This window comes from Saimiri boliviensis, chromosome 10 (assembly GCF_048565385.1).
Source record: "Saimiri boliviensis isolate mSaiBol1 chromosome 10, mSaiBol1.pri, whole genome shotgun sequence".
Classification (NCBI taxonomy): domain Eukaryota; kingdom Metazoa; phylum Chordata; class Mammalia; order Primates; family Cebidae; genus Saimiri; species Saimiri boliviensis.
The window spans coordinates 13,979,237-14,051,325 of record NC_133458.1 but is presented as its reverse complement, the minus strand read 5'-3'; the positions used below and the strand labels follow the sequence as shown (position 1 = coordinate 14,051,325).

Here is a 72,089-nt window from a genome sequence, read left to right as displayed (position 1 = left end):
TTCTTCACAGAATTAGAAAAAAACTGCTTTAAATGTCATATGGAACCAAAGAGGGACCATATAGCCAAGACAACACTAAGCAAAGGAACAAAGTTGGAGGCATCATGCTACCTGACTTCAAACTATACTACAAGGCTACAGTAACCCAAAACAGCATGGTACTGGTACCAAAACAGGTATACTGACCAATAGAACAGAACAGAGACCTCAGAAATAACACCACACATCTACAACTATCTGATTTTTGACAAACCTGACAAAAGCAAGCAATGGGGAAAGGATTCCCTATTTAGTAAATGGTGCTGGGAAAACTGTCTGGCCATATGCAGAAAACTGAAAATGGACCCCTTCCTTACACCTTATGCAAAAATTAACTCAAGATGGATTAAAGACTTAAATTTAAGACCTAAACCCATAAAAACCCTAGAAGAAAACCTAGACAATACTATTCGGAACATAGGCATGGGCAAAGACTTCATGATGAAAACATCAAAAGCAATGGCAACAAAAGCCAAAATTGACAAATGGGATCTAATTAAACTAAACAGCTTCTCACAGCAAAAGAAACTATCATGAGGGTGAATAACCAACAAAATCGAAGAAAATGTTTGCAATCTATCCATCTGACAAACTTCTAATATCCAGAATCTACAAGGAACTTAAATAAATTTACAAGAGAAAAACAACCCCATCAAAAAGTGGGCAAAGGATATGAACAGAAACTTCTCCAAAGAAGACATTTATGGGCCAACAAACATACGAAAAAAAAAGCTCATCATCACTGGTCATTAGAAAATGCAAATCAAAACCACAATGAGATCCCATCTCATGCCAGTTAGAATGGTGATCATTAAAAAGTCAGGAAACAACAAATGCTAGTGAGGATGTGGAGAAAGAGGAACACTTTTACACTAGTGATGGAAGTGTAAATTAATTCAACCATTGTGAAAGGCAGTGTAGTGATTCCTCAAGGATCTAGAACCAGAAATACCAATAGTGCTGCAATAAACATACATATGCATGTGTCTTTATAGTAGAATGATTTATAATCCTTTATTATAAATCAAAGGATTATAATAAATTATTTATAATAAAGGATTATAATAATCAAAGGATTAATAATAATCCTTTATTATAAATCAAAGGATTATAAATCATTCTGCTATAAAGACACATGTATATGTATGTTTATTGTATCACTATTCACAATAGCAAAGACTTGGAACCAACCCAAATGTCCATCAATGATAGACTGAATAAAGAAAATGTGGCACATATACACTATGGAATATTATGCAGTCATAAAAGGAGAAGAGTTCATGTTCATTGCAGGGACATGGAAGAAGCTAGAAACCATCATTCTCAGCAAACTAACACAGGAACAGGAAACCAAACATCACATGTTCTCACTCATAAGTGGGAGGTGAACAATGAGAACACATGGGCACAGGGAGGGGAACATCAAATACCAGGGCCTGTCGGGGGATGGGTGCAAGCTAAAACTCAGATGATGGGGTTGACAGGTACACCGAACCACCATGGCACATATATATCTATATAACAAACCTGCACGTTCTGCACATATATTTCAGAACTTAAAGTATAATTTAAAGAAAAGAAAGAAAAGATTACATTAAATTTCATGAGAAATTTATATTACATTAACTATAATAAAACATTTTAGAAGTAAACATAATGTAGATATTTTATATTTACACATGAATACTAGCAACTGGGACTAAAAATTATTATTATAATCTTATTTTATGTCTATTTAGGAAGTTACAGGATACATAGTTACCTCTGTACCCATTAGAAAGAAAAAATTGGGGGATATAAATAAATAACTTTATGCTTGAATTTGGAAACCACTTAGAAGACTTTGTAACATCCAAAGATTGTGAATATTCAAACAGAATATATCTAATCTAATCTATCTAGAATTACAACTCTGGAAATTTAGATTGCAAATAATACCTGATTAACACTCCTGAAAGAGCTTCTCACACATGGAAAGACAAAAACTCACAGCTATACTGATAATTAGCTATGTAAAGGACCTCTTAACATTCAGTTTGTGCTTGTCTCACAAACTGGGAAAGAGAGCTGATGAGAATCCTCAGCATAATCAGTGCAGTGAACATAAGATGAGCAATCCTGTCAGTGGCTGTGATGCTGCTTTTAGAAAACAGGTAGAGCCGGGCACGGTGGCTCACGCCTGTAATCCCAGCACTTTGGGAGGTCGAGGCGGGTGGATCATGAAGTCAAGAGATCGAGACCATCCTGGCCAACACGGTGAAACCCTGTCTCTACTAAAAATACAAAAAAAAAAAAAAAAAAAAATAGCCGGGCATGGTGGCATGCACCTGTGGTCCCAGCTACTCGGGAGGCTGAGGTGGAAGAATCGCTTGAACCTAGGAGGCAGAGGCTGCAGTGAGCTGAGATTGCAACACTGTACTCCAGCCTGGTGACAGAGCAAGACTCTGTCCCAGAAAACAAACAAACAAGTAAAACTTTCCATGTGTCCCTGCTGCCACAATACGTGGAAATATGTTCATTTCCAATAATGTTTCACATTCTAAGAAAATTAGAAGCAGTTGGGCCAATGTGAAGTAACTGCCTACCTCTGGTGACAGTGACTTGGCATGCCAGATGGGGTTATTACAGGTTTATTATAAGCAAGCTGAGCTCTGGTCACAGGGAGGGAAGCTGTGGGAACTATCTTGCTTGCCTAGATGTTTTGAGACTCAACACTTGAATAGGCATCTAAAGTCAGGGCCAAGAAGGTTTAAAACATAGCCAAAAGAGCTGCTATTTATTCTCTTTAATAACCTGTACCCTGAGAGTATGAGCAGACAGCATCCTTCCTAGGAAACAAGAGTGGGAAACTGGAGACTGTTTTCCTGTTTTGTCCACTGTAACTTAATTTTTTTTCTTAATTAAACCCCTATGTTAACAATCTACTACCTTATATATAGTGGGTTTCCCTAACCGTATCCCTCTAATTTGGGAATGATCCCCAGACTGAAGCCCAAGACTGACACTGCCTAGTGCCAAAGTCTGGGATGAATGAAAATAAGTGTAAGGAAGAAAATTGGTCTGGTTAAAACATATTTTTATTTTATTTCAGAAAGAAAAGATCTGGAAATGGAAGATGCTTCGAACTTCGGTATTGAATCTTGGCAAATTTCACCTTAGTTAAAGAGCTAGAACAATGACAACAGCACATATCTATGGATGCAAGGAAGCCACAGCATGTAAAGACCCCGGGAAAAAGCATATTACTGAAAATGGCATATGACAGAATCTACAAGAAATTCAAGGAAACTGTTTTGCATTTTCCCAAAAGTCCAAGGATTTATGGCTTTTATCATTGAAGTATATAGTCAAGAAAAAAATAATATGAGATGAAAAGTCCACTATAATAAGGAAACAGATTTTTTTTTTCACTATATTTTAAGTTCTGTGGTATATGTGCAGATCATGCAGGATTGTTACATAGGTATACACATGCCATGGTGGTTTGCTACATCCATCCCCCCATCATCTACATTAGGTATTTCTCCTAATGTTATCCCTCCCCATTCCCCAACCACCTGCTTTCTCTCTCCTAGCCCTCAAGCCCTCAACAGGCCCCAGTGCATGATGTTCCCCTTCCTTTGTCCATGTGTTCTCATTTTTCAACACTCACTTATGAGTGAGAACATGCAGTGTTTGGTTTTACGTTCTTGTATCAGTTTGCTGAGAATGATGGTTTCCAGCTCCATCCATGTCCCTGCAAAGGACATGAACTCATCCTTTTTTATGGCTGCATAGTATTCCATGGTGTATATGTGCCACATTTTCTGGATAAAGAAAACAGATTATTAAGAAATGTTTTAGATGCAAGCAGTAGAGGTTTGACTCAAGCTGAATCAAACAGTAATGATAATTTATTGCTTCAAGTAACCTAACAAAGAATGGACATATTTTAGGTGAGGCTTGATCCTCAGGTCACTTGTATCTCCAACCTCCCATTTCCTTTTATCTGTCTTTCTACCTCTCACATTGTCAAAATATGTCTGTCAGCATCTCCTGGGACTCCAGGCTTCCTCTAGCAGGAAGAGAATGCCTCTCCTGATACTTATTTCAAACAAATAGACATTTTTTTTCCCTAGAAACCCTTGTAAAATTTCTCCTCAGGTGTTATGGGTTAGAACTTAGTCATCTGTCCATGCCCTTCCCTGAAACCATCTCTAAGGCCAAGAGACTGAAACATGATGATGGGCTTAAGCCACTCAGAGATTACACCTGGCACCAGAAATAGTATCAACCTCCAAAGCTCATGAGCTGCACAAAGGAGAGTATATACCTGAACTAAAATTGTGATTCTGTTACCAACAGGAGTGTGTTAGTCCATTTTCATGTTGCTGATGGAAAATTTAGAAAAGAAAGAGGCTGATTGGATTTATAGTTCCACATGGATGGGGAGGGCTCACAATCATGGTGGAAGGCAAGGAGGAGCAAGTCACATCTTATGTGGATGGCAACAGGCAACCAGAGAGCTTATGCAGCAACATTCATTTTCAAAACCATCAGATCTCATGAAACCCATTCACTATCACAAAAACAACATGGGAAAGACCTGACCCCATGATTCAATCATCTCCCACTGGTTCCCTCCCCCAACACATGGGAATTATGTCAGCTACAAGATGAGATTTGGGTGGGGACACAGAGCTAAACCATCTCAAGGAGGTAGCAGTTGATGCTGAGTGGCTCGAAGCAGTTAATGCCCACTATACTACTTCATTTTGGTTGTATAAAGTTTATTTTACTTCCCAAGATAAATAGGGCATTTATAAAATGCACATGCTAAAAAACAAAAACAAAACAGAATAAAACCAAACACACAAACACACACACACACACACACACACACACACACACACACACACACTCCCAACTTCTCACACTACTGCTAAATAGAGACAATGCAGAGTCCCATCAGTCACAACATCAAGCTCCAGGTCTAAAATAAAATAATAAGCAATCCTGTTTTTATATGCAGATGAAACTGTTGGGTTTTTTCCTTTTAAAATGTCTTGAACTTGGAAACAGACAAAATAATCTTTGACTGCCTATTTTTGCTTTCGGGAGGATCTCCTGTTCATTGTCTTCCATGGTTACATGTGTTACACAACAGGGAAATTTTTTTCTAAGCATGCTCTGCTCACCAAGGGTGTCTTCATTGGTTTATTTAAGTATTCAAACTCAAAAGACTCCTGAAGGCCACATTAGCCATCAAGGACTCAGAAGGATCTCAGATAAGAACAGCTGATATTTAATGAGACAATGTCAGGCATTTCTCTCAATAGTAGCTTTTGAATCAGCAATCTATACTGGTCCACATAGCCGCCCACAGGCTGCCTCTTCATAGGAGACAGTTCAGATTCATACTGGGGGGTGCAGGGATTTTTCTAACTTAAAAACCTCATGATCCACAGGAACTAGTATGTCCTATAAGGACTGCAAGGATATAGATTCCAAGATTCTCATAACAGGGATGTGCCCCTTATAAGAATCACCATACACACCAAAAAATTGTCATACCTATTAAAATAACTGTTTATAATTATTTTATTGTTATTCCAAGTCCAGATATGATTTACCAATCAAGAAATCTTTCAGTTTTTTTCAAAAGCATTATGGACCAACTGTAGAGTTGACACATTCCATCTTAGCTAGCTTCCAGGTTAACAGTCAAAATCACATAACTAAACAGTCCAGACCACTTTAGAGAAGGTGCTTCCTCACTGATCTACAAAGGACTATGGTGTTTTAGAAACCCACTTCTTGCTTCACTTTTAGCATTCTGGAGACACTTTAGAAATTGAGTTAAGCAGAGGCTATTAGCAATCTGGCTTGGGATTTTTCTGTCAATACAACCACACATTTCTCTGTCGAAACTCCCACCAATGTATCGTGGGGTTTTATTTTCTTTGGTCTCACCAATTTGGGCTAGTGACCAAAGTAAAATACTTGATTCTAAAACTAGGTATGGGAATTTCTGCATGGCCTATAAATAGACCTTCAATGCTCATTCCCCTATTTCTCTTCAATGACATATACTTTGGCTTCTACCCCTGAATAAGATGAAATAATGGTTCCATTGGGGACTCACTAATAACCTGCACTTGGTCCCAGGGCTGTATGTCTGTGTATAAATGGCTTTTTATAACTGGAATAATAACTTTGTGTCAGCGATAACATGTATTTCAGAAGTTCCCTGAATGGAGTTACTTTTGGCTACAAGTAGAGAGTTTAGCTTTTTTCCTCTTTCCAGCTCAAAACTACCAGGGTCTCTGACATTTGGATTGGTGGTTAAAGACAAAAAAGCTGCTTTTGGTCAAGGGAGGCCTACGTGCCATCCCCCTCTGCCTTCAGACCCGGACAGTCTAAGGTTATTTCTTTCTAGCCGAACCACAGGAAGTACTTAACATACTCTGATAGTCTAAAATTACACCTATCAAGTCTATTTTCCTGTCTATCTTGCCTATCAGGCTAGTTTCATAGTTTGACTCATAAGACAGCATAGGTGGCATTTTAACCAGCTGTTTTGCAAACATGTAATGCAGATCACTGAAGTCGCAGCATGAGAAAGAGGCATGCTCACTGCCCTCCATCCCATCTCATTGTAGCCGATCTCACCTCTTAGGGTCTCCTTGCCTCATACATCTCTGGTACCAGATTAGTTATCAGTTAGGAGTCTTTCCAAAATAAGCAATAGAAAATTCAGCTTAAAATGGCTAAAATAATAGACCGTATTGGTTCACCTAACTAAACAGTTCAGATGCCACAGGTGAAGTGGCTGACTCACTGATCCTCAGCGCTCAAGATCAGCGGTCACCATTCCAGCTGGCTTTCAGTGCTGTGTATCATATGGCGGAAGTCCCTGAAGAGCTTGGCCCTTCACAAAGAGGGGACTCCGTGGCTTTTCCTCACTCTCATGCTGTCTTCTCCCTCTTTATTTCTTTTCCCAAAGCCATCTTCCTTACCAAAACGCTCTGCTAAACCCCTGTTCCCCCACCTGCCCCATCTTCCAATTCCTCTTTGTGAAAATGCAGCCCCTTCTACAGGGAGGTCTTACTGCTCCTCAGATCTTTTCTTGCCCAAATCTTCAGCCAAACAAGCCTTAGTATTGTGCCATTCAATCCCTGAGGATGCATGTGGGTTCTCTAATTAAAATTCAACTTTTCTACCAGTGCTAACCTCCAGCCTGCTTGTTCCCTTTCTAAATTGCCTGTTAAGTAACGGTAACTTTCAAAGAAAAATGTTAACTTTAATCAGAGAAAATATAGGACCCATGTTGATGGACAAATAGCTCCCTGATTCGTGGGCTGCAGCCATGGCCTTTAATCAGTGGCTGTGATTGTTTTGAGAAGCACCTTCATATTGATCTTCCTGGAACTCAATGCCTCATCAGTCTGTTTAACAGGCTGTTCTGTTTTTTTCCAGGATGCATCTAACAAAAATATTTTGACTTAAGGCCACTCTTTGACAGAAATACAGATATATATATATATATTTTTTCTGGAAGGCAATGTAATATGTATACCCTTTAATAAATAAACATATAGATAAGTAAATATGACAAATATTTATCGCATGCTGAGGAAACAGTTGAATAATATAGACAAAATTCTTCCATTTATGAATTTTAAACTTGAAGCTAGATAAACCCAACATATACATGTTGACTTCAGACTGTAAAAAACAGCATGAAGAAAATAAAGAGAATGTGTTGATTCTATTAGTTAGGTTCTTGCTAGGAAAGAGAGTTCGTCTCAGATGATTCCAGTGAAGACATTTTAATGAAGGCACCACTTACAGAGATGTGAACTGGGATACAGGTACAAACAAGGGATGTTGAGGCACCCAGAGACCAGCAACATTAGGAAGCTATTAACATCCCTTAGAGCTGGCAGGACAGGCAGAGAAGATAGCAGGTAACAACACCAAAGCTACTGGGAGATGGAGCTACTGTGGATGGGCCACATCATGAAGCCTGTGGGCCTGGAGGGAATCAGTTATGCTAGAGACATAGTATAAAGCATGGGGAGAGGTGGAAGGAAATCCTGCTAGCTCAGTCTCCTTTTGTTCTTTTATCTCCTGCTAAGGGAACCTCCATTGGCTGAATTCATCCAGAAACCAGGAAGCAAATGGGAGATATAAATAATAGGACTCAGTCTCTTGGGGAAAGAAAAAGTCAGAGACCAAATTTGGGGTAGTGGGGCAGGTCAGGTCAGGGTAAGTGTAGACTACTTCAGGAACAATGGCAAAGAGAGGGCCAGGAGGAGGCAGCATTGTACACAAAGCCCAAATGATGAGCAGGAGCCAGATACGAGAAGTATCAGGATAGTGGCTGCAAAAACTTGCCTCTGGGGCTAGACTTCTGATTGGAAGCTAGTTCTTGGTGTGTAAACTTGGATGACTTTACCGTCTCTGTGCCTCAGTTTCCTCTTATGTGAAACAAGGCTAAGAATCACACCTATTTCATTGCATTGTTTTGAAAACTATATTAAATATAGATAAAGTACTTAGACCTGTGTTTGGCATATAGTCAGTGCTCAATGAAATATTATTTTATTTGTATTTGGGCAAATGTTTTATGAGCAGAGCAAATATTGAATGTAAAGATTTGTAGTGAGAACTAGAGTAGCATGTCCCATGAAAAAGGCTGATAATGCTGTGATTAAAGTAAAAATTGCAGTACAGGAACTCCAATTAGAAATTTATACTCAGAACATGAATTTATGTAAAAGTAAAAATGGGATGCTCATTGCAATGTTGTTCATAGTAGAAAAATCAGGACATGGGGCAGCATTGCAAAAAATATATAGTCTGATGGAGTAAAATGTAATATATTCTTATAATGGAAAAGTAGCTAATGACAAGGAAAAGGTTTATAATGATGATATATTATTGCTAGCTTAGCAATAATATAAATTACATATTTAGATTTAACATTACAAATTAAATGATTTATATTTAATAACATAAATTATGTGTTTATTGTAGTTTAATAATACATTATAGTGGTACAATCATATATTATTGCCAGCAGCTTCAAGAGGTAGTCACCTCAGTTCTCTCAAACCCTGTTGGACTATTAAACCTTCATTGATTAATATTCGGTCTGCCCTCATCTCTGCACCCTTGCCTTATTAACGCTTCCTTTCTTTCTTTTCATGGATGTGGTCACATGTCATTGTGCATAGGTTTTTATGGGATTACACTGCATATCATTTTTGTAATTACTTGTTTGCCAACTTTTTCCTTTTTTCCTTTTGCTTATTGCTAGATTTATTAAAACAATTCTGAAAGCACCTTTGGATTGGGCCAATTTTGCCCCCACAATTAAGTGTATACATAGAGGAAACAATGTTATATTGACATATAAAATGTAGATAATTTAGGATTTTCTGGGCCGGGCACAGTGGCTTACATCTATAATCCTAGCACTTTGGGAGTTCAAGCCCAACCTGAACAACATAGCAAAACCCTGTCTCTACAAACAAACAAACAATATATATGTATATGCAAAAAATTAGTCAGGATGGTGGCATGAGCCTGTAGTCCCAGCTACTTCAGGGGCTGAGTCGGGAGAATGGCTTCAGCTCAGGAGGTCAAGGCTGCAGTGAGCCATGATTGTGCCACTGCTCTCCAGCCTGGGTGACAAAGTAAGAACTTGTCTCCAAAAGGGAGGAAAATTTTTGGTGTAAAACATGGTTTGTGCAGGAGGCTGGGTGTGACTTACTTGATATTAAAAATTATTAAGGATCTTCTGGATCAGAGCAGCTTCATCAACCTTTCCTTTTGCTTTGTTGTCATGGTAACGATATGGCTCAGGCTGAATCAGCCCTTACAACTCTGTGTAAATCATATTTAACATTTGAGAAGTTTCCCCTTTTGACTCATGCAAGACGTACAGCTAATGCTGAGAGGTACAACAATTCTGCAATGCACAGACCCCGTCTCTGACCGCAGGTGGTGGAGAGAAACTCTGAGGTGTTCTGAAGAGGAGGAGACACTGAAAGACCTGCATGGTGTGCTGAGACAACGTGGTCAACGATGATCTTGATCCTAAAATCTAGATTTACGAAAATTTTAAAGTGTTTGTCTAGAAGCGGATGGATTGCCAGGTTCTCCTACCTCTTCCTCCTCACCCTGACCTTCCTTCTTCTTAACTACATTGTATTTGCTACCTTTTTTTTCCTGTTTAAAAATGCTGTGTTACTTGCTTTTAAGATAAAGTAATTCCCTCTCTCCACAACCCTGCAAATTAATATGCTGATCTGATGCCCTTGACCTCCTCTTCAGAACACCTCAGTGTTTCTCTCCATCACCTGCAGTCAGAGATGGGGTCTATGCTTTGCAGCACTGCTGTACCTCTCGGCATTGCCTGTACCTCTCGGCATCGCCTGTACCTCTCGGCATCGCCTGTACCTCTCGGCCTCCTTGCCTGATACTCCCAACTAGCACTTGATGTTCTTAATCTTCCTATAGCTTCCAAAACACAACTTGCTGTTTCAGGCCTCCTTATCTTTGTTCAGGCTATCCGCTAGGCCTAAAATATCATTTCTCCATTAGCTATTCATATTTTTTATTCTTCTAGTTTACTTAGGCAACATCTCCTCTGAGAACCTTACTCACTAGCAATCCCTCTCCCCACCCGAGCCACACAGCTGTCCTATCATCTCTCCTCTCAGCTCAAAGAAGCAGGAATCGTGTTTCATTTAGCGTTGTGTCCCTAGAGCTGACCATAGCACCTGGCATATAGTTGACGCTCAAGTAAAGTAACATTGTTAAGCTAAGTTGAACTGAATCAAGAGGGATTTGTGCTTCCTACAAGAGAGAAAAAGACAAATAAGATTTCTGGAGCCATGTACAGGTATTTTTCTGATATGATTCTAAATGCCTTGAAAATGTCCTTCCGAGAAGCATCCAGAAGGTCACACAAACTGCTACTAACCAACTCCACAAAGACTCGGCTATGAGTTGTTCACTTTAGAAAGACTGCAATCATAACATGGACTCAACAGATCTAGAGGCTTTTTAAGGCATCAGCAAACACGTAGCATGCCACAAAGGCAGCAAGCGGGTTTACTGAGGGAGAGAAGCCAGAGTGTCAGCTTCTAAAACTCAAGATGTTCAACACTCGTCATGTTTTGATTCTTTCATCACTGACAAGAGCAAAACAGACTCCAGTCTTCTCCAAGGTACCCAGCTGATTGCTTGTTCCCATTTTCCTTGCCCTCCACTTCAATTCATCCTCCCTACATTTTTTGATGTTGCATGTCGTCCATCACCATGTCCATCATCAACCTTCAGGTCACGATCATCTCATGTGAACCTGCTGTCACATCCTGAAGGCTGTTTCTTTCCTGTCATTCTCATCAAATAGCCTTACCACCAGTAGACATAGCTTTACAGAACACAGCTCTGATAATGAGTCTATGTGTGAAAAAGTGTTCCGTTTTTTCCCCATTATCTACCAAATGAAATCTAAAGACCTGAGTTTGACATTCAATGTCCTCTACTATTCTGTGCTATTTTATGTGACTAAGCAAATTGAGCCCTAACCCAAAACTAATCCAAAATACCCCAATTTCCATGAATATCAATGATGATTTCTGCAACTGAAGGTCATATCTGCACCCTCTGAATGTTCTCATTTTTTAGTTTTATTATGATTTTAGGTCTTTTCGTTTCCTTTTTCTTTTAAGAACATCCATGCATGATTTCTCATTGTGTATCTTCAAACAACTATAGTATTTTTTGGTGTGTACAGAGTAGGCCATCAGTAAATATTTGTTAAATGAGGCATTTGGGGCTAATTTCATAAATGTTACTCCAAATAATATTTTTGGGGGATACACATTAAATTATTTATTGGCAAATAACTGTCCAATTAAAAACTAGAAAAACTCTCTGATTCTCTGTAATTATTTAGCTTTATTGTGATATAATTGATATGTGAAATTTGCCTATTGTATCTCAATAAAGCTAAAAATTTTAGAGAATCAGTGTTTTTCTGCAATGTATAATTTAGAAAATGTACACAGGTACAACTAAAGCTAAAATGTGCAACTTAATGTACGCATTTTGTTGAGCTTTGACATATGCGTATACCAGTTATACCATCGTATATAAAGTGTCTAAAGTAATAAAAGTCATAGAAGCAGAGAAGAGAGTGGTGGTCTTTAGAGGCAGGGTAAAGACCAGGGAAATGGGGAGTTGTTGCTTAAATGGTTAATTTTAGGTGTCAACGTGGCAGGATTATGGAATACCTAGAGAAATGGTGAAGCACTATTTCTGGGTGTGTCTGTGAGGATGTTTCCAGAGGACACTAAGGTGCAAGTCAATGGACTGAGTGGGAAAGATCTGCCTTTAATGTGGGTAGGCACCATGCAATCCACTAAGGGCCAATTGGACAGAACAAAGATGGAGAAAAGGTTCTTCCCCTCTCTCTTGCCTAGAGCTGGGACACTCTCCTCACCCTGCCCTTCAACATCAAACTCCAAATACTCTGGCCTGAGACACTGAGACTGCAGCACTTACACCAGTGCCCCCTGATCTCCCAGGTTCTCAGGCCTTCAGACTTGAACTGAAGATTAAATCTTCTGCTTCCCTGGTTCTAAGGTTTTTGGACTTAGACTGAGCCGCACTGCTGGCACCCCTGCAAGTCTTTAGCTTAGTGGCTTGTTATTGTACCCCTCAGCCTCCATCACTGTGTGAGCCAATTCTCCTAACAAATCCCCTCTCATCTATCTATCTATCTATCTATCTATCTATCTATCTACCTACCTACCAACCTATCTATCCATCCATCCATCCACACACATATCCGATTGCTTCTGTCTCTTTAGAGAACCCTAATACATGGGTATAAAGTTTCAGTTATGAAAGATGAGTATGACATAGAGATCTGTTGTACACAAAACAAATTTGCTGTCCACAAAACTCATGCTGTAGCTATTAATGTTCAGCTGTTCCAACAGTAGATTGTTGTATAGTATCAGAAAATAATATGTGTATTTTGTCTTATGTATATGATAAACAATTAGTCTAGGACAAATAAAATAGTGCAGTGAACTTCTGGGGAAAAACACACACACAATGTTGTGCACTTAAAATATGTTAAAAGGACAGAGCTCATGTTAAGTGGTCTTACAAAAAAACACACACTCAAAAGAATACAAGGACATTTTTAGAGGTAATAGATATGTCTGGCTCCTTGATTAGTTTGATGATATCATGGTTGAATGCATATGTCTCTAATGTATTTTTCAAATTGTAACTGTGGTACATAACAGGTTACCTGTCCTGATTATTCATTTCTGTCAACATAGGTGAGAGGAAGGAAGGCAGCAAATCACACTGCCATGTGTGTACCTATGCAACAACTTTGCATGTTCTTCACATGTACCCCAAAACCTAAAATGCAATAAAAAAAATGTTAAAAAGTAAAAAAAAAAAATTATCAATTTTCTTGAAACATAATAATGCATCTCATGCTGTGGCTATTTGTTTATGTTCAGCTATACCAACAGTAGACTGTTGTATCAGAAAATAATATGTGCATTTTGTCTAATGTACATGATAAATAATTAGTCCAGGACAAATAAAATAGTGCAGTGACTTTCTGGGTAAAAAAATATCAATTTCCTCAAGTAGTGTTTGTTTGGTGTTAGTACCATCTAGTGGGAAATATGCGTAGTGTTCAAGAATTAAATCGGCATTGGAGCGTTAGTATTGAGACAGGCCTTGAACATCACCTGGTCCAATACTATCAATTCAAAGGAAGAAACAGATTTAGAAACTTCAAGAACTTCCTCAAGATTTGTGTAAGGCTGAGCACCTGTTCAATGTGATAAACTATTATCTGGAATGCAAAGAATTGTGTTTACCACCAACACGAAGACATAAATATTAATAAGTAAAATATGAAAAATATTTAAATATTCAATATTAGTAAAAAATAATTAATAAAATGAATAAAATTGCTATAAGAATTCAGAAGTGTAAGAAAAACATAATAAAAGTGCAGTGACTAAAAATGTAGTTTTAGAAGAAGTGTAATTTGTGTTAAATCTTGAAAACCGTAGGATTTGGATAGCTAGAGAAAGCAAGGAAGGAATATTTAATCCAATGGAAAAGAGAAAAAAGAGATGTTCAAGGAACAAAGAGCATAAGAGTAAGATGAGAAAGTAAGAGGGCATTGACTAATTTAAGTGAAATGGGTATGAGCAAATCAATGTGGTATGAGAAGATAAAGAATAAATCACAAACTCTAATCACTAAATTGGGTCAGTGTTGTGAAGGACTTTTGCAATTCAAAGGCAAAAGCTTGGAACTGGTAATTCAAGTTCTTTAAGTAACTGGTTAGAGTTTAATATTATGATGCGCCCCTCTGCATGATCTGCATATGTACCCCAGAACCTAAAGTACAATAAAAAATAAAAAGCAAAAAAAAAAAATTGTGACTATATATCAACATTTTTTTAAAGGCAAATACCCTAATAGTATATGAAAATGTACCTCTGGATTGAAATAAGATTTTCACTAAAGGATCATGCATTGATTCAAAAGGTGTTGCCTTTCAAATAACTTGAAGGAAAATGAAAATGAAGTGCTTTGGAAAATTGTGTTAGATGAGTCATAAAGTAGCTCTGATGACAAAGACACCAAGGTCAAAGATGGAGGTGAAAAGTTAGAATGAAATTGTGGCATGAAGTTGAGTTGAAAACAGATTATGAGTAAATCATTCAACTTTATAAGTATTACATGTGACTTAAGTGTGGAATAAAATGAATAAATGAAATAGAAACATAAAAAGAAGGGCAGTAATAACTGCTGCTTATTGCTTTTTGGCATTATTGGGATTGTGCTTTACTTTGTCTTGGTTGTTTTTGATACGTTCTGTATTCCTCACGTTTTTACAGCATATGTTTTTTGTATAATCAGAAAAATACATTTTTCAAAACTGAACATAGAAAGAAACTTTTTGCATTTAATTTATGTTTCAAAGTTACACACTGACATGGTTTAACACTCAGGAGTACACGGTGAAGAAGTTTTTCTTGCTTGCCCACATCTTGGGAATGGGTGTTTACTTTTGGGAGACACAGTGTAAAGTGAGAACCATAAATCCAATTTTATTATTTGTCTAGCACATTTAGTGGTTTGGGTATATTTGTTGGGTCATCAACCTTTGCCTTACTGATTTGTGACATCATAATCATCATGAAAAAAATTTCAATATATATTTGTTTACTTAAAATCTTTTGATTCTGATCCATTGACATGTTTCTCTCACTGTGCACCAGTAACACACTTCAAATCACTGTGATTTTATAATGTTTGAAAATACAAAAGACTAGGCTTCCTCATAATTCTTCTTTTGTAGAAGTGCCCTGCTATTTATTCTTTTAACTTTTCCGTATGATTTCAGCATCATCCTGTCTACAGTAAAAACAAATCCTGCTGCTACTTCCACTGAGTTTGCATTATAATTATTAAATTGCTTAGGGGAAATTGGCATATTTATAATGGTCAGTCATATTCAAGAACATGGTCAAGTGTATTGCATCAGTAAGCACTGTTACAAAGCTTGTTTCTGGTAGAACTGACATGTGTTGTTAATTTTTTAATATTAAAATACCATGGAAATTTAATTTTCTTATTTTATTAGTAATTTATAATTTTTGAATTGTGTTTAGACAATAATGCTAGTATTAATTTTACTTTTGGAAATTAGGTTTCTTTTAGACTTGATACACTGCATTTCCTTCCTTCCTTCCTTCCTTCCTTCCTTCTTTCCTTTCTTCCTTCCTTCTTTCCTTTCCTCCTTCCTTCCCTTCCTCTTTGTTTCTTTGTTTCCTTCTTTCTTTCTTTCTTTTTTCTTTCCTTATGAGTTTTCTACTGGCATTTAAAAAGAAGGTTCATTGTCTGTTTTCAGGTTTTAGAATCTGAGAAATATTAATTATATCTATTTTGTTAATTATGCTATTTAGACCTCTATGTTTTATTTTTTCCCATAATCTAATAAAGAGTAAAAAAGTTGAATTACTCTCTCCTGCTAGTTCTGTTTCTATTTCTTTTCGAGTCACTTCCAGATTTTGCTTTGTAAAGGTTGATTTTATTTTATTTGAAGTTTATGCAGTTATAAATATAATATCTGCTGTGTTAATTCTATTTGGTCTTATTAAATGATCTTATATGACTTATTAGTTTTTTGTCTGATATTAAGATTACAATTCATGATTTACCCTGATATTAATATTACCATTCATAATTTTACTGTTTAAAAGTCTAATACTAAAGGAGTGTATAGTGTCCCTAAGCAAAAGAAAGCTGTAATGTGCCTTTACAGAGAAAATATATGTGTTAGATAACCTTTGGTACACCATGAGTTCAATGTTAACAAATCAACAATATAGTACTCCCAGAAACAGGAACAGAAAAAAGAAAAAGTATGCCACTACTCATATTTTTCTTTCTAAATATTATAAATCTCTTAGCTTTATCTTGTGAACAGAGTAAAATTGAATTTTGTTGTTTTTATCCAAACTCTAAGTTATTTTTATCCAAACTCCAAGTTATTTTAATAAATGAGTTTGTCTATTTATATTTATTGTTATAACTAAAATGTTTGTTTTAGGGTCTATCATTTGATTTTATGTTAAGCTTGGTGGATTTGTAGCTTTAAAAAAACTCTATTGTATGTTTTACTTTTTGTGTCATTCTAACATTGAAGATTTAAGATCATTCTAACTTAAGATTTAAGTTTTATTCTGGAGGTTATGCTTTAAATCTGTAATGTTGTGAGACATCCTTAATCTTCTGTTTCTTTACAATTGAACTAATTACTTGCCACATGTAGGTAATTACCTGCTATCAACAATAATGGAATTTGTTTACATACTCTTTATTCTGCCCCCACCTCTCTCTCCTCTCTCACCTGATTTTAGTTGGTCATTTTACCATTCTTAGTATCTACTCTTAACAATTAAATGTCCTTAAAATACTTTTATTTTATGACTTAAATTTTCTAGAAAATGAACACATCAGCATTCGTATGCCTACCTTCCACATTTTTCATGTTCCTGCAGTCAATCTTAAAAAAAAAAAAAAAAGACACCAGAGAAGATTATCTCCCAACAGCAACAACAAAAAAACGTATTTGTGCATAAATAAAGAAGATTATAATCTGGGATGTACAATGGCAAACATAATAAGAGAAATATAAAGGAAAACTTTTATTGCCAATGGTAGAAGTTTACATAAGCTGCTAGAAACAGAGTTCATTGGATCCATTGGCTCAAAGCCAGTGATATTGGTTCATTGGTGGAGATGCTATTACTGGGCAAATGTTATGGAAACTAAAGAATGTTTAGTGATAAACCTTATCATAAAAATATGTGTGTTTCAACATGCAAGTCATGTAAAGCATGCGATGGATGAAGGATGTGAGATAATTTCTTGTGGAGTTATTTTTTTTAAATCCTATAAACAGTGTGTGTGTGTGTGTGTGTGTGTGTGTGTGTGTGTGTGTATCTCAGACAAGTTATTATGAGTTCCTTTCCTTCATGGTATCCTGGCCCCAGTTTGTGTGTGTTTGACTAGTGACTTCATCCTGGTATCAGCAGCCTTCACATTTCCCCATTCTGATCATCTTTCTCTGAAAGCATTGCTAATTCGTATTAATTCTCTATTTCAATTTGGGTATGCTTGCTTTTATTATTTATATGTTCAATATTCCTTTGTGTGTTTCCAGCAATGTCTCTATTCTCCTTATACTTGTTTTAATTTCAACTTTATTTCTGAAGTATTTTTGTATAAAATTTCATTTCTACTTTAAACTTTGTGTGATCATATTTTATTTATTTCTACTGCATCAAGATATCTGAGTATTTTTGAGTTTCTTCAAAGTCTTGAGTCTCTGAAAGTTTTTCCTATTTTGTAAAGAAAAGAACTTCCTTTAAAAATTTTATAAAGAACTGTTTGCTTACTACATTCATCTGCACTGTAAGGGAAAAAAATCTCTTGTGAATCTATTTTTAATCAGCCATTTGAATTTTCCAGTTTTTCCTTGTAGAATATTTTGTAGATACAGACTATTCTCGTTATTTGTGGATCCCATATTTGCAGATTTGCCTACTTGCTAAAGTGTGTTTGTAGCACCAAATGAATGCTCAGGGTACTTTCGTGGTTATTCAGGGATGTGTCCAGTGTGGCAAACGTTTGAGTCCCCAGATGCATGTATTTCCAGCTGAGATCAAACAAGACAATGCTCTGCCTTCTTGGTTCAGCTTTCAGACTCAAACTAGTGTTCTTTCCTACGGGCTACCTGGTGCCACATTTTCCACATTCTTGTGCTTTTTGTTGGTAATTTTACTGTTTAAAATGGTCCTCGAATGTAATACTAAAGTGTTGTACAGTGTTCCTCAGCACAAGAAAACTGTAATGTGATTTTACAGAGGAAATATATGTGTTAGATAATCTTTGGTACACCGAGTTCAATGTGAATAAATCAACAATACAGTACTTCCAAAAAAAATAAAGAGGAAATTTGCCAATCTGTATGTGAAACTGCTCAATAAAGCACTCAAGTAGCAACTAGAGTGTGCAATGAAGCTATGGCAGAGATGAGTGACTAAACATGTGCATGCATACAATAACAATGAAGAAGAAGAAAGCCAATAACAATCACAACAACAAAACCACAGAGGGCAGCACTATTGTGAGGCTGAAAGCCAAAGAAACTTATGTTCACATCCTCTGAGATCAAGAAAATGTTATCTTCTCAGCAAGTGCTTGCTGGGTCACATGTTACAAAAGGAAATGCGGCATGAAAAATGTTAAACTTGGCTGGGAACTGTGGCTCACGCTTATAATCCCAACACTTTGGGAGACCTAGGCGGGGTGGATCACCTGAGGTAAGGAGTTCGAGACCAACCTGGCCAGCATGGCAAAACTCCTTCTCTACTAAAAATACAAAAATTAGCTGGGCGTGGTGGAAGGTGCCTGTAATCCTAGTTACTCAGGAGGCTAATGTAGGAGAATCACTTGAACCCGGGAGGCAGAGGTTGCAGTGAGCCAGGATTGCACCATTGCATTCCAGCCTGGGAGACAGAGCGAGACTCTGTCTCAAAAAAAGGAAAAAAAGAAAGAAAAATGAAAAATGTTAAACTTACAGGCAAAGTAGGTTCTGCAGATAAGAAAGCTGGAGAAGGATGTTTAAAATATGGCTGAGTGTTATACAGAGAAAGGATTACATGAAAGAGTAAGTTTTTAACGCTGATGAAACTAGATTGTTTTGCAAGGACATTGGCAAAGGAACTCATATAATGCAACTGCAAATTGTATTTAAGATGATGCAGTGCTGCCACCAAAGGTTTGTAGGACTGTAACCCTGTATTTATTTTCCCCAGGAGCAATAGCTGAGCTTTTGTTAATTCAGTGTTCATGGCGACTTTATAGAACATAACTCCTGTAAATAACAAAAATTACTTTTTCTGGTTTTCTTTATTTTTAAAGCGGATGACTTTTTTCCCCAGACAAGCGTATTTCAAGGGATTTAAATGAGGGAAGAGCCAAAATCAACAGAAAATGTCCTTATGATCTAGGGTTTTCAATGTGTTTGAGCTTTACTTTCTCTCAGAGGGAGAATGTGGAACTTTGGATTTTGTTGTTGTTGTTTTTAACAATACAGAATATCTCCTTTTAGGCTTTTCTACAAAGATAATCCTTTTCATGCAAATGACACTTGTCTGCTGGCTCCATATTTAGTCCATCTCTTCTACTTTCTGATCCATGCCAGGTCCCTGGATGATCTTGCAAGAAACATTCCAAGCCAAATTCAATAACTGCTTTAGCTTACTGCATAGGGAAAGATAGAGAGAACTCAAGCAAAGCCCTGTGGTCTCATTAAGTTGAGGAGAAAGAGTTCAAACTTCTGAAATGCTAAGCTGATCAGTATTAACAGGGCAAGGTACCAGACAGAGGAGAAAGACATCACAGAGAGATCGAGTTAGAGGTAGGGAAAGACAGAGAGAAAAAGAGAGGAAAGAGAAAACTCCAGATACCTTCAGAGAGTTCTCCTTAAGCCTGTAGCTGAATACCAATCAGCACATCTCTATAAGAAAATGAATGTGGCTGTGGGAAAACCATCAAGAACAAACAGAGAACAGTTATTCTCAGAGCTCATACCTGGCCAGGAAGAGTTCATGTTCCCATCAGCTAGAGTGAAACACCTCTTAACATCTAACCATTGAAAATAGAGTCCTTAGAAAGTGGCAATAAATAATGGCATCAATAGTTGGAATCAATGGTGATAATAAGAATAACCCCAGACTAAAGATTCTTGTGGGCCTAATAAAGATTTTTAGCAAGCCCCAAAGGCCATTCTTAATGGGAAATTATTAAGTTTTTCACCATGTGAAGGGGTTCCTGCCTATTCCTAGTTTGATGGAAGTTTTATTATGAGTAGATTAATTCCATTTTTTGTTTTTTTCCCAATTTCTATTGTGAAATTTTAAAATATGTAGAATTTTGAATAGAATAATATCATAAACACCCATATCTCCTTCTATATTAACTAATTCTTAATTGTTAATATTTTCACATTTTCTATATATTTATCATCCACCCATATTGCTTCCTCCTGATACAGATATAGATGTAGATATAAGATATACATACATCAGTGGAGATGTATATATATACACACATATATATATATACATATGCTGAATCACTTTAAAGTACATTTTTGGCATTGCAAGTAAATCTTAATAGAATACATATACACATATATGCAAACACACACACCTATATGCCATGGGATAATTTAGCAAGTATTTTCTAAGAACAAATATTAAGTACAATATCATTATCACACTCATGAGTTTAACATTAATACATTAACATTATCTAAAAATGGCTCTTTGGGTTTCTCTTTTGTTATGCAATTTGGGATCCAATCAAAGATTGTGCAGTGCATTTAGTTTCTTACCTGTTAAGCCTAATTTTATCTCAAACTGTTCTCTTTCTCTTTTCCTTTCATGTCTTTGAGATTCTTTGAAGAGTCCAGTCTAGCTGTTTTGTAGAATGTCCTGAAATTTGGAATCCTCATATCCAGATTCAGATAAAATATTTTGGAAATAATGCTACATAGATATGTTGTATCTTTCTCAGTGCATCACATCAGGAGATATATGATGTCAGTGTGCCCCATTATTGATAGTGCTATTTGGTGATTTAAGTGTTTTCCACAATATTTCTTCACTGTAAGGGTATCTTCTCCCTTTGGAAGACATAAATACTCTACAGCATGGATCCGGAGACTACCTGAAGATCCTGTCAGAGCCGTTTGAACCAGAGCAACTCCATCTTAAATAGGGGCTGTGTAAAATAAGGCTGAGACCTACTGGGCTGCATTCCCAGGAGTTTAAGACATTCTTAGTCACTGGATGAGATAGAGGGTCAGCAGAAGATAAAGGTCATAAGGACCTTGCTGATAAAATAGGTTGCGGTGAAGGAGTTGGCTAAGCTGGCTAAAACCCACCAAAACCAAGATGGCAACCACCTCTGGTCGTCCTTACTACTATACTCCCACTCCCATCAGTGCCATGACAGTTGACAATGCCATAGCAAAGTGAGGAAGTTATCCTATTTTGGTCTAAAAAGGGGAGGCATGAATGATCCACCCCTTGTTTAACATATAATCAAGAAATAACCATAAAAATGGGCAACCAGCAGCCCTCAGGGCAGCTTTGTCTATGGAGTAGCCATTCTTTATTTCTTTACTGTCATAATAAACTTGCTTTCACTTTACTCTGTGGACTTTTCCTGAACTCTTTCATGCATGAGATCCAAAAACCCTTTCTTGGGGTCTGGATCAGGATGTTTTCAATAACAATCCTATCTCCTAAGATATTTTCAGCCAATTATTTTGGCATCCACTGACTGCTTGAATAAATTATTACGTTGGCTCCAAGATAGTAATTTTACAATTCTTTCATTTCTTTTTGCATTTATTCGTTCGCATTCTTTTCTCCATCTTTCTCTACCCTACCCTCTGCCCTGTAAGACTGATCTGTACAACTAGGGCTCTGCCTCCCTCTGGCTTCCTGAGTCTGACTTGTTGGAAGCAAAGGCAAGAGAAACAGGAGAGAGGAAGAAGTGTGAGGTCAAGAATGCATTCACTTCCTGCAGGGTCAATATGGACTGATCCAACTGACTCTAATTCAAGTTCCAATTTAGCCAACCCTTCCACATTGTCATCCTTGTCTCCAGGTTTTGATAACAGCAATCCCTCCCTTTTAATTTAGGCCTAGAGGTTGTACAGGGGATTTATTACAAGCTCAGGATCCTGCACTATCCTGGGATCTTGTACCCTTGCTCGTGGTTTTCCCATATTCCTCAATATTGAGAATAGTCCTTTTATTAAAGTTTTCTCAAATGTGCCATTGTTTTCCTGCTGTGACCCTTGGTGTTTCATTTGCTTTGCTCATTTCATTTCTTTTTTTACAAGAATCAGAGCTGCATTCTATGACTCTTTCCAATCTTCTCTGGATTCCTCCTCTTTTTTCCTCATGATACTTATAAATATTCTGCACATACAATCTGTCCTGGCATTTGCTTCTTGGAGGACCAGACAAACACTGTAGTTCATTAACTTCAAGCATTCCCATGCCATGGACCTTCGTTAAAGCTTACAGAAGAAGTGAAAGAGTTGAATATGTTGCCATCAATTAAGTATCTGTCAAGAAAGATTCTCTTGTACTAGCATGAATTGAGTGTGTGTCAAGGGGGTGGATGGTTAGACCTAGAGTTAGAAACAACTGGGAAAGACATATGCTAGCAGCATGTGTTAAAATTCGAACCATGTTAACTTGAAGAAGTTCTAACTCATATTCTTTACTGTTATGGTCTTCAGTTAATGTTTCTAACTCATATTCTTTATTGTTATGGTCTTCAGTTAATGTTGCCCTGTTTTTGTCTTTCTCGCTGTTTCCAGGGAAAGAATATTCAAGGCATTTGTTTGGATGGTTGAACTAGGAACCAGGTGTTGGTCTAGAGACAGCATGTGTGCCTTCATGCTAAACAGTCCATCAGCAGAAAAGTTGAAAAGGCTTTGGAATGAGTTTTCCATTCCAGAAGAACTCATCCAAAGTCATATAAGTGACAGCCCCCTTTCAAATTCTGGGCTGTCACTTATATGACCTTGGATGAGTTCTTTAACTTGGTTGAACTTGTCTCTTCTTTTATGAAAACAGCAGTAATAAATGTTCACTTTTAAATATTTTTTGATGATTGGTAAAACTGCCTATAAAGGCCTTAGCACTGCACCTAGAATACTGTAGTATATTTGGTATATTATTTTTGACGACACGTATGAATTAGAAAAAAGCTCAATCTATTGATAAGATGTTTGGATCTCCAGTCTCCAAGGAGGCTGTCTCCTCACTCTACTTAAACAGCAATGCTGGTGCCCCATGGCTGTGTAACCAGGACTTGTTCCCAAAAGGCCAAATGCCCGTGGTCTCTGGAGCAGTTGCCTGAAGACTGCTACTACTGCGGTAATTAATTGTGGCAAAGTTTTAATGAACCCCATAAGGATTTTTTTTTCTGAGACTTACTTTGTAAAATCTAAAATAGTTTCTATTCCTATGAGATCAATTATAAAGTTTTTTTTTTATCTTTGCCAAGATGCCTGAGGCAACTTTCCAGCTGTGTCCTTTTAATGAGTTCTCTGCATGGCTCCTGGGCCATTGGTTCTTTGGGCACTAACTGAGATGGCAGGAGCTCTCAGGGAGCAAGGTAGGAAAACTTCTGAGACCCAGAAGATGATTTCCCTGGGCAAGCTCAGAAGTACACATTCCTTTCAATTTGGAATCTCTCTAGATTCATTCACAGCCACTGAGGGAGGGAGGAAGTGATAGAAAGTACTCCAGAAGGCCTTAATACGTCTCTTATAGTTCTTATAATACCAAGTGTCTTCTCTTACCACAATGGAATAAAACTAGAAATCAAAAAGAGGAGGAATTTTGGAAATGGTACAAACACATGGAAATTAAACAGTATGCTCCTGAATAACAAGTGGGTCAATAAGAATTGAAAAATATCTTGAAACAAATGATAACGGAAACACAACATACCCAAACTTGTGTTTCACTAAGTTTTCCAGCATGTTGAGCAAATTGCTGGAAGCATAGGATATGTCAATGATGACCAAGTGTGTGAGGAAGAAGTACATGGGGAGTGCAGTCTGGGATCCAGACAGATGAGCCCCAAGATGATGCCATTTGCCAGCAGGCTGAAGAGATATAACAGGAAGAAGATCTAGAAGAGGAACACTCCCATCTCCACACTGAGCTGGAATCCCACCAGGATGAATTCTGTGACCCATGATTGGTTGTCCCCCATTCCTTAATGACACTTTGTAAAGGACCAGAGTGTGATGAAAAGTCAGAGTTGTTTTTAACTTTTTATCATAAGGTAACTCTAATCTTCAGGTAAGTATCAAGAATTAGAAACAATACTCTCATATACATTCATCTAGATTCAACAATTGTTAATAATTTTTCATATTTCCTTGTTCTCTTTTTGTATATATTAATATATATTTGTATACATATATATTTTTTTCTCTGGACACTTAAAACTACTGTTTATCCATGATACCTGTTTATCCCTAAGTTTTCTATTTTATCCAAGAACAAAGGTATTTGCTTATCTAACCACAGTACCATTATCAAGAGCAGGAAATGTAATCTTGATATAATACTGTTTTCTAAATACAGCATCTTCAGTCCTTCTTGTCCAAGATGTAATCCAACACCCCATCATATAGTTGATCTACTCTGATCTGAGATAGCCACCCAGATACTCTCTCTCTCTCTGTCTAGACATTAATATTTTTGAAAAGTACAAACAAGTTGTTTCATAGAATGTCTCTCAGAATGGATTTTCTATTGATCTTCCACATTTTTATCCAGACTTTAAATTTTTGGCAGGAGAAAAATCAATGTGTACATCTAAATGCCTTCTATTAGTAGGCAGATAATGTTAATTTGCTCCAACATTGAAAATGCTAATGTGGATCAGTTGGTTAAGGTGATGTCTCCCATATATCTCCAGTATAAAATTATTCTTTTTCTAGTTATTTCTGAGAAAATACATTAAAACTGATATATACATATCTTTTTTTTATTAAATTCTCAGCCACTCATTAAAACATTGATTGATTATCTTACTTGGCTCATTTACAAGTAATGATGATCGCAAAATGTGTCATTCTAACTCCCTTAGTCCCTTTTTGTTTATTAGTTGGCTTTACTGTGAGAATGAGTTTGATCTATCTATCATCTATCTATCTTTCTATTTATTTGTCAATTAATGTAAAGACATAGAATTTTTGATTCAATGGATTACAACCATTACTGTCTAGCAAACTAACAAAAAATCAGATATATCATCCCTGAAGAAACTTTTTAATGGTAAAAAGCCTGTGACTTAGCAATCAGTGCATCATACTCTCAAATTCACCTTTCCTATGATGTTGTCCTATGTTCAGCTTTTCAGCTTTGTCCTGCTGATTCTGAGAGGTTAATTGGTCCTTGGTCCTGTTTTAATAAACTTTACAGATTCAACGCTATCCCCATCAAGCTACCAATGACCTTCTTCACAGAACTGGAAAAAAACACCTTAAACTTCATATGGAACCAAAAGAGAGCCCGCATAGCCAAGTCAATTCTAAGCAAAAAGAACAAAGTGGAGGGCCTCACACTACTGGACTTCAAACTATACTACAAGGCTACAGTAATCAAAACAGCCTAGTACTGGTACCAAAACAGAGATATAGACCAATGGAACAGAACAGAGGCCTAGGAGGCAACACAACATATCTACAACCATCGATCTTTGACAAACCTGACAAAAACAGGTTAAGGGGAAAGGATTCCCTGTTTAATAAATGATGTTGGGAAAACTGGCTAGTCATCTGCAGAAAGCAGAAACTGGACCCCTTTCTGACACCTTTCACTAAAATTAACTCCAGATGGATTGAAGACTTAAACATAAGACCTAACATCGTAAAAACCCTAGAAGAAAATCTAGGCAAAACCATTCAGGACATAGGCGTAGGCAAGGACTTCATGAGCAAAACACCGAAAGCATTGGCAACAAAAGCCAAAATAGACAAATGAGACCTAATCAAACTCCACAGCTTCTGCACGGCAAAAGAAACAGTCATTAGAGTGAATCGGCAATCAACAGAAAGGGACAACATTTTTGCAGTTTACCCATCTGACAAAGGGCTGATATCCAGAATTTACAAAGAACTAAAGCAGATTTACAAGAAAAAAACAAACAAGCCCATTCAAAAGTGGGTGAAGGATATGAACAGACACTTCACAAAAGAAGACATACATGAGGCCAACAAACATATGAAAAAATGCTCACCATCACTGTTCATTAGAGAAACGCAAATCAAAACTACATTGAGATACCATCGCACGCCAGTACGAATGACGATCAGTAAAAAATCTGGAGACAGTAGATGCTGAAGAGGATGTGGAGAAATAGGAACACTTTTACACTGTTGGTGGGAGTGTAAATTAGTTCAACCATTGTGGAAGACAGTATGGCGATTCCTCAAGGACCTAGAAATAGAAATTCCATTTGACCCAGCAATCATATATACCCAAAAATATATACTGGGTATATATCCGAAGGATTATAAATTGTTCCACTATAAGGACACATGCACACGAATGTTCATTGCAGCATAGTTTACAATAGCAAAGACCTGGAACCAACCCAAATGCCAATCGACGATAGACTGGACAGGGAAAATGTGGCACATATACACCATGGAATATTACACAGCCATCGAAAACGATGAGTTTGTGTCCTTTGCAGGGACATGGATGAACCTGGAAACCATCATTCTCAGCAAACTTACACAAGAACAGAAAGTCAAACACTGCATATTCTCACTCATAGGCAGGTGTTGAGCAATGAGAACACATGGACACAGGGAGGGGAGCACCACACACTGGGGTCTGTTGGGGGCAAATAGGGGAAGGCTAGTGGGGGGTGGGGAGTTGGGGAGAGATAGCATGGGGAGAAATACCAGATATGGGTGAAGGGGAGGAAGGCAGCAAATCACATTGCCATGTGTGTACCTATGCAACAATCTTGCATGTTCTTCACATGTACCCAAAAACATAAAATGCAATTTAAAAAAAAAAAGAAAAGAAATGTAAAAAGACAATAAAAGTCTTGGAATAACTAAAATAAATAAATAAAATAAACTTCAGTCAAACCTGGGATAAAATTCACTGATTATAGCTGATGGGACGTTTTCCTATTTCTTACTGCCCAAAACATAGATCTTTTCTGTGAAAGTCGTTATCTCAACACCTACTATTCAGGATTTCTTTCCTAGACATCCTTTTACCTATATAATTAATATTAAATTATGTAAGTTTTTTACTTTGCATCTATTATTTGATTCTCAACTTCAGTATGTGGCCCAAGAATAGCTTCTGTTTCCTAGAAAAGTGATACCTGGAATGACGGTATTTTTCAGACCCATATCATCCATTATTACACAGAGGTATCTTTACCTCTATAGCCATTACAGTTTAAACAACATTTTAATATAATCAACACCATAGATTTAAAATACACAATACTGCATAACTGTGAGGCTATTTTTATTATTCATAGTCAAAGTATATTTTCTACAGAACTAACATATTCCCAGATAAATATGAACTATTTCTTTTACAATGATGAATATAATTTAATTCACGCTTATCATTGACATTTTTTATGTTCATGAAAGTGGGATGAATTTAATTATGTAAATATTTTGGAAAATATCATATACCACTTTGGAGAATAGCAGGCATAGGCAAATGTAACTTCTGAGGCAGGCATATTTGAAGCTAGAAGTTGCATCTGTATTATTCAAAAATACTAGTGTTATTATTGTGCCTATCAACTACCTCATTGTATAATCCACAGTCATGGCTCAGAGAGCAGCAGAGACATAGGGCTCCTCAACTTAGGGGATTCTTTTGTCTGTCTACAACCAGCTACCACAGAAAGGAAGGTGATAGCCTGTTTCCTTACATTTCATTGAAAGTCTAGGTAATCAGCCGATAAAGAGAGTATTCCTCTAATCTAGGGAATTAGAGTAGATTCTTATATGGAAGCTCTTCAGACACCTATTAAGTGTATATAGGTTTGCCAGTATTAAGTGTGAATAGAGTTGTATTCTTATTTTGAAGATATGTTGTATGCTAAAGATAAAATTGAAAGAAAAGAGATTTGAAACCAAATGTCATTCATTTGAGCTGACAGACCTTCTATAACCAATTATATAAGTCTTATGAATGGGTAATAAGTGTTAAACATCTTTACGGCCCTAATAATAACTAAAATAGTACTAAATGAAACAGGAAAATGGAAAATCCTAAACAAATTGTTACATTTAGTTGAAAAAATACATAAACTATGTGTTTTGTATTTTTCAGTTTCTATCAATTACCAAGACATGGTTTCAACTTTACTAGGAAAAAGTTCACACTTAGAAGTTAATCATTTGAAAATGCATTTATTAAAATGCCACAAATAATCCCCATAATTTGATACACATTATTTCTATTGGATAAGCTTAAACAAACGAATTGTATTATATCTGTAGAGAAAACTGGCAATACATAATTGATTAGTGTTTTATACCTCATTTGAATGTTACATATAAGGGGACTGTTTCAGAATAATTGCTTTATTGGAAAGTTAGTTTATGAGAAAGTAAAATAAAGTAAAAAGGGACCTTGAAGACCTTGAAGGCAATGTTGTGAACTTTTGCAAAGTAGCAGCCTAAGAGAGGCATATATTTTATGGGCAGAGGCATCTGAAGAGCAATGGCTCAAACACAAATGAGAGACAGTTTTAGATCTATAAATATAAATATATTTTGCAAGTTTTAAATAAATGTGCATAAAGTTTCTAACACTAATTTTTGCTACAACTAGAGAAAATTCCTGTAATACAAAAAATGTGTATAGTAGCATCTTAACTTTTCAGTTTTTGTCTCTGATTTATTAAATCCTTTATTTCCATTGCCATCATTTTTATTTCACTGTTAAAAAATAAACATTAAAATAATAGCGAAGAAAGAGCAAAACTCTTTAGAAAGTGCAGCACTGAAGTACAGGAGAAAAATTTAAGGTACCCAACTAAATTTTTTACTTCCAATAGAGCGAATAGAATAGCAGAAATGCAGAAAGCAGTTGCATGCAGGGTCAGTGTTTACAATACTCCCCAGGACAGTCCTGTAACAAAGCTAGGGTGCTTTATGCTATTTCTTCAACTCTAATCAGAAGAATTGGCACTCATTCTGTTCTGTTTTGTGGTAGGACAAATCCTGTATCACATACAGTAATTTCTGAGTCGAATAATTTTTGACATTGAGAGTAATAGTTTAGAAAAGTTTCAAAAATAACTACATTGCAAACTTACCTCTTACACTGCTTCTGCAAGGGAAAGAATTTACTGCAACTTCTAACAAAATTTTATTTTCCAGTAACAGAAGTTTCTCTTAATATCTTCATTTGTGCTTGATTACATATGTATATAATCTATATAATAAATATATTATCCATATGTAATTATCTATTGATCTATTATCTACCTGCCTGCTTGCCTGCCTGCCTATCCTATCTATCTATCTATCTATCTATCTATCTATCTATCTATCTATCTATCTATCTACCTACCTACCTACCTACCTACCTACCTACCTACCTATCTATCTATCTACCTATCTATGATCCTTTTATCCTTTTGGATTATCCCAAAGATCCTTATCCAGAAGCATTGGCTGCATTTGAAGCTTCTCTTACTTCCAGTTGCCTTCTCAAGCAATAGAGTTGGGTTAATTTAGATGACCACCATCCATCCACACTGGGAGGTGATGATGAGAAAGTTGCTGAGCAGTCAGAAGGCTCCTGGCCATAGCACAACAGGCAGAGCCTACTGAACCTGGGTAGGGGTGGGAATCATCTAGATTTCTATTTCCTCTGCCTGGTACACAAACTTTGAGGTAGAAAGAACTTAGGATATGCCACCCAGGAGTGTCATTCCTCTTTGCAGAGTCATGAGAATTTTTGCTGCCACTCTGTCCTACTTTAGCTGTACTGAAAACCATCTCACAGTGCAAATAAATCTCTTCTGCATAAGAAGGTGTAAGTGCTAGATATTTCTCGGGGGTAAAGTTTGAACTAGAATAAACACAACAGAGACGAATTATGTGCTATAAGAAGCTCTAGCTGACTCCAGAGGAACAATTCCCAGATTCAATGGCATTTACTCCACTTGTTTATGCTATCAAAATAGAGTATAAATTAAACCTCAAGGAGAAAGGGTTTTATTTAGAGTCAGCTAGGAACTAAATTCGCAGGATTATGAGACCTCATATCTTTCTACCTTCTCCCTAAGGGGAAACAAATTGCTCCCTGACTCTTCTCTCTGGAGGACAGCAAAGATTTTGTCTGATTGTCCTTGGAGGAAAATTGTAGAAAAAAGTCAGGACACATCTTGGCATCAACTGTATGCATACAGATTTTCAAATATCTCAAGAATACATAACTTGAGAGAAATATCACAAATTACAATATCCAAACATGTAAAATTGCTACAGTTTTATGAATTCACACATCTCTTTAGTTCTCATGAAGGTATAAGAGAGATCGTGTCTTGGTTCCCATCGAACATGTTATGGCAACCCTGAAAAGGAATTGATCTCCCAACACCAAGGTGTATCTCTGTCTGAAGTGGAATATGTGCTCACAATGAGGAAAGGGAAATACAGCCATAAACAACAAAGGGAAATAATGGCCATAAACAACAGTTGCTGAGCTGTTATTAAGTTTCGAAAAACAAAGTTTTTCTAATAATAATTTATCTTTTTTTAAATTTTCATTGATTTTAATTTTGTCCTTACACAATTATATGTCAGTTTATACCCTATAATTGGTACTCTTTTTTTTCTTTCATTTTTTTTCAGAATTTCTTTTTTTTTTATTGCATTCTAGGTTTTGGGGTACATGTGAAGGACATGCAAGATTGTTGCATAGGTACACATATGGCAGTGTGGTTTGCTGCCTTCCTTCCCCTCACCTGTATCTGTCATTTCTCCCCATGTCATCTCCTCCCACCTCCCCACCCCCCATCCTTCCCCCATTTCCCCTCAACGGACCCCAGTGTGTAGTGCTCCCCTCCCTGTGTCCATGTGTTCTCATTGCTCAACACCCACCTATGAGTGAGAACATGTGGTGTTTGATTTTCTGCTCTTGTGTCAGTTTGCTGAGAATGATGTTTCCAGGTTCATCCATGTCCCTACAAAGGACACGAACTCATCGTTTTTGATGGCTGCATAATATTCCATGGTGTATATGTACCACATTTTCCCTATCCAGTCTATCATCGATGGGCATTTGGGTTGGTTCCAGGTCTTTGCTATTGTAAACAGTGCTGCAATGAACATTCGTGTGCATGTGTCCTTATAGTAGAATGATTTATAATCCTTTGGTTATATACCCAGTAATGGAATTGCTGGGCCAAATGGGATTTCTATTTTTAGGTCCTTGAGGAATCGCCACACTGTCTTCCACAATGGTTGAACTAATTTACACTCCCACCAACAGTGTAAAAGTGTTCCTATTTCTCCACATCCTCTCCAGCATCTGTTGTTTCTAGATTTTTTAATGATCGCCATTCTAACTGGTGTGAGATGGTATCTCAATGTAGTTTTGATTTGCATTTCTCTAATGACCAGTGATGATGAGCATTTTTTCATATGTTTGTTAGTTTCTTCCACTCATGCTCTCTTATGACAGTGTAATGAAGTATTCTAAATGTTAAGTGATGTTTGAAATTATAAAAGACCAGGGGGAGCAGAAAACTTACAAATCTAGTCATTTGGTAAGACAGACAAATAATTTTACAAAAATGTGAAACAATGTAACCCTTTCAGTTTATTTGGCTTTATAAAAGCTATGTTTAATACATGTTACATATATTATCACATAATGAGATTATTATTTTTAAGTGAATAAAAAGCAAATGCTTTAAGATGATGTTTTAATTTGTACTATGATAGTAACTATTAACAAATATCCACATAAAATCTCTTCAAGTCCTTGGAGATTTTTTAAAGCATAAAGCCATCTTAAAACCAAACAATTAAAAGGAATCACTGCAGGCTGGGTGCAATGGCATATCTTTCATTTGTTTCATCATGTTTTATGGTTTCCAGCATACAGAAATGTCATCTCCTTTGCCGAATTTCTTCCTAAATATGTTATTTTGTAAGCTATTGTTAATAGTATTATTTTCTTGGTTTCTTTTTCAGATATTTTGCTGCTAGTGTATAGAAATACTACTGATTTTTGTTTGTTGATTTTGTACCCTACAACTTTACTGAATTCATTTATTAGTTCCAACAGTTGTTTGGTGAAACTTTAGGGATTTTTAAATATATAACATCATGCCATCTGCAAACAGGGACAATTTAACTCCTTCCTTTCCAACTTGAATATCTTCTATTTCTTTTTGAATAATTTGTGTGGCTAGTACTTTTAATACTATTTTGACTAGAAGTAGAAAGGTTGGGAATCCTTGTCATTTTCTAGATCTTAGAGGAAAAGCTTCCAATTTTCTCCATTGAGTACAAGGTTATCTGTGGGTTTGTCATATATGGCCTTTACTGGGTTGAGGTTTATTCCTGTTATTTCTAATTTTTTGAGAGGTCTTTTTTTCTTAAATCATGAATGGATACTGAATTTTGCCAAATGCTTTTTCTGCATGTATTGAAATGATTATTTGGTTTTTGTCCTTCATTCTGTATATGTTTGTTAGGTCCGTTTGGTCTGGAGTAGAGTTTAACATTTTCTTCCTTGATAATCTGTCCATTGCCAAAAGTGGGGTATATATTATATCTATTTTATGTGTGTGTGTGTGTATATATATATATGCGTATGTATATATATACATATATATGTATATATATACAAATACATATGTATATACGTATGTATATGTATACATATATACATATGTGTGTGTATATATATATATATATATATTTCTCTATTCCTCTCTTATTGTGTTCCTTTTTGGTTAAGTGATTTTCCCTAATAGTATGTTTTGATTCCTTGTTTTTCACCATATGTGTATATATCAGGAAAGAAACCATAAAAAAGGAAAATTCTGGCATAAGAGAAATTATGGTATATATATACATATATATTTGAGAAATTCTGGTACCAAAAACCAGAATAACAAAAATGAACAACTCTATAGAGATCTTCAACTGCATACTCCATCAGAGTACTGTTATACCCTCTTGCTGAATTAACCCCTTTATTATTATGTAATGACTTTCTTTATTCTTTCCACAGTTTTTAACTCAAAGTCCATTTTATCTGATATCAGTATAGTTGCTGTTACTCTCCTTTGTTTTTTTCACTTGCATGGAAAATCTTTTTTCATACCTTTACTTTCAGTCTGTGTTTGTCCTTACAGGTGAGTGAGTCTCTTGCAGGCAGCATCAAGTTTTGCTTTTGATCCATTCAGCCACTCTGCTTTCTGAATGGAGAATTTAATTCATTTACATTCAAGGCTGTTATTTATAAAGTAAGGACTTACTACTGTCATTTTGTTCACTGTTTTCTAGTTGTTTTATTTATACTTTGTTTTTCTATTCCTCTCTAATTGTCTTCCTTTTTGGTTAAGTGATTTCCCCTAATAGTATGTTTTGATTCCTTGTTTTTCACTTTTTAAAGTTTCTATTATAGATTTTTGATTTGTGGTTACTATAACACTTACAAAAAGTATCTTATAGTTACAGCAGTTTATTTGCAGTTGGTAACAACTTCTCTTTTGTCACAAAAGCACTATATTTTAAATTTATGTATTTTTTATTTTTTGACCCACAAATTTCTGGGAAAGCACTACATTTTTATTCTACTCCCTGTCCCCACACATTTTGAATATTTGATGTCATCATTTACATCTTTTTATGTTACATCTCCCTTAATAAATTATTGTAGTAATTTTTAATAGTTTATAATTTATTTTCTTGATTTCTTGATTATTTTCTTGATAAATTAATTACTTAGATCTTTAATTTAAATTACAACCTTTAAATTTTATAGGTTATAATTTAACCTTTAAACTAAAGATCTAAGTAATTAACACACCACCATTATGGCATTAGAGTACTCTGAATTAGACTTTGTACTTCTTTCACCATTAAGTTATCTCCTATCATGTTTCATGTTACCAATTAGGGTCCTTTTCTTTTAGGTTAGAGAACTCCCTTCAGCTGTTATTGTAAGGCAGGTTTAGTGGTGATAAGTTGCCTTAGCTTTTGTTTGTCTGGGAAAGTCTTTATCTCTCCTTCATTTCTGAAGGACAGCTTTGCCATCTAAGTATTCTTGGTTGGCAGTTTTTGTTTTCCTCTTTGGCACTTTCCGTAAATGTAGTGGGGAAACCCTGCAAGTGCTGTGGCAAGGGTCTGAAGCCTCAGCCTGTTCCCATATAAATATTGATCCCATATAGATATTGATTTAGAAAAGAATTAGAAATGTAGGCACATAGTTATTCCTTTAGAAAATCATATATAATCTTATAGTTACTCACTTATAATTATAAAGATATATATGAATCTGGAAACCATCATTCTCAGCAAACTGACACAAGAACAGAAAATCAAACACTGCATGTTCTTACTTATAGGTGGATGTTGAACAATTAGAACACAGGGACACAGGGAGGGGAGCATCATACACTGGGGTCTGTTGGGGGGTGCCAAGGAGGGACAGTGGGGGGGCTCTATTTTTATTGTACTTTAGGTTCTGGGGTACATGTACAGATCATGCAGGATTGTTGCATAGACAAAACACATGGCAATGTGGTTTGCTGCCTCCATCTCTCTGTCACCTACATCTGGCATTTCTCCCCATGTTATCCCTCCCTGACCTCCCCACCGCCCCCAGTGTCCCTTTCTTGGCCCCCCCACCAATAGACTCCAGTGTGTGATGCTACCTTCCCTGTGTCCCTGTGTTCTCATTGTTCAACACCCACCTATGAGTGAGAACATTCGGTGTTTGGTTTTCTGTTCCTGTGTCAGTTTGCTGAGAATGATGATTTCCAGATTCATCCATGTCCCTACAAAGGACAAAAACTCATTGTTTTTTATGGTTGCATAGTATTCTATGGTGTATATGTGCCACATTTTCCTAGTCCAGTGTATCATTGATGGTCATTTGGGTTGGTTCCAGGTCTTGGCTATTGTACACAGGGCTGCAGTGAACATACGTGTGCATGTGTCTTTATAATAGAACTATTTATAATCCTTTGGATATATACCCAGTAATGAGATTGCTGGGCCAAATGAGATTTCTATTTCTAGGTCCTTGAGGAACTGCCACACTGTCTTCCACAATGGTTGACCTAATTTGCACTCTCACCAACAGTGTAAAAGTGTTCCTATTTCTCCACATCCTCTGCAGCATCTGTTGCCTCCAGATTTTTTAATGATCACCATTCTAACCGGCACATTTTATTTTTTAAAAGATTAGAAATTTTACTGACCAAAACCTAAATACAATGTCTTTCTGATTAAGTTAGATAGAAATCCTTTTGTAGAGATATGCTTTGATCTTTGATTTTAGGGTGTCATCAACACCCATAACAGTCCAGTTTTTGGAGGATAAGAGCCCAGGGTGGCCATTTAGGGCAGAGTGACTGGCCCCCATGTCAATTAAGAAATTAATACTCTTACCTGCCATGTTAAGAGTCACCCAAGACTCCCTCCTTACTATGCCTTTTGCGGGAGTCACTAGGAACCTCTGGACCTTCCAGCCCTCAGTTATGGCGGCCAGTCCTCAGTTAGGGCCATTATGGCATAAGGTGTCTTCCTCTTCCTTCACAGCTCAGGGCAATCCCTTCTCCAATGACTCTACGGCCTACTTTGAGAACAGGGTCTGAGTGGGCTGCCCTGACTGGGATAGTTCTTCCTCCAATGTCCTGGCTTCCCACACTTGAAGTAGCAATGATTACCTGCAGGTTTGCTATTAGGCTAGTTTGGTCTGTGGGTGAAATATCCCCCTGGGTAACCCTGAGGTTGCAGGGTGCTGCTTAAGTGACTGCTATCATTTGGGCTTGTTGTCTATCCCATCATTTGCCATACAGGGTTCTTTCGGCCTCTTCAGGCTTGCCCCTGTTATTGAATACCCAGAAAGCCACATCAAACATTTGATTAATAGGTCTTTGGAAACATAGCTTTCATTTCCTGTGATTTCTTTTGATTAGTTGGTATGAAGTGATACTGGCCTTACAGAATAAGTTGAGAAATGTTCCATTTTATTATATTTTGAGAAGTTTTTTTATGAAGAAATAGTATTAATTATTCTTTTTTAAAATTAAGTATAATTTGCCATTACAGCAATGTGATTGATGGCCTTATTTGCTGTAAGTTTTAAAATTACTAATTCAACTTCTTTACTTATTATAAGTCTATTCAGATTATCTGTATACTTCTGAGTAAGTTGAGTTAGGCAAGCTTGGCCTAGATCTTATGGGGACAGGGAGAGATCCTGAAGACACCTGTTCTCTACTCTGACTCCGTATTTAGTATGTTTCTACTCCTAGCCCCTTTCTCTCTCCCTCTTCTCTCCTCTCCTGTATTCTGAGGCCCATAAAATATTAGGTCCTTTTGCCTGACACTCCTTCAGCAGTGAGATGATCCCTGCTTCTGTGTTGACCCACCCAACCTTTGCCCAGTGCAGCTCCACAGGGATAAATGAAACAGTGTGGAAGTTGGAACTTACTCTACATCAACCTCTTGCTTATGCTATCACAGTAAATGATTAAACACTTGACTGTTGCTTTCATTTTAGCTAGTTGCTTAAGTTGGTTACTCACACACTTGGAAAATCAGATGTGTCAAGCTCAGTTTCTTGACAGAAATACAACCAATATTTGAGTATGAAACTTTTATTCTGCAACTTTGTGGAATTTATTTGTTTGAGCTGATTTTTAAGAAATTCCTAAGAATTTTCTATGCACAAGGTCATTTCACCTTACACCTTTCCAATCTGGATGCCTTTTATTTCTTTTTCTCATTTAATTGCTCTGGCTAGAACTTCCACTCTAATGCCAAAGAGAAGCAGCAACAAAGGACTTCTTTGATGATGTTTCTTATAAGGAAAGCATCCCAGTCCAACAATTAACTGTAAGTTTAGCTGTGGTTTTCTTATCCACCCTTTATCAGCTTGAAGAAGTTCCTTTATATTTCTAGTCTGGTGTGTGTGTGTGTGTGTGTGTGTGTGTGTGTGTGTGTGGCAGGGACTTGGGGGCTGGGGGCAGTCAGGAAAGGATTTTGGAATTGTCAAATGCCTTTAGTATATATAATGAGATATATTTTATTTTCTTTATTTTATTAACATGATCTATTACATTGAGTTTTAAATGTTTAAATAACCTTGCATTCTTTGAATAAATCTCATTTGGTAATTATGTTTGCTACATTTGGTTTGCTGATATTTGTTGAGGAATTTTCCATCTATATTCATGAAAAAATTGGTCTATAGTTTTCATTTCCTGTGATGTCTTTGTTTTTTTGGTATCAAGTGATACTGGCCTCATAGAATAAGTCGGGAAATGTTCTGTTTTCTTCCATTTGGGGGAGATTTTTATAAAGAAATAGTATTATTTTTAAAAATTAAGTTATTTGCTATTATAGCAATGTGATTGACAGCTTTATTTGGTGCAAGTTTTAAAATTACTAATTCAACTTCTTTACTTTTTAGAAATCTATTCAGATTGTTTATCTTGAGTGAGTTTGTAGATTGTATCTTTCTTGGAATTTTTCCTTTTATGTAAGTTTCTAACTGTTCACCTAGAGTTGTTCACAGTGTTCTTTTATAATCCTTTCTATATCTGTAAGATTGCTAATAATGTTTTTTTCTATATCTCTAATTTTAGTAATTTGAGTCTTTCATTTTTTGTTGGTAAATCTAGCTAGTTTGTCAATTCTCTTAATTTTTTCAAAGAAATACTCTTGTTTTCATTGATTTTCTTATTCTTTTTCATTTTTCTATTTTACTTATATGCATTCTAAACAAGCTTTATGCTTGCTTTGAGTTTAGTTTGCTTTTCTTTCAAAATGGGAGATTTGCAATAAAATGCTGAGAAAATGATGCAAATTCTAAAGGAAAATAGCTTTTCCATCTCTTCCACTCTCCAAATAGGAGTGACTCTCAACAAGAAATTTAATACTCCATACTCCATAGAATTTTCAGTGGGAAGGGTAGAGTAAAATATGTATTTTTTTTTTACTGTAACCTTGTCCTATTTTCAGAGCTAGAATTAGAAAAATTATCATATTCATATCAAACTTCTAACTAAAAAAAAAATTCTCAGTTTTTGCTTCAGCAAACCATAGGTTTAAAAGCAAAGTCCTATCCAACTAACACTCTGTCCACTCCTTACATAGACCTCATTCTCTGCAGTGCTCTGTGGAGGGCGCCCTTCACCTGAGCATTCCTCAGGCTGTAGATCAAGGGGTTCAACACTGGGTTAAAGAGACTGTGAAACAGGGACAGCATTTTCTCCTGCTCCTCTCGTTGATTAGAGTCTGGGACCATATAGACCACCATGGCTATGCCAAAGAAGAGTCCAACCACACACAGGTGGGAGGAGCAGGTGGAGAAGGCCTTTCTGCGGCCTTCCTTTGCCTGGATCTTCAGGATGGCCCAGAGGATGTGCATGTAGGAGATCAGCATCAGACAAAGAGGCCCTACCAAGACAAACATACAGGCAGCAAATATGACCACTTGGTTAACCCAGGTGTCAGCACAGGCCAGCTTGAGAATAGATAGAATTTCACAAAAGAGGTGGTTCACATCCCGGGGCCCACAGAAGGGCAACCTTAGAAGGAGAATTGCATGTACCAGGGAGAGGGCAAGCCCACATGACCAGGACATGAGAGCCAGGATCGCGCACACTCTCCAGGTCATAATGACAGTGTACTGGAGAGGGTGGCAGATGGCCACATACCTATCATAGGACATCACCACCAAAATCAAGCACTCAGTAGCAGCAAAAGCCAAATACAAGAATGTCTGCAGTATGCATGAAACAAAAGAGATGGTTCTTTTCTTGTTCAGCAGATTTGTCAACATCTTGGGAACATTGTTGGAAGCATAGGACAGGTTGATAATGGCCAGGTGTGAGAGGAAGAAGTACATGGGGGTGTGCAGACTGGGGTCTAGACAGATGAGTCCCAAGATTATGCCATTTGCCATCAGGCTGAAAATATATAACAGGGAGAAGATCCAGAAGAGGAGCAGTTCCCTCTCCGCACTGAGCTGGAATCCCACCAGGATGAATTCTGTGACCCATGATTGGTTGCCTCCCATTCCTTAATGGCAGTCTGTCAAGAACTGAAGTATGATAGAAAAGTCAAAAAATTTGAGTTTTTATCTGAAAATGAACCGAGATAAAGGCTGTGTCCTTGTTCCTATTAGATAAGCCCCTTCAAGTTCCTAAGATTTGTTACCTGTTTCTAGAATTTAATTATGAAATAAATTTAAACTTACAGACAGTGTCACAAATTTTGCAAAGAACTCTCACTTATTTTCATGCAGATTCAGCATGTGTTAACATTTATTATTAGTCTTATTATCTTTATACAATTTTTATTTTTTGGACCATTTGAGATTGAAGTGTAGGAATAACATTTAACTTTAAATTTCTGATTTTTGTTAGTAAGGAAAAACTAATTCCCACCAGCTTGACTACAATGTAAGTATTAAAATCAGAAAATTTAATATTGGCATTGACACATTTCTTTTCTCTAATATACAATATTCTCCCTTCAACCACACAAGCTCAGGACCTAATCCAAGATTATGCATTATATCTAATGTCATCTGTCTTTAGTCTCCTGTATCTATAATATTTACTCAGTCTTTTTGTGCATTTCTGAATACTGATGTTTTGAAGAGTTCTTCAGCATAATGTCCAACAATATGAGAGTGTACAATATTCCTCAATGTTTTTGTTCAAATCATTCACTTTCTGCAGGAAAAATAGTATTCTTCTGTGTGTATTCTGAGCCAAGAATATGATGCTAATTTGTCCTATTATTGGGGTGAAGCTAACTTGGATCACTTGGTGAAGATGGTGCTTCCCAGATATCTCCATTGTGTGATTATTTTTTCCTAATTAGTTTCTGGAGTACCTATTAAAGTTATTATATATGTAGTTTGTTCCTCATAACTTCACTATTTTAGTATCCATTGATTATCTTGCCTAACTCAATTATTAGTAATGGTTCAAAATGTGTTGTTCTAACTATATAATTGCTTTTACATTTTTAGATGGCAATTTTAATATAAAAATGCTACATTCATTTATCTATTATCTATTTATCTACCTGTTATCTATCATCTATCTATCAGTATAGACTCATGGATTTTTTTTTTTTTATTCAATGGGTTGTACTTCATTGTTATCATTTTTTGGTGCCAATTTTCCTACATTTGGGCCTTCTAAGCTTGCTCCTCTTTCTTTTTAATATATTAGCATAATATTTGATCAGTTCCTTCCTTCTGATATGACCAGATGTTTCAGTTCCCTTTGTATATTCCCCACTTCAATCACAAAACAGCCATTTTCTTCAAAAGTGATAATCACTTTTAATAAAGAATTATATTTATAAGCCAATATTTATATTTATATAGGTTTTATTGAATTTTAATAATTTATATTTTTATCATGATAGTTTGTATATTTATCATGATTTTTATCATGAGGACAGCATGAATTTCTGGTATTCTCCATCAAAAACAAGAGTATACGATTTGAGAAAGCATACAAATTGTTACAGGGAATAATACTTTCTCAAGGTTACTTCTGAAAATAATAGAACTTAACTGACTTCCTTTATGGTGTCACTAGCATTGTAGAAAATGGTTTTGATATTTATTATTTTATTTTTGGTGAAAAATACATGTTTGTAATTCTACTACCTTATTAATCCTCAGGTTTGTATTATTTTCTTGCTTTTATTCTTATTTAGAAAATTATAGAATCTTGAACATTTTAGATTTTGTGTGGTCCCTTGTGGAAACAATGTGATACATACTTTGTATGAGATTTTGATTGCAAGTTTTAAAATCTTAGAAAAACATGAAACTCCAGTTAAAGGACTAAATAGATGACATCTTGAAATATGCAAACAAAAGTGATCCTTTTTAATAATTGTGCAGTTATACACTTTTGCTGTTTATCTATTTCATATAGATCAGTATTACAAAAATTGTGTGAAAATACTGTGTTTAACTAGCTCTATCATATATTATGAACCATTTTCCATGTCAAAATAATTCTCTGCAACATACTTTGAACAGCTATTATTTAATACAAATATTCTAATTTACTTAATGTATTATCTCATCATTAGATCATGTGCTATACAATGCTTCAGTAATTAAATTATATATGTAAATGTTTGTATTTGATGTCTTTTTCATGAAATTTTAATAGTAAATTCCAAGACTCAGAAGAGCTCAGTCAAGTCAATTACTTTATGTATGTATCTCTCTACTTATCTAAAAATCAAACAAGCAAAAATCTCAAATCTATTAAGGCTTGTTACCGTTAAGATGCCACCTAGTGGAAGAAGATGTCTAATTTAGCAATCATGATGCTAGAATCTCAAATTAACCTTCTGTTACTCCCCACGTTCCATATGGTCCCATTCGAAAGAACCATCTTAGCATTGAATGGATTTCCCACCTAGACAGCTTTTTACAAATACTACTAAGGACAAGAAACACAGTTTTCTCATGTTTGATCTAATCTAGTGTTCCCTTCTCAATTTCAGTTTCTGCCTTCGAGGAAGTCCTGCTTCGTAAGCGAATGGCATTGAGAAATCAGTCAACCTTTCATATACTTTAAATATAGGATAATATCTTTACTCATACAGAAATTATAAGCTAAACAATAATTTAAAATAATCAATGCCATAGCACTTAAAAAGTTTTATAAATATAATTTCATTTTACTGCACATAGCTAATGGCAAGTTTATGAAGCAGACGCATTCCCAGTTATAAGTTAAACCTCTTTATATGATGAATATAATTTCAGTCTATACTTATTATTGACTTCATTTTTTAGTGCATAAGAATGTAAGATGGATTCAGTAATTAGAACTTGAGAATCTTGACTATCCTCTTAGAAGGCATAAGTAAATGTAAATTCTCAGCCATGCCTGTATTTAAGTTGGAAAAGTCGTATGACTCTTTCAAAAATACTAGGGTCATCACTATTCTTATTTACTAGCCTCATCATATAAGTTTGAAGGGGAGTTGTAGTGGAATCATAGCCTCTTCTTGGAAGGATTTTCTTGCATGTTTACAACCAGTTACTATTAAAAGAAAGGAGACAGCCTGGTTCATCTTATCTAGGCCCCACTGAAAGTCTACTTGATAGAAGGCCTACAAAGAGAGTCTTTTCTATTCTAGAAAATTAGAGTAGACTCATGAGGGTAGGTTCTTTAGGCACCTATTAAAGGTATAGGCTTGGTCAATCATAACCCTTTATAACAGTTAAAAGAGTTATGTCCTCACTATGATGATATAGACAAATCTCAAGGTAAAAATCATAGAGGAAGAGGGATTGATACCAAATGTCATTTATTTGAACGGAGATACCCCTTCACCAGATAATGAATGGTAATATATCTTATACTTCTTTATATTTCTTATAATATTACACAAGCAGTATAATATTATGAGACATAAAGAAGTATAAGACATTTTTATACTTATTTTATAAATATAAGTAAATAGATAAAAGTAGACACTCAGAAAATGTTTATTACTTAAATGAGTGACATTTTTAGTTATACATTTAGTCATTCATTTAATATATTTATATTAAATGTACTCTAAACTATACACATATAACATATAGGATATAGTAAATGTATATAATATATATTTTTATCTATTAGCCAAGACCTGATTTATATATTTTTTTAAAAAACATTACAGTTACAATTTGATTATTTGCAAATTTAAAATAATTAAAAACAGTGCTTATAAAGGATATATTCGAATTAGCATAATGATAGGGACTATATTTTGTCTGTAGATGAAATGCCACACCTAAATGTACTGTATATGTGGTGGACTGATGATGACCCCAAAAAGATATATCCCTATCCTAATCCTCAGCACCTATGAATGTTGCCTTATTTTGAAAGCAGGTCTTTACAGATGTGATTAATCTAGAAATCTTAAGATAATCTTCAATTTTGTGGGGGAGCCCTAATTCCAACAACAACATTTCTTATGCAATAAAGGCAGAAGAAGATTTGAAACAAACTGCTGAAGGCACACAGAGGCAAGGCGATGCAAACACGGGGCAGACAGAGATGTGGCCAGACACTGAGGAATCCTGATCATCCCCAGAAGCTGGAAGAAGAATGAATATATTCTCCTTTAGGATTCCCAAAGAAAGCAAAATTTTACTAGATTCCAGAACTGTGAAAGAATAAATTTCTATTGTTTTATTCAACCACATTTGTGGTAACTTGTTACACAAGTGGTAAAAAAACAACTATAGTGTCATACAGTTACTTTGAATCAATGCTTGAGGACAATTTCACAGTAATGGATTTTTGAAGCAAGTGCTTCATATGGAGGTGAAATCACCTGAGAGGTAGGCTTGAAGATACACATCTCAGCATTGTGAACTTTTGCAAACTAAGCCTAAGACGGATCAGTCACATGGCAGTGTTTCTTCGAGATCAATAACTCAATTAAACAGAAAGGCAAAACCAAAAATTCTTAAATTTCTGTAAGTACGTTTTTGAAGAGGGTCTGTATAAATATGCAATAAATTATTTTGTTACAATGAGATATATTTCTACAGTATGACAAGTGGGGGATAGTAAAATCATACTGCAAAATCTTTCTTAAACAGAATTGAACATAATACTCAGTGTCTGAAACATTTAATTTCTGAATATAAAGGATAACAATACTGTTGAAGATAACTCAATCTATTATTATCCAGTAAAAACATTTGTTTCTTGATATGTTAGTCTGGTGATTTTTTCTGGATTCGTCAATCTTTTTTTTCTTGAGATAGAGTCTTACTCTGTCACCCAGGCTGCAGTGCAGCGACTCCATGTCAGCTCACTGCAACCTCCGCCTTCTGGGTTCAAGCAATTCTCCTGCCTCAGCCTCCTTAGTAGCTGGGACTACAGGTGTGTGCCACCACAGTGGGCTAATTTTTGTATTTTTTAGTAGAAATAAGGTTTCACAATATCGGACAGGCTGGTCTCGAACTTTTGACCTTGTGATTTAACTGCCTTGGCCTCCCAAAGTGCTGGGATTACAAGCATGAGCCACCGTGCCTGGCCTGTTCAATCTTTTTGTTGTTGTTATCCTTTCCATTTGCTGTTAAAAAACAGACAACATTAAAAAATAAAATTGCATGCAGAGTAACATCTTTAAGTGGCTAACACACTGGAATGGAGAACAAAATATCACAGCGATGATGCCTACATTTCACTTTCCCAGTAGATTAAATGAAACAACAGCTGTTCAGAAAACAAAAGGTTTTCATGATCAGTATGAGCTGTTTTCCACCCAGGCCATCCTGCAACCCAGAATGTTTCTTCAGCTAGAGTGCTCTATTCCATTTCTCCAACTCTTAGTGTAGTGATAGCCTGGGATAGTTCCCCCAAAGACATAATTCTATGACAAATTACCTTTTAAACTCTTTCAGATAGAAAAAGATGTACTGTAGCTGTTGATAGAATTTTCTTTTCCATTGAGAAAGGGTTTTCCTGGCCAAGTATAGCTTTATTTCGGCTAGGTAATGCCTAAAGTCCTTGCATTAATTTGGCTGTCTCAGAGCCTTATTCAGAGACCTGGATAAAAAGCCCCTCCTTCTCTGAGCTCATTCTCCTTGAGACAATGGGGATAGCTAGCTCTAACCTCCGCCAACAATGCATATTGGGAGATGATGGTGAGAGAGGTGCTGGGGGAGTCTTGGGACCCCTGTTCACAGCAGAGCAGGACGACGCTCCTTGGGAGGAGGAGAGGGACATTGGTGTCTATTTCAGCTACCTGCAATCTATAATTTGATTCAAGAAGGAAGGTCACCCAGGGATGTTGTTCTTCCAGCACAGCCATGGTGATTTCTGCAGTCATCTTGTCCTAGTTCAACTACCTGTACTGGAAACCACGTCCCAGCAGAAATGAGTATCTTCTATAAAAGGAGATGCTAGCACTAGACTTTCCCTCAGGAAAATACTTTGACCTAGAATAAACCCTGCAGAGATGAGAAACATACCACTAAGATGAATATAGACTCCTACTCCCTCTGGCAGCCTTCGTAGGATTAAATTCCAGATATGGGCGAATTCATTGGACTCACTGAAGTTTCTTCAGCTTACTCCAGGAGCATAGCTTTTACTTTAGAATCAGATGAATAAAAACGTTCTTGAGTTTCTATTGAGAATTAAATTCCCAGAAGGAAAATAAGATATACTTATTTGTCTTCTCCTTGAGGGGTAGTGGGAAGAGCTCTGGATCTTCTCTCTGGAGGAATACAAAGATTTTCTGATTGTCCTCCCAGGAAAATGATGAGGACCAGGCAGGGCAGATAATGGCATCACACTATTTCTGCACAAGCTTTCACAGATCTCAAGGGTCATAAACACGAGGGAGATATCACAAATTACAATATCCAAACTCTTAAAATTATTTTAGTTTTATTACTTTATACTTTCCTAAAATCTCCACGAAGGTACAAGGGAGGTCTTGACTTTCAGATACTTGAGAGTTGGTTTTCACGGAACCAGGTGTGAAGACTCTGAGAAGGAACAGACCCCTCAATGCCAACGTTTATTTCCATTTCCAGTAGGAAGTGATGGATCCTAATGAAAATGGATTAAAATAGCCATAAGGATAAATTATTGAGCCCTTTTTATGTTTTGGAAAATGTGATAAATGCTTTATGTATTTTAATCTGATCATTATCCTCATTTTACAGATACGAAGACTGACATTTTGATATACTCTCTGCTATTCTTTAAGTGTGGTTGAGGGACTCTTAAGAATTTCTGAGAAGCTCTCAAAGAGACAGTGGAATAAAAACTATTTTCACAATACTATTTAGACAGTTTTAATATTTTTTTACCCTTGTTCTCTCATGAGTGCACAATGAATTTTTTCAGAGGTTAGCTGATATGTGATATGGCAACAGATAGAATAAAGAGAATATAAAATTCAGCTTTCTATTTAGCTGAATATTTTAAGAATTGCAAAAGTGTGAAGTAAGTTACTTTTAATAAAAGATATTTATAAGAATATCTTGTGAAGAATATCATATTTATATTAACCTATATTGGAAGCCATTTAAATTAACTAAAAGTAAATATCTAATACATTTGTCAGTTTGGATTTCTATTATAATAACATCAACAAATATACTTACATAAATGAAATATCAGATTCTCAGTAATTTTTAAGAATTTAAAGATGTTCTGAGACCAAAAAGAGAATTATCGAGCTAAATGGTAGATCGCCAATCTAGCAAGGACAAGAGCTGGAAGCAAATGATCTTTATTTAATAACAAAAGTGTATTCACCATTCACGTTCTATTGCAGCTGCAACAAATTAACAAAAACTTAATGGCTTAAAACAACACAAATCTATTATCTCACAGTTTCTATTGGTCAGAAGCCCTGGTGGTCAGCTGGATTCTCTCTAAAACCAAGTCAAGGTGTTAGCCTGGTCTGCAATTCCCATCTGAGACTTGGGATCCTCTTTCAAGTTTAATGGTTGTTGGAAAAATTAGATTCCTTGTGATTATAGGGTAGTCCATTTGTCCTTGCTGTTTTCTGTCCTCTGGGATGGGCTCAGCTGCCTGCTGCGACTCTGGTGCCTACACATGGCCACTTCTGTGTTTAAATCAGCAGTGGTTTGTTGAGTGCTTCACACAAGTCAAATCTCTCTGACTTCCTCCTCTGTTACTAGGTGAAAAAAATTCCCAGCCTTTAGAAGACTCATCTGAGTGTTACCATGGTGACTTTCACATTTAAGATCCATTGACCAACAAAGCCCCTTCACAACAGACCCTAGATTAGTGTTTGGTTAAATAACATAAGCGTGAAGGGGGCCATTAAGATAATTCTGCCTATCCCATAAAGCCATTTCATCTTAACCACTGAGCAGTATTTTCATTTTTTAGATCCTATACTTTTTCCTTGAACAGAAGCTGTTCTATCAATGCTATCTTTATTATGGGCCTCAGCTATTGCTTCAGATTGCCTGCCCAAATAACATGGGCCTGAACCCAAATGCAGAAGGGAACAATTTCCATTTCTGTGTCTTACTCTAAGCGATATGATTAGAATACTTCAAAGTTTTATATGAGTTTATATAAATACAATTGAGTTAACACTTTCTGATTAACACCTGGCACTTGGCCTAGGTCCTCTTACTGGAATAATACTTTTCAGAGCATCTGTATTTAGAAAGGCATTTATATAACAGGTACAGCAATTGTGTCAGCATAAATATGCCTAACATTTGTGAGTCAGTGTGGAGTAGGGATAGATCTATGAAAACAGTTAATCCATCCTATAAAGTCATGACATACACATACAATTTCATACTTTTTTACTAATCTGATTACCTGCTCTCCCCCTTTATTTGTATCCTGTGATAACCTTGTGCAGAAAAATTTAGCGTAGACATTAGCTGACAGCTAGTTAAATTAAGTTCTTCTACAAAGCCATCCTTTTCCACTGGTATCACATTTTCAGAAAGTTTTAACACAATTTTGCAATGCATATTTCATCATCAGTTTCAATATTAACATATGAGGTATTTACATAAAATAGTTGACTATTGCTAACAATGCCAATGTTACAGCATACTGCAGTGTGATCATGGTGTAAGCAGTTTCATTCCAGAATAAATTGGTAAGAATTAGAGAAGTATTTGCTATTCCTTTCTAACAGATGTGGCCCATGCTCATACACAAGATTATTATTATGGACAAATATCACTACAATTAGCCATGATTTGGTATTTCTGGGTTCCAAATCTGTTGGAGACAAACTCAGTCACCCTATCTGGGTTTAAAGGCTTTACACTGAAACTGGTTTCTATTGCATTCTGCCATACAGCAGGACCCAGCTCTGTCCGAGGGTGAGGGCATGTGGTTTTCAGAATAGTTTCCACAGTTCCTAATTGTACTACAGTTATATCTCATTCAGGTCTATTCTTGGAGCGAAGGCAGTTATAGTCCATCGGTGAAAATTATCAGTGCCTCTAGAGAACTTCCATAAGTTATGATGTCTACAAGATTTCCTTCAGGGTTGCTCTTGTGCCTATTCAAATAAAACAGCTTTTGCTTCCTTCTGCATCAAAACAGCCAATAGGGGCTGGGCTCAGTGGCTCACGCCTGTAATTCCTGCACTTCAGGAGCTAAGGTAGGTGGATCAACTGAGCTCAGGAGTTCGAGATCAATCTAGGCAACATGGCGAAACCTCGTCACTACTAAAATATAAAAATTAGCTGAGCATGGCGGGCACACACCTGCAATCCCAGCTACTCAGGAGGCTAAGGCAGGAGAATCACTTGAAAATGGGAGGCAGAGGTTGCAGTGAGTTGAGATCATGCCATTGCACTTTTTCTAAAAGATTTATGTCTTCAGTTTGTATGTATAGGTCTATAGTATTCCATTTAAAGTGGCATTTATTCTAGCAGAAGACAAAAAAAAAAAAAAAAAAAAAAAAGCCAAGTGCTACATTTTGCAGGGGGCGCTCTTCCCTCCCCATGGTTCCCTTTGAAATGTCTCACATAAGCTTGTCTTTCCTCAGTGCCCTCCTCAGGGCGCCCTTGACCTCTGCATTCCTCAGGCTGTAGATTAGGGGGTTCAGCATCAGGTTGAAAAGACTGTAAAACAGGGAAAGAACTTTCTGCTGTGCCTCAGGATGGGGGGACTTGGGGGCCATGTACATGACGATGGCACTGCCAAAGAAGAGCCCCACCACGCAGAGGTGGGAGAAGCAGGTGGAGAAGGCCTTTCTGCGGCCCTCCCCGGACTGGATCCTCAGAATGGCTGCCAGGATGCGCCAGTAGGAGACCAGCACCAGGCACAGCGGCCCCACCAGGATGAAAACACAGGCTGCAAAGATGACCACCTGGTTGAGCCTAGTGTCGGCACAAGCCAGCTTGAGAACAGACAGGATTTCACAGAAGAAGTGGTTGATCTCATGAGGCCCACAGAAGGGCAGCCTCAGCATGAGAATTAAATGGCCTAGAGCCAGGAAAAAGCTGAACACCCAGGAAGCCACAGCCAGGACAGAGCACACTCTCCAGCTCATGAGGACATGGTAACGTAGGGGGCGGGAGATGGCCACATAGCGATCATAGGACATCACTATCAAAATCAGACACTCTATGTGAGCAAAAGCCAAATACAAGAATGTCTGCATTATACATGACACAAAGGAGATGGCTCCTTTCTTGTTCACAAGATTCATCAGCATCTTGGGAACATTGCTGGAAGCATAGGACATGTCAACAATGGCAAGATGTGAGAGGAAGAAGTACATAGGGGTGTGAAGCTTAGAGTCCAGGCAGATAATCCCAAAGATGAGCCCATTCCCCAGCAGGGTGAGTGTGTACAAGACAGAGAAAAGTCCACAGAGGAGAATCTCCAGTGCTGGACTAAACTGGAATCCCAGGAGGGTGACGTCTGTGATCCCTGTCTGGTTGCCACCCACGCTCTTGTGGCAGAGAAAGACAAATCCTCATCTAGGACAGGAAGGTCAGAGCTGTGGGCCAGTCAGAAATGCTCAGAGGGGGCACTTAGAAATGCATTACTTTGAATGAATTTTCTAGAATTTATTCTCAGATATATTGCCAAAACTAATCAGGTTGTGCTCATAACAAGGAGAAAAAAATCACATTATATCAATGGAATAAGAATATATATATGTATGTATGTATATGTGTGTATATATATATGTGTGTGTGTGTTTACATACACATATATGACATTTAGTAAAATATGATAACGTAACAGGATCTATTATAATATACCCTACATAAGAGGATACACATGCACATGTGTTATTTTGAAGAACTCAAGTATTCCAGCTTCCCTTTCAGTGTGAGACCTTGATTATTACGTAGTTTGAGAAGAGGGGACCATGACAGATGTTGCAGTATGAGGCGGTTTCGCTTGCTAGTCCTGCTTGCCTTCTCCATCTGAGATGCGTAGGGACTGGAACCCTCTGTTTGCTGTGGGCTTGCACATTGTCCCTCACCTCCACACAGGCTTTTCTACCTTACTTATATGAAATCTTATTTCAGATTTGAAATCCCTTCTAAGTAACTTTCAGTTTTGTAGTTTATTTATAACAGTCTAAGGTAAGATACTTCTTTACAGAAACTAGCCAGTACTCCCTAGCAGCTCCTCCAGGTGCCTCTTTTCCATATCTGGTGTTTGTAGTGTCATTTTGAGAGTTTTCCTTACTTCTTCATCAGCATCTGTTATTGTAAATTAGGCAAGAGTGAAAGAATTCTTGACTACATATAATAAATACATGTATATATCTTTCAAATAACTAAGCATGATGACACTTCTGAGGTCTTTTAAATAAGAAACTAAAGAAAAATCAATTTACATTAACAGTGGTTACAATTAAAAATGACTGCTGTATTGTAATTGTATTTTCTTGGGCTCTTGTCTCGATTATAACTTAATATGTTGACATCTCTCAGAGCTTATCTTACTTTCTAGTGTGACAGTATCTTTTGTCATCAATATATTCCCAACTATGGCAACTCGGGTTGCTCTCGGTTCCCCTAACTGCATTCTTTTCCATCACCTGTGACCATGCCAGCAGCCTGCTGCTGTTGAGATGGATACTGAGCAGGTGACAGGGATGGGATCAAGTGCAGCCTCAGCTGGGGAGTTCTTTCTAAGGAGCTCTTCCTGGAAGGCTCTGGGTCGGTCCAGCCAGCAGCGGGTGACCAAGGGCCATGGGAAGGATGGATGGCTCATCAAGTGGAGAAACCATGTGACCTGATGCTGTTCTGTTACACTTCACATTTATTCCAGAGACAGACTGAGGACTGTATTTATTTTCAAATCAGGCCAAAGATTCAAATCTAACAGGATAATTTAAAAAACAATTTTGATATTTTTTATTTTAGTAAATACATAGATCCTCAAATTTATGTATTACAGTAGGATTATATTATATAGAGCATTTTAAAATTACTATTTTCACTTGATATAATACTTTTCATGTATCAAAATTATATTTTATGGATATTATTTAAAAGTGGCACAATATTCTGCCACATTTATTAAATTTCTTATTGTTGGAAATTTTTTATCGTATTTCTTATTTTTATTGGCATTGAGATACATTTTCTCAAAGTTCATAATTATTTATTAGAACTTATTCTAAAGGTAAAATTGCAGATGTTATAGATATAGACATTTCAAAGGTTTTTATCCCTATTTTAGCTTCCATCTAGAAAATTTGACCAACTTCAATTCCCTCTAACAGTGTGTAAGAATCATGTCTCTTGCCACATGGTCAGTACTGGGCATTACCAGTGACAATCTCTGTTAATTTAACAAATGAACAATATTATGTAGTTTATATTTGTATTTCATCCATCTTTTAATGAATGATCCTTGAGTGTATGATCTGTTTCAGCCATTGTTCTAAGCTTTAGAGGCACAGTTGTGGACAACGTAAACACATTCTGAAAGGGAGACAGATTAGAAAAAAGTAGTATTAAGATGATGTAATTCTCTTTCACACCTCACATTTCTATTTAGGGAAGGAAACCTCTATACCCCTGGATAAAATTGATTTACAGTATACCTGACTCTCTCTGTCCCCTAATTTATAAAATATTTTTTTGAATTTTATTTGATTCTCATATATGTTATTCAACTTATTTTTTCTGGACTTGGAGCGGAGAGAGGGTATGATTCACTACCACCCTGTAAGACCAGGAGTAAACAAGTAAAGATAATTGCTGAGCATGACAAGAATAATGAAGGAAATAATCTAGGCAAAATAATAAGACAGTTACTTGATTTGAGGGGTGTTTCCTTTAGATGGGATGGTTGGAAAAGATCTCTCTTAAGAGGAGACACATGAGTGGCATCTAAATAATGAAGGTCACAACCCTGCCTAGAGCCAAAGGAGGACCATTCTCTATAGAGGGGACAGTCATGGAAAAGTAGAGCAGTCTCTGAACAGGAAGCACTTGGTGAGTTCTGGGAAGAGAAAGAAAGAAACACAATGTACCTGAACCACGGTGAGCAAGAGGTTGTACTTATTCTTTGTAACCTTGTTTATATTTTTAACAATCTGAAATTGACATAAAGATTCATAAGTTTAGCTGATAAACATACTTTTGACATTATATTATTTACTTAAAGATTCATGCAAGCAGAATACAGTTAAAAGATATATACAGAACTTCCAATGAACAGATATTTGAAATAGAAAACTGTCCAATTTTCTGCACAATATAATTTTAATGTCAGAATGGTATTGGTCAATTTTGGACATAGCAAATGTTCTGTTAATGTCCTAAAGAATCAAGCTGAAAAGGAGAAGTCTTTTATCCCTGAAACCTCCAGAGACATGGATATTTTGCCTATTTTTAGACCCTTCTGGCTCCCATCTCTGGTGTCCACCACTCAGGACCAGTGAGCTAGGCAGCAGGGATTTGGATGTTTCCGGAGTTAAAAAAAAAAAAAAAATCTAATCATTATCAAATAAATACAATTGTTTGGTTAATCTAAATTCATAATCAAGCCATTCTGGGTTTATAGTTTTATTTGTGATTTTTTTAAGCTAAAGAATTTCTGGAAAAACTCCCAGCAGCCTAGAACAAACTATTTCTAAAGAGCAGAAATAAAGAAAGGAACAAATAGAATTCTTAGTGAAAGTCAAATTTAATCAAATGTGAACTACATCCAAACTATATAAAACTCCAGCTATCAATTGTGCATTTAGCAGCTTTGTACAAGAGGCCACAAGGAGAAAAGTCCATAAGGGTGGCTGCCTACATGCAGAAATTGTCAATCAGTTCATTTGTGAAGTTAAGAAAGGTAAACAAATATATATCGTATAGGAGGAAAATAGTTTTTTTCCTTTCATTAATTGGCATACTTTTGTATTTTGGATTGTACAGTTCAAGTAGTCATATTTTTTTTCTTTTAGAAAAAGGCTGTGGCAGATTCATTAAAGAATCAGATACCTGAAATGAATATTTATATAATTTTCCACTACAATACATACTACAGAACAATCTTCAGTGGATGGAATAAGGGAAAAAACTTCATGGGTATATGTTTCTGTTCTTAAAGAGTAAAGTAAATTTAGCAGTGACTAAAAATACATATATGTTCTCTGAATAAGAATGAAAGCAACAAGAGTAACAATGTTGGCCACAGCACTATTCCATCCTTGATTCTGAACAGTGAACATGACACATTTGGGTCATGTATTCCACGGCTCATCATTGTCATTTGTAAAATGTTGACAGCAGATACTAAAAGGGTTGATGTGAAGAAGAAATAGCTTTGCACTGGTACATTAAAAGAACTTAATAAATGCTAGCTGTTACTAATAGCATTAGAGAGATTGTAAAATTGAGGGAAGTATTCAAGCATAGGAATCTGAAACCCAGTGCAATCATCATGGTGCTGCAAACACTTCCACATTTACCTTGCTTTCCTTTTTGGCTTTTTTCGAGTTTAAACATAAGACACACATTTTGCTTTGATTCCCTAATAGAAATGTACCTATATTTTGATTTTTAAAATTGAAAAGCAATTTAAAGAAATAGAAGAATCCCTTAACTATGCTCCCTCAATGAAGAAAAAAAAAATACAGGCTGTAAAAGTAAAAGGTCAATTCTACCATTCTTTTTTTTTTTTTTTTTTTTTTGAGACAGAGTTTTGCTCTTGTTACCCAGGCTGGAGTGCAATGGCGTGGTCTTGGCTCATCGCAACCTCCACTTCCTGGGTTCAGGCAATTCTCCTGCCTCAGCCTCCTGAGTAGCTGGCATTACAGGCACGCGCCACCATGCCCAGCTAATTTTTGTATTTTTAATAGAGACGGGGTTTCACCATGTTGACCAGGATGGTCTCGATCTCTTGACCTCGTGATCCACCCGCCTCGGCCTCCCAAAGTGCTGAGATTATAGACGTGAGCCACCGCGCCCAGCCAATTCTACCATTCTTAAATATCCCAATGATAGAGAGAGGATTAACTTTTTGGAAAGAAAAGCGGACAATTTTAGGGTATTTAGCACTGACACAAAAGGAAAGATTCTACTGAAATTTTTCTCAGAATGGGGGCCCTGGGGCCACCAACAATGGGGTTTTGGGGAGCACTGATTTGTCAGATCTTTGGCATTACTCAGAAATAAATTGCTATCTCCAGCAATTTACTTTGACATTGAGCTTAGTCCTAGGGAGCAGCCTAGTTTTAAAAACTAACAAGCATGGATTCCAGAGCCCTGCAGCCTGGGTTCAGATCCTGGTTCTGCTACATACTAGCTTTATGACTTCTCTGTGCTTCTTCATGCCTCAGTTCCCCCATCTGCAAAATGGAGTGAGTAATAAATTCTGTCTCATAACATAGTTGTGAGGATTAAATGCATTAACTCACATAAGGAGTTTTTTAGATATATAATTAAGGATATGAGAACGGTCATTGGTAAGAATGTCTGGATCTAATCATCATAAGGAGACATGTTATATGCTCAATGGCTCCTCTACTAAAATAAGAAAAAAGAAAAGAGAAGCTGTACCCTGACAGGCACTGGCTTTTCCCTGTGACCGAATGGTGCCTGTGTCTGGAATAACTGAGAAGAGAGTCTTAGATGGCGACGCAATGCTTCTGAGGATGTGCAGGACTAGGCAGTTAGCAGAGGGGCAAGGAGGCTACATCCCTGGATGAGCAAACCACTTAAAAACTCTACTTCAGTTTTAAAATTAGTATTAGTTGCAAAAAGAGGCACCTGAGCCACATAGCCCCTGACAATCACTGCAGCCCTTCAGCCAGATCATATCCTATAGGGATGGTTATCTGATGCTCTTCTCTGGCACAGTGTTGACAAGGCCAGGAGCTGCTACAGGGTAATGAGGGGATATGGATGGTGGGGCCAAGAGGGTCAGAGGAACCAGGGCCACATCCTGGGATAGATGGTGGTCCCTAGAGGGCCGCTTAGGACGCTATAAATACAGGCTTAGAGGCAGAAGGAGATGACACAGTAAGGGCATTTATTTCATCTCTAGAACCTGGAGCCAGTGATTTCATTCGCTGTCCTTTTCCCATTCCCATTGGTAAGTAAATGTGGTCTTTTCTTCTAACATAACCTTGGGCTTACCAGGAACCTCAAAGACAGGAAAGGCAGAATGGATAGACTGGGGTTGATTCTCCTCTCTAATGGGGCCTCCTTGGGAGGTGAAACCCAGATACAAAGGTCTCCTGAACTTTATGATGCAATTAGTTGTGTAAGCCAGGCTTTTTCTATCATCATTTGACTACACACTCACTCCCTGCAGATAAAAATAATGATTCAGAGAACAGAACTCAGTGGTAATACTTCTAATCTTGTATCTCTAGAGAGAACTAAAGAAGTTGCTACTTTCCTATTAGCAGGCAAACCAGCGAAGGTATTTCCCATGTTTATTCATTTCGTTCTTTCGGCATTCCCTTGGGATGTGTTACGTGTGTTTACTTGGGATTGGACAGGGACAGGATTTCTGTTCAGACAGGACATTTGCACAGAAAATTTAAAAACCAAGATCATGCCATAAATTACTTTCTTTCAATATTTATTCTCTCAATCTGAAAATTGTTCCACTCTCTAATTCCTAGTTTTGCCGGAGGAGAGGCAATGATTTCTTTGTCTCTGCTGGTTAGAGGTCTCTGAATTCTGTTAAGGTATCATCTCAGAGAAACAGCTTTCCCTCAGTAAAGAAAGCATCGTTGTAAAATAAGCACTCCAAATTTCTCACAAGTATTGTCGACCTGTTAGTTCAGGCATACTTCATCTTCTTCCTTGAATTTCCTCACTGTGCTTTCCATCTCAAGCATCTCTAAATTTCTTAGCCACATATTTATTTCCTCGTTGTGGGTTAGTGCCTACAGATAGAGTGGGCAGACTTTTTCTTTCTCTATCCTTTTTTTTTTTTTTTTGTTACACTAAATGGCAATGTTTGAAGATCATAAAATCCTACCGGTTCTTGCCCTCTAAGTCTCTTTTCTTAATCTAGATCTCAATAGAGGTTTAGTTCTTAAACTATGGTGGAGGCAGCACTTCAAAATAATAGTAACATATATAACCCATCCTGGAGAGCAGTAAAAGATATATCCAAGAGGAGTATAATTGGAGTTATTTCTCTTTTAACATGATCTGTGTGCCCAACAGAGGCTTACTCTACTTACCTCATTATTCTCCAAAGCACATACTCCATTCAAGTACTACCCCTAGCACTCCCACTCTTAAAATTCTTATTCCTTATTTCAAGACAACTTTAACTGTTCTACCCACTAGACTTCATACTTAATACCAATCTTGCAAAGCACTCTTGGAGCCCTATTCACCAACCCAACACAAATTGGTCTTCCTTGTGAAATAAAACATTACATTTACTAATTATAGTGCTTTCAGGTTGTACTTAAATAGCTTTTTACTTTCAGTATTTTTATCGTTAACTTTTTCTAAAAGAGTATCACAAAAAATTAATTTGATCATCAACATTTGGATAAAGCTAAGGAAAATATGCTGGTGAATATTAATTCAAATATGGGCCGGGCGCGGTGGCTCAAGCCTGTAATCCCAACACTTTGGGAGGCCGAGGCGGGTGGATCACGAGGTCGAGAGATCGAGACCATCCTGGTCAACATAGTGAAACCCCGTCTCTACTAAAAATACAAAAAAAACCTAGCCGGGCATAGTGGCACGTGCTTGTAATCCCAGCTACTTAGGAGGCTGAGGCAGGAGAATTGCCTGAACCCAGGAGACGGAGGTTGCGGTGAGCCGAGATCGCGCCATTGCACTCCAGCCTGGGTAACAAGAGCGAAACTCCGTCTCAAAAATAAATAAATAAATAAATAAAAATAATTCAAATATGTATAATTAGTACAATTTTTTTTCTGACATGGGCAATATAATGACATTGAACACCGTCTAATGTGGATATAAAGAGGTGTCATAATATGGCTCTCTTTTTATCTTTCAAATTTTAAAGTGGATACAGCAAAAATATTATTTGTCAGACATTTTGTGTTATAATTATTTATATTGATTAATATTTTATGTTTTAGCAAGAGTAAATATGACAAAGCATACTTGGCTCCATCAGTAGTGATGAGCTTGAGGAAAGCAAAGATCATCTGGTGTCCATCAAGCAGACCACCTGTAGGCAAAGCCCCTTATCAAAGGAATTCAGAAGCAATTAAACTTCCCTATTATCTAAAATCACATCTGGTACCAGGCTTCTTCCCAAGAAATTATAAGTAACTAGAATTTCTATACATCTCTGGGATGCATGCGTGTGAAAACTCACTGTGCAATCTTGCTGACATCAAGGCAGTTTGAATGGATATATTATTTGAGATGGTAGGGGGTGTACATTCAAGTTTTATCATGAGATTGCAGCAATTCAGTCACATACTTAGGCTTCACTTCTAATTCTAGTTCTCTTGCTATCTCTACCACATCTGTAGTTCCTCTGCTGAGTCTACTGTGTGTGTGTGTATATATATATACACACACACACTTCATATATAGGGAGGCAGGGAAGAAGGGAGGGAGGGAGGGAGGAGATATATATATATATATATATATATATATATATATATATATACTATATATATACTACATAGTATAGTATATGTAGTATAAACTGGTATATAGTATAGATAGATATAGATATAGATAAATAGTATATATCTTTCCTGCTTAAAAATCTTCACTGTTCTCTCTTTCAGCAATATAAAATCCAAATTCTTTTTGAATGCTTTAAAAGGACTAAACAATCTGGCCCTCCCTACTTCTTAAATCATAACTCTGGTTGTTCTCATCTTGATGAGTGTGTTATTACTATATATAGCATAGTGTACTATACTATATATATATATATATATATATATATATACTAGTATATAGTATATTAGTAAATCTCTCTCCTGCTTAAAAATCTTCAGTGCCCTCTTTCAGCAATATAAAATCCAAACTCCCTTTGAATGCTTTAAAGGCTCAAATGATCTGGCCCTCACTGCTTCTTAAATCATAACTCTGGTTGTTCTCATCTGTGATTGGTGTGTTATTGCCACACCAAACCTAGAACAAGTTCTAGGTCACATCAACCTATTTCCAGCATCAGTGTTTTTACATGTGCTGGTCCCTGCTTCAAGAGTTATCATTTTCATTAGCTCCTATCCCTTTATATATAGATATATACAATACATACTATGTACTAGTATATACTATACTTTGCATTTTAAAAGAATACTAGGATACTTCTATTTGGTGGATTTTGAATTGCCCACAATGAAACCACACAGAGGTTAAGAAAGGCACAGATAAAGTGCTCTCATTAACTAGTTAGTGCTTTTAAGACAAAAAAATTCTATTTATTTCTGTTATATATGAGATAATCATGTAAGTAATAAAACATTATGTATAGTACACTGCAGGCTGTGTGGTCCAGAACAGGACCCAAATTTAGGGTTATACAATAAAATTTTATTTTGTTTAGTGAATCTATATCTGCTTATATCATTCAATTTGGAAATAGTATGAAATATACAAATTAAAAATATGAAGGTCAACCCTCTCTCATTTTTTTTATCCATGCACCCCAGGAGATCAGGTGAACAGACTTTGGATCAACTTTGGAGAGTAAGAAGAACAAAGAATGAATCAGTTTCCCATTTAAGTAACTTGCGGATGGCAGTAATGCAACTTATTGTGATAGTTAAAACAAGGAAAAGAAAATTAAGCATTCCATTGTGAATACACTAGCTTCAAGATGCCTGGGCTCTTATCTTAAATCTTCTCTAGCTTCAGAGTTATCTTTAAAACGACACCTGTGGATAAAATGGTCTTTAAGATTCTTTGCATGCTTAAAAGCTTCTTAAGTAGCACCTTACATCTACACTGAACTTTAGCATTTGCAAGATACATTTTGATGCCTCATAAAGGGTATAATACTCTTTTTACGTTGGTATTGCATGAATCATGCTTTCAGAAACATTTCTTCATTATGTGGTGTCAACCAAATGCTTAGCAGTTTAGAGGCAAAGGTTGAGAACTGAATGGTTTTCTACAAAACAGGAAATTAACAGACATACAATTTGTCTTTTTTAATTAGATACATTAATACATATTTATTAATGTAGTCAATATCTAACAGTTTTTTTTTCCTGCATTCAAAGATATAATTGTTCTTTAAATCCATACTGTGGTCTCAGGAAATATGAGAGATTATGTTGACATTTGTCCCATAACTGGAGGAGAAATAAAAAGGTGCGAAATCCCATTAGTCTCCCAATCATCAGCCTTTCTGGGTTTGTTGAGGAATTAAGAATAATGTTTATGAGTTGCCAGAGTATAAGATGTGCATCCAAGGTACTATTAAAAGCTCTTTTGAACACAGTGGATTTCTGCCTCTGTAAATTATCAATGAGCCTCACTTTGAAAATCTTCGGTCATCTGCCATCTCTGTCCTTGGAATGACATTCTCTTAGTTTTGCCCTCATTTTGTTTATAAAGTAATAATTACTTTTAATTTTCACAATAAAGTTGTTGCACATTTGTATTGTATTTCTGATGAACAGCTTAATAACAGGCTCTTTGGAAATTAAAAATTTCTGTACCTATCACTTAATACTCAGCCTTGTACCCCTTGTAAGGGTCAATGAAATTGGGAACTTATGCCAAAAAACTGCCATATTTTTCTTGAAGGATGGCAACGGCTTTCTGTTAGTAACTTTGGTTTTATTTTATTTTTACTATAAGTATTAACAAGTGTAGCTTTTTACAGAAAAATATTCTTGTTTCTAAAAAATAGAGTTATCATTATTCATATGATTAAAGTGAGTACCTTAGTTTGCCTGCTGGGGTAACATAGAGCACAGCTTATTGATTTTCTTCATTTTTATTTTTTTAGTCTCCCACCTATCTCTCTGATCTTTCTTCTTGTTCTGTTTTAGAGATTTATCTTTCTCTGTCCAACTCTCAAATATGGGTTATTCTTAAGATACTGTTCTTGATCTTTTCTTTTTTTTCTCTCTAAAACTGCTCTACTCTCCTTGAAGGCTCTTATCCGTTATCATGACTTTATCTGTTAAATCTGTACTTTGAACCCGATATCTCTAATGAACTACAAAACAACTTAATTAATTCTTTATTGGACCAAGCTACCTAAACAGCCATCATACTCAAAATTATATTCTTTTTTCAGCCCTTGCTTTTAAATAATATCTTGCTCAGCTATTCCTCATGTAATTGAATGAAAACACTTTATATACAGCCACACAAACCAGAAACCTGGGGAGCATCCCAGCTCCGCTCGGTTTCTCACCACACACCAAGTCACTGAGTACTGATTATTATATTTCCCTCACATGTTCCATACCCATTCCCTCCAGCCTGTCCTCATGGTTACCATCTCACTTCAGGTACTCACTGTTACTTTAAAATGCAGACTCTACAGATAGCTGGGACTCACAGTCTCCAATCTCATTCTTTTAAACAATCCTTCACATTAACCAAACATTAATCTTTGTAATAACATATCTTAGTCAAATTGTTTTGCTTTTGATTTCCAATGAAGTCCAACAGAAGCTCATCTATGGGCCACTTTCCTGTCATTGTTATTACTATTGCTGTGCCCTCCTTATACACTAAGGTGTAGCCTGGTATGGTTTTTTTTTTTTCCTTCTGGTTACTTCTTTATTATTTTTACACAGTTTTACAATTTTCACTGAAATCTCTTAACTCCTCCATGCAAAGTCAAAGCCTTCCCAAATTGGACCTAATTCCTTTGGCACCAATGGGAAAATAACTTACAATCTTTGAAATCTCCAGACTCAGATGTCTCTTCAGACACAATTGAATAGGTAAGGTCCAGCCTGGCATGTCTACCTGAAGAGTGTCTAAACTTTCCATCCACAGGAAAGCCTTTCCCTATCCACTTTCAGAAGAATCCACCCCAGCCTCTCATGGTGCCTGCTGTATACTGTGAACACGTGTATCCCAGGTCCTATACTGTTTATTTGCATGGCTCACTTGTAGGCAGACTATAAACTCTTGGAAGATGGAGACAGTATCTCACTAGCGTTTGCTTTTCCAGTGTCTGAGATGACCCCACACAGAGCAGATGCTCAGTAAATGTAAATTGAATGAGTAAATTAATAAATGAATGAGATGATTAATTATTCAGTATATCTACACATGGATAATTGTGGATATAAAATATCCATATGTGGATAATATATGAATAATTGAAAGCATCTTGGCAAGATTTTATGTAGTCCTTCAGTTTTAGGTAATCAGTAAACTTATTTCATTTTTGTTAAGTGCTTCAGCTGTTTTTCCTAACCACTGTACATAACTACTAAACTTCTCTTGTCATTCTTCCAGAGATTTCAAGATAAATACTCCTTGAGCTTCTTCATTCTGTCCATAGAAATACACCTGCTTTGAAACCTTTATAGTCTCTGAGCCAAAATCACAGGCATGTTTCCTAGTATCTCCTGTTAGCCCACACATTAACAACCTACATCCCTCTGGAGTAAAGAACCAAATGTGTTCTGACAAATGAGATGTGGATGTTTCTCTCTAAAATGTCACCCAACCAGCAAATACACACACATTCACACATACACACACACACACACACACACACACACACACACAGATATATACATAATACAAATACATGTAAGGGACGTACACATAAAGGGGATAGTCAGAAATATTTTCAGGGCATCCTCCCTCTATGCTTTATTATGTGAATATAAACATAGCCCCTGTACCTGAGGCATCATTATATCAAAAGTTTCATTGAACTTCATGAGTATATCATAGTAAAGGTGAAGGTGTGAGTTACACATTTGCTGTCCTCAAAACACCAGGGCTTCTAGCATGACACCTCTTCAAGGCCAGCCTTACTCTGGCTTCTGGCTTCTCTTTTTTCCTAACCCTATGTCAAATCTCAGGCACTATGTGGAAATGCCTCAGAATCTTTCTTACCACAGTGTGGGAGGGTTGATAGAAGTATTTTTTTTTCTTATCTATCAATAGCCAAGTTAGAATTAACTAAGAAGGAGATTTTCAAGCCTTTATGACAGAGGCATGATGCTCCGATTCCTCCAAGCTCCATTTAATCCACCCAGGGCAAGACTGAGATCCATGAACTTACCACAGTCCAAATACTTAGGGGGTGTAATATACAACATGGACCCTGGAGAATGCATGTTCTTATTACTACAAGAGTTTTATGTGTAGAGATCCAGCTGGTTATTAAGTCATCACCTGCCAGCTTCTTTTTTTTCTGAATGCCCATCCCCAGAGCCCAGAGAATTGGAGTCAGGAGGATAAATAACCTTTGTTTCTTCTGGTAGACACAGAGTCTGCCTGCTGTGTATCCTGGTTTCCTTTGGGACTATACCTTGTCCTCAGGGACAATCTGTGAAGGCTTGAGTGGAGATAACTCCACCACAAAACCTATACTGTTGGTGTTCCCAGAGAGCAGGCTGCAGTCTTTGCATCAGCCTGCATTAAGCAAAGAGAGACGACCCCTACAACTGGAAATTCCTTCTCTCAGAGGCTGCTAGTGAGACCAAGATCCTCATCTCTGGTCTTCAAAAGCTCCTGTGATCTCTGCACAATTTCTCTAATTATATTTCTGAGACAAGACCAGGCCTGGTACCACAGTAAGTAGAGAGTCTTTTGCAAAGTCTGGTTGTTTAGAGAAGCTAGGGTCTGGAGGAAGGAAGGGCTCCAGAAATCAGTACATAGAATGGGAGATACAGAGAGAATTTATTGGCAGACAGTTTCCTGGGCTTGAGGTAGGGTTAGCATTTGCAGAGGTGAAGCCATAAGCTGCACATTGAAAATGACACACTGATCATTTAACTTTTGTATATGTCTATGAAACATCCAGGTTTTCCCCCTGTGACTATATGGTTGGGGGAATGATAGACAGAGAAAATTAAAGAGGATGATTGATTGAAATCGAGGATATGTTCTTTGAATGTTATTCCTAATGTAATGCCTTTCATTCCCCCATCCATTCATCCATCCATCCACCCATTCATCCATCCTTTCATCCGTCCATCAATTCATCCAGCAAGTGTAGTGGGCACTGTGCCAGCAACAGCACCTACTCAGAACCAAGGAAGTAGCCCTGCAGGGGGATGGGGTGGAGGCAGGAGTTGGAATATTATCCAGTTAACCCTTCACATAGATAACCACTTGTTCTGGCCATATCAGAAATGACTTCGATAAATCCTTGCCAGATTAGTGATGGCACTCTTTCTTGGCTTGCATCCAAAGGGAAACAGCCAGATTTTCCTGAGTAGCTTCAGGAAGTAAAACACTTAATGCCAGCTTTATTTTCCCTAAATCTAGTAAACACAGGGAAACAACTCTCTTTGAAATTGCATTTGTAAACCTCATTTCCTAATTCATGCTTTTATGGATGTTCTCTATTCGTTTACTGAGCACCTGCATGCGCAATGCACTATACACAAGTTGCAACATAAAAGAAAACCAAATATTGAAGAGAAAGTGGGGGGAAATATGCAAACTAAGTAAATTAGAAAGCAAAACACAGAAGAACATGGCTACAATCCTTACTCTAAAATAAAACGGCCAGTCATTCTGAAAAACAACTTACTCTGTGGCTGCCTTTCTGATAGTAAAAATGTGGGTCTTGCAATCCAAGTTAAGTGGAATTCTGTGGAAATAGATACAGTATATGACACCTTGTCTGCATTTACACTAGTTCCCCGAACTGAATCTTTTTCTGCTTTACCATGGATTAAAGGATTTGACATAATGACTCTGAAAAACCTTGCTGATGAGTCAGCACCCTGTGTACACCATAGTCCCCCTCCTTTGGTTAAGTGACTAATCGGAATCTGCATTTGCTCCTCAGCACACAGCTCATTGCCACAGCAGAGTCCGATGCAGGTACTGTCACAAGGGTATGACGGAAAATCAGACATGGGTCACAGAATTCATTCTCCTGGGATTTCCCCTTGGCCCAAAGATTCGGATGCTCCTCTTTGGGCTCTTCTCCCTGTTCTACATCTTCACCCTGCTGGGGAACGGGGCCATCCTGGGGCTCATCTGGCTGGACTCCAGACTGCACACCCCCATGTACTTCTTCCTCTCACACCTGGCCGTCGTTGATATTTCGTATGCTTCCAACAATGTCCCCAAGATGCTGGCAAATCTTCTGAACAAGAGAAAAACAATCTCCTTTGTCCCATGCATCATGCAGACCTTTTTATACATGGCTTTTGCTCACACCGAGTGTCTCATCTTGGTAATGATGTCCTATGATCGGTACGTGGCCATCTGCCACCCTCTACAATATTCTGTCATCATGAGATGGAGAGTGTGCACAGTCCTGGCTGTCACTTCTTGGGCATGTGGCTCCCTTCTGGCCCTGGTCCATGTGGTTCTCATCCTGAGGCTACCTTTCTGTGGGCCTCATGAAATCAACCACTTCTTCTGTGAAATCCTGTCTGTCCTCAGGCTGGCTTGTTCTGACACCTGGCTCAACCAGGTGGTCATCTTTTCTGCTTCCGTGTTCATCCTGGTGGGGCCGCTCTGCCTGGTGCTGGTCTCCTACTCACACATCCTGGCGGCCATCCTGAGGATCCAGTCTGGGGAGGGCCGCAGAAAGGCCTTCTCCACCTGCTCCTCCCACCTCTGCGTGGTGGGGCTCTTCTTTGGCAGCGCCATCGCCATATACATGGCCCCCAAGTCCCACCATCCTGAGATGCAGCAGAAGGTCCTTTCCCTGTTTTACAGCCTTTTCAACCCGATGCTGAACCCCTTGACAGTCTGAGGAACACGGACGTCAAGGGTGCCTTGAAAAGATTGTTGTGGAAACAGAGATCCAGGTGAGGGATGCCAGGGAAAGTCTAGAGGGTTGAAGATTTGCTATAAATGAGATTGGTAGGAATGATGATGTAAATACCTTACAGCCTCATCTCTTAGATTTCTGATATCAAGGATGTATATTGATCGGATTCTGTTCCTAAACATGGCAGAGAGGCACAGAGCCCACAGGCCACGAAGAGAAGAGTCGTGTGGTGCATCACAGGAATGAAATTCCAGCTCACAGCTGCCAGCTCCCAGCCCTACCCAGGATCTGCTTTCTGTTCTTTTGAGACTTAGTTCTCTCAAATTTCCTCTTAAATTCCTCTATTATCTCCAACTCTTTTTGCCATAAGTATATACTGATAATCCCATGCCATATGCTATTATAAGAGTGCACTTGTAACAACACAGAATAAATACTGACCTTGGCTAAGCAGCCCTCTACTGGAAATGTAACAAGAACTAAGAGTAGAGCCAACGCCTGGTCTGGAACCTAAAGCCTAAGGATGATGACATTGGTACTGGAAGTTCATCTATATCACCCCAACAAATCCATTTCCGTAAAAAGCAAAGTTCAATTGTATAGATTTTTTTGTGTGTGTATAAAGGAGAAATATCAGGATCTTTGTTTTATTTCACTTAATTCTGGACCATTTAATTAGAAAGAGCTTGGAAATATTATGCATTTAGAATAAATATGAGAGAAAGTTGTTAGGGATAGAATTTACATTGCAAAGCCGAGTGTAGGTGACAATTTATCTGTATGGTAATTACATAAAATATTGTAGGAGTAAGAAAATACCACAAAGGAAGAAAGCATCAAGGGAAACTGACAGCTTGATGTAACATCATAAACCACCACTTAGAACCAAGAACATGACAGGTCCTGATAAGGACATTTAGGATCCTCAACAAAATTTCAAAGAGAAGCTACTCCAGGTGATATAAATCACATTTCCTGGACCCAAGAGGTCAGAATGACATGGACAAGTAATTTGTTTTATTTTAACACAAGTCTGGGTCCTAAATGATCAGCATAGTATAATAATATGATTTTTTAAACACATTGAGTATGGTACCTATTGGAATTATCTCTTTTTTCTCTCAACCCTTGTAGTATTGTAGGTATTCAACTGTATGGTGTATGATGATATTACATTATCTGCTGCCTGTAGATCTTCTATTTTTACAATTTAAAAAATATACTCTTAACATTTCATCTGTTTCTTCTTCCATGAAAGAAAGGAGTAAATGGGGAACTCTTTGCTCCCACTCTCTCTCTGAATGCACTATTTTCTTTTAAGTTCTCAAAAAGCCTAGTTGCTAACTACTCTGCTTATCCATTCATCTTAGTTAAACATTCTGCTTCTGGTGATTGTCTTTGTTTTTATATCGCCATGCTGTGAGGACATTTTTTAGCCAGGAGAAATTCATAAACCTTGCTCTGCCCCTTTCAAAGGAGAGAAATTTGAATAAAAAAATAAATACTGGATCTAAATTTAACTCTCAACCACTATGGAATTATTGTGTATGCTACTCTAAAGCTAGAAAGAGAAAACAGGCAATATTTTCATATAAAGAAGACTTTCTAACTATATCTGGAATAATTATTACGTCCCTCAGAATATGTATACTTCATATTCCCCTTAAAACTTTTAAAAGAAAAGGGAAAGAGGAAACATACAGGATAATTACTCTCATATAAAACAGAAGCCATAGATTTGGATTCAGAATCTTTTACCTAGAGTACAGTAGAAAAATCAAGGTATAGAATTCACCTTATGTCATTTGGGAAAGAATAGGCCTAAAAGACCACACTTCTATAGAAAGTGACACGTGTAAGATGAATTATAAAGAAATGTTCTCTAGCAGGTTTGAATAGTGGCTCTGATTTTACATGTATGTATATATATAATATATATTACATTACAGAAAAAAATGAGTATATGAATAATTTCTATTAATTGTTTCATATATGAGTTCTAGGATTTTAACAAAGTAATTATATTTTAGTGTTATGACCTCATTACATATAAATATTTTCAACATTAATCAGTTTTCAAAGGGCTGGGGTAAAGTGAAAGAAAGATGCACTGCTTCAGGCTACAAGTTCTACTGAGTACTTCACAAATGTTATCTGATTTATCTTGCTTAAGCATCATAATGGAGTCGCTATTATTTTCCCTGTTTAATAGATAAGTAAACAAAGTTCGGAATGATTTAATAACTTGTCCTATACTACACAACCAGTAATAGAACTGAGTGTTATGGATTCTATTGATTGCAAACCCAAACTGCTTATCATTTTTCTGCCCAAAACATTACAAATTTTAGCTCAACAAGGGTTAGACTCAACATCCACATGATGGGGCAGAGTCTGAAAAAAAAACAGAGCTTACAGTGTTAAAGTCAAAGTCGTAACACCAGAAAGAATACATCCTGTAGCCAACTCATCTTTGGAGGATTCATTATCACCTTTAGGAAGGGTAGAAACTGTCACGTTAGCAGCATAATTATTTTTCAGTAGTAATTCCCTCCTAATTCCTGTCTGCAAAATCATACGGCCTCATCAGGCATTGCCCCAAAGGGACAATCTAAATGAGAGACATCCTGCTGTCCTCAGTATCTCATCTTAACCTATGATTCTAGGCTTCTTTCTATCAAGTGTACCCATGTGTTCTTTCCCTTCATGATGTGATGAATGCTCTTCCAGGAAGTATCACCATCTTTCCTGTGTACAGATCTGTGATGGACCCACCTTACCAGTGCTCTAGGAAGCCAGGACTGAGAAAGGGGGAACTCAGCACAGGAGCAAGCTGAGATGCTTGTTATGTGAGAGTCACATCTCAATTGTGCCACAACTTGCTAACTAGGTCTCCTTCTAGGAATAATATGGCCTCCTCAATCCTGAGTTTTATTTTAGGTCAGATGTGCCTAACAGTGTTTCAGCTAGGTACCTTATATAACTTTTGTGAATGCTAAATGAAATAATGTATGTCACTCTGATTTGAAGAGATGTATTTTTGTGAGAAGGATATAAGGACAGTGAAAATGATCACATAGTAAAACTAAGAGCTGGTAAAATTCATGACCAAACAAATATAAACCTACAAAATTCAATTTTATTTTAATGATTCACAAATATATATTTACTGACCAATGGAAACTTCTCAAAAAAATATCAGCTGTTTGCATTTGCAAGTTTCTGTGCCTGTTTTTGTTTTTATTTGGTTAGTGATATTGGGGAAGGTCTCCACCAAAGGAGGTTGAAGGTTAGTGTACAGGAGGTTGGGTATGAAACAGTGTTCATTGTTCCTGATAGTAGACAAAATTGTAAGAAGAATCCTACATAAAATTTTACATTCTCTATATAGCTTCAATTCCAAAAGGATTCTTGAGATAGCATCCAGATAAGAAATAATTAGTCCATAGCTTTGTTACATTCACTCTCCTACCCACACACTAAGAATTCTCATCTGCCGTGTAACTAGAACAGCTCCTCAAGGAAATCTCAGGCTCTGTATATAGAGATGGAAACTCACCCTGGTGACACCTTGTTAGTTGGCTGAAATTTTGGCACTTACAGTAGCCAACTTCTTATATCGGTCCCCCTGGCCTTACTACTGCCCTAAATGCTAATGATATTAGGAAAGAAATACATAAGTGAACAAATAAATGAGTTCATAGCCATAAATAATTTTCAAAATGACTGCCTTTTCATAGCCTGGAGAAAAGGAGGAAAAAAGCAGCAGACAGGATACTTGTCTTCATATGGCCCTTAGAGAATCTTGTAGGAAGCAAACATAGTTGTTTATTGCCTTCCCCAAAGTGGAGAAAAATAGCCTAGAATCAAAAAGTAGGTTTATGGCCGGGTGCGGTGGCTCAAGCCTGTAATCCCAGCAGTTCGGGAGGCCGAGGCGGGTGGATCACGAGGTCAAGAGATCGGGACCATTCTGGTCAACATGGTGAAACCCTGTCTCTACTAAAAAAATACAAAAATTAGCTGGGCATGGTGGCGCGTGCCTGTAATCCCAGCTACTCAGGAGGCTGAGGCAGGAGAATTGCCTAAACCCAGGAGGCGGAGCTTTAGGTGAGCCGAGATTGCGCCATTGCACTTCAGCCTGGGTAACAAGAGCGAAAACTCTGTCTCAAAAAAAAAAAAAAAAAAAAAAAAAGTAGGTTTATATAAAAGTGAAATTAAAATCAACAAGAGAAAGTAGTTTTGAACATTGTAAGTTATGGAACAATGAGGTCTTGTCAATTGGTGTGTTACCTTACTATAAATAGAAACATAAATGTTGAGTAAAACATAAATATGTTGAACAGGCATTTGCAATAGAGCCTTTCCAATGTCTCTTCAATCTTGAAAATTTAAGATTTCATAATAAACTTTTTCATTTTATTTTTTTAATTAGGGGGAGGAGTTTAACCTGATTTTAAACAAATTTGTAATAATTTTAATATTTTTAAATGGTAACTCTAAGATAATCTTTTTTCTGTGTCAAAATCCTATCTTGTTCTTCTGAGGATTCAGCAGAGTTATCAAAAGAAAATATTCAAGTAGAAAAAAATTGTTGTATAAGCTTCATACTTGTAGTTCTCTCACATTTTTAAATATACTTTAAGTTCTGGGGTACATGTGCAAAACGTGCAGGTGTGTTACATAGGTGCCATGGTGGTTTGCTGCATCCATCCTCCTGCTATCAACATAAGGTATTTCTCCTAATGGTGGCCCTCCCCAATCGCCCCACCCTACCTGCTATCCCTCCCCTACACCCCCACCCTGCTACAGGCCCTGGTGTGTGATGTTCCCTTCCCTGTGACCATGTGTTCTCATTGTTCAATACCCATTTATGAGTGAGAACATGCAGTGTTTAGTTTTCTATTCTTGTGTCAGTTTGCTGAGGATGATGGTTTCCAGCTTCATCCATATCCCTGCAAAGGACATGAACTCATTCCTTTTTTATGGCTGCATAGTATTCCATGGTGTATATATGCCACATTTTCTTTATCCAGTCTATCATTGATGGGCATTTGGATTGGTTTCAAGTCTTTGCTGTTGTAAACAGTGCCTCAGTAAACATATTATGCATGTGTCTTTATAACTGAATGTTTTATAATCCTTTGGGTATATACCCAGTAATGGGATTGCTGGGTCAAAGGGTTCTCTCACTTTAATTCCCACAATGCCATGACAACTTTATTTCTAGATATGTGTGGTTTTACATTTTAAAATATTAGCCTGATATTCAGTGATAGTAGCTCAATGACTTTTGACTTAAACACAGGCACAGTGGCTTGCACATGTAATCCCAATGACTGGGGAGACTGAGGTGGAAAGATCTCCTGAGCCCAGTAGTTTGAGCCCAGTAGTATGAACATGCTACGCATTCCAGCCTCGGCTACAGAGTGAGACCCTGTCTCTGAAAAAAAACAAAACAAAACAAAACAAAATCCACAGAGCAGTGACAGATAAACCACAAAGAGAGGAAAGGAAAAAGACAAAACCAGCTCCCAAGGCAAGATAAACATCTCTGTGGATCAGAAACAAAACATAAAATCAGATGTGTGAGTGATGCAGAAGCCATGGGTTACTGACTGTGTTTGTAAGTTGGCCTGAGTGAAGATAGTTTTGCTTCTGGGAACTAAAGATATTAAAGTGCTTCATGCAATAATGGGGAACTGAGGCTTAGCACCTTCCTTGAAAATAGGATATGGAGGAGGGTGGGAGGGACTGACTTCCTTTGCTTACTAATGGAGACCCAAAAAATGCACTGTACTATACTGCTTCCCTGTATAGCCTCAGGAAAACTGTGGGTTGAAGACTTGAGAGAACCCAGGCACTGAGCTACAACCAAATGTGGAATCCAGCCACCCACTCTCGGTGCTGGGATTCCCAATGCACTCAGTCTCACTATAGGTAAATAATTCTAAACCATTAATGTAAGATCCAGGTCTGGATAGGAAGTCCAAAGAGCTGGGCCGAGACAACCCCTGAGCTTCTAGATGAGACAAGAGGAAGAGAGAGATACACAGAGAGAGAAATGGAGAGAGAACTGGGTCTTTGAATCTATTTTCACAAGCTGCCAAGAGAAGCAGCCGAAAATATCAACAACTGGAAAATAAATTCACTTCTGATGATGTGCATTTTGTGCATTCATGAATGAACAATTGATAAATACTTATGTTTATTTTAAAAGCATTAAAGATTTCTTAAAGTTATGCCAACTATTTTAGATGGCCAGGGATTAAGAAGGAAAATAATTTGAAAATGACAGATGGATCCCAAAAGATAACAATTACAGAGATTAGAAATAAAACATGCATTCCCTGAAATAACAACTAAATCTCCTTAAATATGGAAAAAAATCTCAAATAACAGGGTAATTCTAGATGGAGCACATTAGGGGAAAAGACTGTGAAATAGAATATGGAATGCCTAATTTTCCCAAAATGCAACAGAGAGTATTTTTTAAGAAAATGGAATAAAAAGCACATAGACTCTAGACTCAGACAGAATATCTATTTATCTTATAAGGATGTAAAAATAATGATGAAAATGAAATAGGACATTATTGTTGAAATTTTTTTCCTGATGGATAAACACATGAATTCTCAGAACCAAAGATACTCTGAGTATCAAGCCACATAAATAAAAATAAATTCATATCTAGAAATATTATAATGAAAGCACAAAATATTAAGGAAGAACAAAAATAA

The 72,089-nt window shown here is 36.9% G+C and overlaps 3 protein-coding genes across 3 annotated transcripts; 1 reads left to right on the top strand and 2 right to left on the bottom strand.

The window, feature by feature from the left end:
- Positions 1–31,332: 31,332 nt before the first annotated feature.
- On the bottom strand, positions 31,333–43,021 carry LOC101046637 (olfactory receptor 2A2). The gene is made up of 2 exons (XM_074378966.1): positions 33,821–43,021; positions 31,333–33,283 (listed from the first exon to the last, which is right to left on the bottom strand). Exon 1 carries the CDS (start codon positions 39,555–39,557, stop codon positions 38,625–38,627), a length of 933 nt encoding a protein of 310 aa, XP_074235067.1. The 5' UTR covers positions 39,558–43,021; the 3' UTR covers positions 31,333–33,283; positions 33,821–38,624.
- A 4,443-nt stretch (positions 43,022–47,464) lies between these two features.
- Positions 47,465–50,703, bottom strand: LOC101046945 (olfactory receptor 2A14-like). Its single transcript, XM_074378817.1, has 2 exons — positions 50,649–50,703; positions 47,465–49,992 (listed from the first exon to the last, which is right to left on the bottom strand). The coding sequence occupies exons 1-2, from the start codon at positions 50,701–50,703 to the stop codon at positions 49,034–49,036; spliced, it is 1,014 nt and encodes a 337-aa protein (XP_074234918.1). The 3' UTR covers positions 47,465–49,033.
- A 13,761-nt stretch (positions 50,704–64,464) lies between these two features.
- On the top strand, positions 64,465–65,334 carry LOC101047260 (olfactory receptor 2A5). Its single transcript, XM_010340426.3, has one exon. It carries the CDS (start codon positions 64,465–64,467, stop codon positions 65,332–65,334), a length of 870 nt encoding a protein of 289 aa, XP_010338728.2.
- Positions 65,335–72,089: the final 6,755 nt, after the last annotated feature.

What these genes read in the sequence shown, in the direction of transcription:
- LOC101046945 (XM_074378817.1), bottom strand. Translation starts at nt 50,703, where the DNA reads ATGACACTACAAACACCAGATATGGAAAAGAGGCACCTGGAGGAGCTG. An exon ending in CCTGGAGGAGCTGCTAGGGA is followed by an intron (nt 49,993 to 50,648) that starts GTACTGGCTAGT and finishes GTCCTAGATGAG; the next exon opens with GATTTGTCTTTCTCTGCCAC.
- LOC101047260 (XM_010340426.3), top strand. Translation starts at nt 64,465, where the DNA reads ATGACGGAAAATCAGACATGGGTCACAGAATTCATTCTCCTGGGATTT.
- LOC101046637 (XM_074378966.1), bottom strand. Translation starts at nt 39,557, where the DNA reads ATGGGAGGCAACCAATCATGGGTCACAGAATTCATCCTGGTGGGATTC.